This window comes from Medicago truncatula, chromosome 5, assembly GCF_003473485.1.
Source record: "Medicago truncatula cultivar Jemalong A17 chromosome 5, MtrunA17r5.0-ANR, whole genome shotgun sequence".
NCBI classification, from domain to species: domain Eukaryota; kingdom Viridiplantae; phylum Streptophyta; class Magnoliopsida; order Fabales; family Fabaceae; genus Medicago; species Medicago truncatula.
Window position 1 is genome coordinate 19860057 of NC_053046.1, and position 60948 is coordinate 19921004.

A 60948-nucleotide genomic window follows, 5' to 3' on the forward strand; every position below is an offset into this window, starting at 1 on the left:
TCTCTTACATTACTGATGTAAATTTGGATGGCAGACTTGGTCACAACAATTCATGAGAACTGGTTTCGTGCAAGGTGCATAAACACATCAAAACCTGCTGGGAAAGGCGCAATTGTTATGCAAACAGCCAACATATATCTTGGTGGCTCTGTAAGTATATTCTAATTCAGCATGTTTATCATGAACTACAAATGCACTTCATTCTCTAGTTTCCTCTCACTTTTCACTGTATACTTATCTTTTATTTCACAGGTATGAAGGTTCCATTGGTCCAGCATCTCGTGTTATGGCTGTTGCTGATCAGTTAACTGGGCAGTTAAAGCGAAAAAATCTTTAATATGATCCTCCTCCAGCTAGTGTCCAGTGTTATGCAAGACACTAATGACCCAATAAATAGGACTCTTCAAATCTATCGTAGAAAGATGTTAGTAATAGGACTCCAGTTATAGAATAATAGTAGTTTATTTAATAATATTATAAATAAGTAACTGTTACTTGTGTGTAGTAATTGCCGTCTACTAAACTTCTATGTAACAACTATAAGACTTAGTATTATAAATAAGATGCAGAGGAAAAGAAAGGCATTTAGGGATTGGGATAAAGGATTGGTAGGGAGAGACCAAGCTCTCGAATACTTGGAGGGGAGAGAACCAAGACTCTTGAATTTCTTGGGATTATATTGTAATCTTACTATTAGTTTATATTTTGATATCAGTTCCTATCAAAAGATGTTTAGAAATAGGAATTATATTATTGTCTTTTATAAATTATTATAAAGAGACGTGCACTTTTTTAATTTTATTATGATGTTTGATTAGTGCAATTGTTGAACATTCTTTTGTTTTACATTTCGAATTTGTTCTAATTTCTGAAATGGATAGAAATTGTATCTATAATTTAAATTTTTATTGTTTTGGAATGCAATGAAATGCATTTTTTTAAAAAAAAAAACTAAATCCATTTCCTATGGATTTTCCCGCGATTGGTTCGCAGCAAAGTTCTAACGGGCAAGTGAAAACTCCTCAAACACTGACCGAATGTTTCCTGCGGATATTTGTACCTTTCCTGCGGATCCTAAAATCCTAAGGAAACAATTACCCATGAAGGTATTACCTGGGAACCAACTTCCTTTGGCAAATTCCGCAGAAAACACGTTTCCTAAGGAATTTTCACTACTACCCACAGGATAATCGAGAGTTTCTAGTAGTAAGCAAGTATATACTTTGCATTCCATGAATATCTGCAGGTATATATACTTTGTCCCTAGATATAGTGTAATTTTCGATATTACTAGATACATTTATTTATTTTAAATATACCTTTAATTAATACAACAAAATAGTTTTCTAATTTCAGAGTTGGCTAAATTAACGCTATTATTGTTTAGGCTTAATTGCATGTTGGGTCTCTTATGTTTATTTTTGGTTTTAAGTTGGTCCATTATGTTTTATAAATTTCAAGTTGGTCCCTGATGTTTTAAAAGTTCAAGTTGGTCCAAAACATTACTAACAGTTGAAGAAGTTAGTCCCTTCAACCACATAATATTAAGTTTAATAAAACAACAAAAAATTTAAAAATATTTTAAAATTGATTTTATACATAATTCGAATATGACACCGATATTATCAACCTATATCTTTAAATGGCCAAGTAACGAAAACACTAGATTTTAATGTGAGTAACATTTTAGATCAACTTAAAACTTTTAAAACACAAGGTACCAACTTAAAAGCTAAAATGAACATACCAGACTAAACATGCAATTAAGCATGTTGTTTAACTTAAAACATCAAATGAAGGACCAATGAAGGTTGAGCCCATCACAAAAGGTTAGACTTTTATTAAAGTGACCAAAGTTTGAATTTCATCTAAGAGAGATATTCACATTTAGTGTCCAACATACCTTTTTTTTTTTTTTTTTCTAAGCAGGGAGTGAGACAGACATCAGGAGGCAACACCGACATCCCAATATGCAACTCAGCAGGCAGCGAGACTAACCAAAAAGAACCCTGAATCTCATGACCCATATTATTGACCAAGCCTGCATTATTAGCGTTAGGATCTTCTCCCAATCCCAACTCTTTTTGCTTTGCATTAAAGCTGAGACCAAGCCCAATAAATTGCTCGTAAGAGATTCAAGAAATCTCATGTAATAGTTGGTTTGCTTCATAAACAACATGTTTAAGAATTCTTCTATGCGTTGGTACTACTATATCCCAGCACATGGTTGATAGAATTGAGTACTACTGAAGTAGTCTCTAATATCCATCGAAGCCAACTTCTCAATTCTCTCTAACATTCAGAAATTCATTGAGAAGGGGGAGTTGAACCCTTCGCACGGGTGTTGTACGAAGCTTTCCCTAAAACTTGCTTTTTCAATGTTTGCTGCTGTTTTTTAGACAAAACCTGCGTGAATCCTTCGGCGGCCATACATTGATCATACTCCCGAATGCGAGCCCATAAATCCAAGTCATTTTGAACATTTTTCGAAACCTGGATTTCCTTGGATTGAATTGAAACTTCACGCACCTGATCAGCAGTAAGCTCATTAGCTGCTGCACTTGAATTCGCTTTTGCCTCTGCTGGTCTGGATTGCACATTTGCTGACTGTTCCAATGCCATAACAGCTAATGATGGCTGCTAATGTGATACGGCATTGTCACCGCTTACATTTTCTTGTGGAGTTGCGACTTCTGCGTCTACAGTTTCCTCAAGAACATGAACAGATGTTGAGGGCAGCATCTTTTGATTGATACCGATGTCAACATTTTCAAAGCTGAATGTCATGTCCGAAGGCGCTTTGTCCATCTGCAAGTCTGTCTGCACTTCATCTTGAGAAACTGGAATAACATCATTAACATTTTCAACATTTACCTCCGTAATTTCTTTTTGCTGAACTGGTGCTGCTTGCATCAAACTAATATTTCCCTCATTTGTACTTTGTTCTTCAGCCTCATTGGGTTGTAAAGTGGCCTCCAAAGCTACAAATTCCTCAGTGGAATTGATATCCTGATTCACTCGTGGGCTGCTGTTGGGAAGTCTTGAAAGTCTGCAAATTTTCCACCTCGGAGGGAACATGCTGCTGACTTGAATTTTGAAGAGGTAGAGTTTTTGCTGCAGAAGTAGGCCGATAGAGCTGTTGTTGTGGCTGAGATTGCAAGTTGGTTAGCTCTGTAGGGATCAGACTTGAGTGCTGAGTCGGAATAGCTTCCTCTGTAGCAGCTGGCCGAGAAATAGGTTGTTGGAAAGCTGCAGATGAGCCTATACCTGAAGGGTTGTCCTTAAGAGGAACCCATTCAGTCCTCTGTGTTGGCATTTGCTTCTTACCCTGAGCAACTTTTTCTTTCTCTGTATTATTTTCTTTTTCTTTCCGTGGATGAATCCACCGACAAACTGAAATATGATGCCCTATGTTTTGGCAATGGGTACAAAAATCCGGCATACGCTCATAAACAACCTCAACAGGAAAAGCAAAGCCCTCTCTTTCCACAACAATTTCATAGAAAAGCTTGCGAGTAAAATCCATGTCGACAAGTATACGTGCATAATGGCCAAAAAGACGCTTGGACGTCGCATTATCAATAAGAACCGGAGTACCAATCACACTAGAAATCTCACGAAGAGTCATATCCATCCAATACTCTTGGGGTAAAGCCATCAAACGGATCCAAACTTGTGCATGTGTATTACGTTGTGTGTACAAATTAAAATCTTTGGACCATTCAAACAACCTTAACAAACCAGGTTTCAAATTTACCGTTCCCATCGCCCAAACCGATCGTAAATCTTCCTCGGAGGCAAAATAAAATTCATAATAACCCCTACCTAAAGAAAGCAGGGACCACGCGCCTGATGTCTTCCAAAGCTTCTGAAGTTTCAGCTCAATATCCCTTTTCGCGTACGGTTTGTCTCCCTTGTTAAGAACCAGCCGACCTCTCAAATTTCGCTTACAAAAAGCCATGCCTTTCTCATACATTCCCTGCGAAATTTTGATACTAAGGGTCTCCCCTCGAATGGATGGCTGAGGTAGATCATCATTAGATGAAGTTGGTTTTGATGCTGACAAAATCTGAGCAAAAGAGGCTGCGACCGGTGGATTGGATTGAGCACGCACCGTCGTAGCAGCAGGAGTGGCCAACGGGGGAAACTCAGCCTGCCAGTCAAAAGGCATGGCAGCGACTGAGTCCAGACAAAAAAGGAGATAAACCTAAATCAATCTTATGAAAAATGGAATTTGAAAAATAATGTTAGGAAAATTTTCAGTGTCCAACATACCTCAAATATGATTATCTCCGGTGGAGGACACCTATGAGAAAAATAATAACTAAATGATAATTTAATAAAAAAAAAAATTAACTCATTGTATAACTTAAATTTGATTATATGAAAGGTGTGGGGGAATTGCGAGAAACTTGTTCAGTTCATATTCAATTGGATTGACATATGTGTGTGGCAAGCTTTTCTTGGAAGATGTAAATGCAAATGCTTTTAAATGGCAGAAGCTGAACTTGTGGGATTTCAAGTGCAACATTGACGCGGCCAATGTGCACCTGCACAAGCAAAATGACATTGGCAAGTGCTTGCGAAACGATAAGGAAGAATTAGTTCAAGACAAAAAATTGTTCAAGACCGCAATTTTGTCACCGAGTCTGAGACTTTTCTTACAGTGGAGGCTGTTTCTTTGTTGCTTGAGCTAATTCATGGTGTTACCATCGAGACATATTGCAAGTCAGTTGACGACATCAAAGAAAAACTACAAGACACATCTAAGTTTGACTCAATCTTTCGTCTTTGTATTTATAGTTCTTTGAAAAGAAATTTAAGACCAAGAATATGAGGCCACGGATTGTGAAATAAATTTCATTTTATGGATGCTTCGTAGGAGAGGATCCAAGTGGTCGAGGGAAAAGACTAACATACTACTGTTTAAAAATAACCTTTGCTATATTTTGGTATCTGTGATTAGGATTATGCAGACTGGCTTTGATTTCTAGGTTCTACATTAGGTTTCCTGGCAAATGCCATTGTAATGTTCACTTGTTGAAAGTTTTCATACATTGGATGATGTTAGGGGATTTAAACTTTTGCCAAACTCTTGGAAATTCTAAATTGAAGTTTTTTTTCGAGCTTAATTTTCTGTATATCTATGTTGAGATAAGAAAAATTCTAATGAATATTATTATAGTACTAATTTCTAGCTCAATTCGATGGATCATATTTTTGGACAGTTCGAAATGTCATACTATAAATCTTCGTGCATCCATGCTAACAATGCAAGGTCACTATATGTCCTTTTGCGTGCATACTTGCCAGTATTGCGAAATCATTATGAATTGCCATTATTTTCTAACCAATTTCCTTTATCTATCATTTATCCATTTACTTGTTCTGTTGTTTTCTTGCTATGACAACCCTTGCTATGTTAGCTGAAACTAGAAAGTAGAAACCAATAACATTGCATCTAAACAAATATTTTTGGTTTAGCAATAGCCTTATTTAGAAAAACATTTTTTTGAAGACATCGCGGTTTATGTTTTTGCGTTCTTTTAAAAACTTTCTTCTGGAACTCCCTATTCTTTTGCTGTGCTGTATCTATTCACATTGAGTTTCTTTCATATCAACTAGTTCCATATGAGAGACTGAGCGTGTCTGTATGTTAGGATAACTTTTAGCTTGAAGCGTTGGCGATAGTTGCAGAAAATCATGTTTCGAGTGCAACATTGACGACGCAGCCAATGTGCACCTGCACAAGCAAAATGACATTGGCAAGTGCTTGCGAAACGTTAAGGGAGAATTCGTTCAAGACAAATTTTTTTTCAAGTTCTCAATATTGTCACAGAGGCTGAGACTTTTGTTATAGTGGAGGCTGTTTCTTTGTTGCTTGAGCTAATTCATGGTGTTACCATCGAGACATATTGCAAGTCAGTTGTTGACAACATCAAATAAAAACTACAAGACACATCTAAGTTTGACTCAATCTTTCGTCTTTGTATCCAAGTGTATAGTTCCATACTCGATTATCCAAACAAATACTCAATTATCACGCACTATAATCTGGTAAGTAAAAAACAATTCTATAACCAAGTTATTTCTGCCAAAATAATGGAACAAGTGATGATTGATGATATAATAAAAGAAGCAAAAACATATCGACTATAACTATCAGCTTTATTATGCTACGGAAAAAACATACAAATCAAAGGAACTATATCCATGAAGGTAACAAAAAGCATGGGGGTAATCAAAATACAGAAAAACTAAATGAAGGATTTTTCTAATTTCCTTCTTATTGTGCAAAAACAAAAAGGAATTACAATGTCTATGTCTGGTAATGGTAACAAACAAACAATCTGCAACATCCCCTCAATGAAATAAGGTCAAAAAATTCGCCGGAACTTGTAAATTTGTGAAATGTGCTTGAAACCGCTAAACCGATGCCAATAGTCATCATGTCCTACGACTAATAGACCATGCCTGAAACAACAATCATAACACTTTATTAATAATATGTTGCACAAAAATATACAAATTGTTGGTGAACATTGTGTAAGGACCCACATGCACGTGGGATAACCAGCCAAAGCAATTTGCTGAAGCAAATTGTCACACAAAGTCTCATGCATTTATTATAGGTTGCATTTTTCTTTCAAATAGTAAGCCTATGGTATAGCTCGGTGCAGAAGCATAGCTTGCTAAGTTTGAAAGCATGACATTCATACACAGGTTTCACACTTTTGTTAGATGACTTTGGTGTGAAAGGATTGCATAGCTTTGCAACTTTCACGGTTCACTACATCTATAAATAGAGGTGCATTTGAAGGAAGAAGCATCAGAAGCAAAAACACAACAACAACACAAGTGAGTGAATTACATCAATAGAGAGTAAGAGAAAAACTCAGTGTGAGAATTTTAGAGAAAATTCTTGGGTGTAATTGGGTTGTGGGTAGTGAGAGTTTGTGAGTGTTTGTAAACACATATATTTCCCTTTTTATTAAAGAGATCTGCAGCAGTCCGGAGAGTAGGCATTATTGGCCAAACTTCGTTAACAATTTTGTGTCTTATTATTCCGCATTTATTTCACTTCCACTTAATCTGACTATGGGAAATTGTGCCTAGTTTCCTAACAACTGGTATCAGAGCACCTGATTCGGTATCCTTGTTAATTTTTGGCAAAAGTACTATTCACGTGAATAGTAATTTTCGTGAATAGTGAAATATTGGTCAGCGTTACCAATTTGTTCACAGAGGTGTTCTAAAGCACATTAGTTCACAAAAATTGTCAAAGAAGATCCAAAGGAAGTTAGATTCAAGTGGAAGTCATGGCTGCAGACGAAGGAAAGGTGAAAATTGAAAAGTTCGATGGTGCGGACTTTGGCTTTTGGAAGATGCAGATCGAAGATTATTTGTATCAGAAAAAGCTACATCAACCTCTCACAGAAAAGAAACCAGATTCGATGAAGGATGACGAGTGGAACCTTCTCGATAGACAAGCACTTGGTGTTGTGCGATTGTCGTTATCTCGAAATGTTGCTTTTAACATAGCAAAAGAGAAAACCACTGCTGGTCTTATGAAGGCTCTTTCTAGCATGTACGAAAAGCCTTCAGCATCAAATAAAGTTCATTTGATGAGGCGGTTGTTTACGCTTCGGATGGCAGAAGGCGCGTCAGTGGCGCAACATATCAATGAACTTAATATTATCACAACCCAATTAAGTTCAGTTGGTATCGAATTTGACGATGAGGTACGAGCGTTGATACTTTTGTCTTCCCTACCAGATAGTTGGAGCGCTACTGTCACGGCTGTGAGTAGCTCATCGGGAAGTAAAAAGATGAAATTTGATGATGTTCGTGATCTAGTTCTCAGTGAAGAGATCCGACGGAGAGAGTTGGGTGAATCTTCTTCCTCTTCAGTATTGCATACAGAGTCAAGAGGAAGAAATTCAACCAGAGGAAATGGACGTGGTAAATCAAAGGCCAGACGATCCAAATCCAGAAATCATCGTAGTTCTCACAACTCGAAATCTATCGAGTGTTGGAATTGTGGAAAGACGGGACACTTCAAAAATCAGTGTAGACTCCCAACAAAGAATCAAGAGGAGAAAGATGAGGCAAATGTTGCTTCCACCTCAGGAGGAGGTGACGCGTTGATATGCTCTTTGGAGAGCAAGGAAGAGTCTTGGGTGTTAGACTCTGGAGCGTCTTTTCATGCTAGTTCTCAGAAAGAATTCTTCAAGAATTATGTCCCCGGTAACCTTGGTAAAGTTTACCTTGGAAATGAACAATCTTGTAAGGTTGTGGGCAAAGGTGAAGTTAAGATTAAGTTGAATGGGTCTGTATGGGAATTGAAAAATGTCAGACATATTCCCGGCCTCACAAAAAACTTAATCTCCGTAGGCCAGTTGGCTGACGAAGGCTACACAACAGTCTTCCACGGTGATGATTGGAAGATTTCAAAAGGTGCAATGACAATAGCTCGTGGTAGAAAGAGTGGTACTCTTTACAAGACAGCTGGAGCATGCCATTTGATTGCAGTTGCAACAAATGAAAATCCTAATCTATGGCACAAGAGACTAGGCCATATGAGTGAAAAGGGGATGAAGGTTATGCACTCAAAAGGAAAACTACCAAGTCTTCGTTCAATCGAAATTGACATATGTGAAGACTGTATACTTGGAAAGCAGAAGAGAGTCAGCTTTCAGACAAGTGGAAGGACCCCAAAGAAAGAGAAACTCGAGCTTGTTCACTCTGATGTTTGGGGTCCAACAACTGTCCCATCCATTGGTAGGAAGCATTACTTCGTGACTTTTATCGATGATCACTCTAGAAAGGTATGGGTATACTTTCTGAAGCATAAGTCTGAAGTATTTGAAGCTTTCAAGAGATGGAAAGCCATGGTGGAAAATGAGACAGATTTGAAGATCAAAAAGCTCAGAACCGACAATGGTGGTGAATATGAAGACACCAAATTCAAGAAGTTTTGCTACGAGCACGGGATCAGAATGGAAAGAACTGTGCCAGGTACTCCCCAACACAATGGTGTAGCTGAGCGTATGAATAGAACATTGACTGAGAGAGCCAGAAGCTTGCGTGTGCAGTCAGGCTTACCAAAGAACTTCTGGGCAGAAGCAGTCAACACATCAGCTTACTTAATCAACCGAGGTCCATCGGTGCCATTGGAGCATAAAATACCAGAAGAGGTATGGAGTGGAAAAGAGGTAAAACTCTCACATCTTAGAGTTTTCGGTTGTGTAGCATATGTGCATATTAGTGATCAAGGTAGAAATAAACTTGATCCCAAATCCAAGAAATGCACTTTCATCGGTTATGGTGAGGATGAGTTTGGCTACCGCCTCTGGGATGATGAAAACAAAAAGATGGTTCGCAGTAAAGATGTGATCTTCAATGAAAGAGTGATGTACAAAGACAGGCATAACACAACCACCAACGACTCAGGATTGAGCGAGCCTGTTTATGTAGAGATAGACGATGTTCCAGGAAGTCCCACAGATAAGAGTCCCCAATCAGGGGAATTGACAGAATCAAGCATCAGACAACCATCTGACACACTAGTGCATCCTACTCCAGTTCCTGTATTAAGAAGGTCTTCTAGACCTCATGCTCCAAACAGGAGATACATAGACTACATGTTGTTAACTGATGGAGGAGAGCCTGAAGATTATGATGAAGCATGTCAGACCACGGATGCTAGTAAGTGGGAGCATGCGATGAAAGAGGAAATGAAGTCTTTGATCTCCAATCAAACATGGGAGCTAGCTAAGTTACCCATAGGAAAGAAGGCACTTCACAACAAATGGGTGTATCGAGTAAAGGAGGACCATGATGGCTCAAAGAGATACAAAGCCCGACTAGTGGTCAAAGGATTCCAGCAAAAGGAAGGAATTGACTACACTGAGATTTTTGCTCCAGTGGTGAAGCTCAATACTATCAGGTCTGTCTTAAGTATTGTTGCCAGTGAAAATCTCTATCTTGAGCAGTTAGATGTGAAGACTGCATTTCTTCATGGAGACTTAGTGGAGGAAATATACATGCACCAACCCGAAGGATTCTTAGAAGAAGGGAAAGAGAATATGGTGTGCAGGCTAAAGAAGAGCTTGTATGGCCTAAAACAAGCTCCAAGACAATGGTATATGAAGTTTGAAAGCTTCATGCACAAGGAAGGTTTCCAGAAATGCAACGCCGACCATTGTTGCTTCTTCAAGAGATATAAGTCTAGTTATATCATTTTGCTACTTTATGTTGATGATATGTTAGTAGCAGGCTCAAACATTGATGAGATCAAAAACTTGAAGATTCAATTGTCAAAAGAATTTGACATGAAGGATTTAGGTCCAGCAAAGAAAATCCTTGGTATGCAAATCACGAGAGATAAGCAAAAAGGTGTTTTGCAGTTATCTCAAGCGGAGTACATCAACCGTGTTTTGCAAAGATTCAACATGGGCGATGCCAAACTGGTTAGCACACCTTTGGCAAGTCATTTTCGCCTATCCCAAGAACAATCACCTCAGACGGAGGAAGAAAAAGAACTCATGGCCAAGATTCCATATGCTTCAGCAATTGGAAGTTTGATGTATGCAATGGTTTGTACAAGGCCAGACATTGGCCATGCAGTGGGAGTTGTTAGCAGGTTTATGTCAAATCCAGGTAAAGCTCATTGGGAAGCGGTTAAATGGATTTTGAGGTATCTAAGAGGCACCACAGAGAAATGTTTGTACTTTGGCAAAGGAGAGATAAAAGTAGAAGGCTATGTAGATGCAGACTTTGCTGGTGAGGTTGATCACCGAAGAAGTACAACTGGATATATATTTACTGTTGGTACTGGAGCAGTTAGTTGGATGTCGCGAATACAAAAGATTGTTGCTTTATCCACTACAGAGGCTGAGTATGTGGCAGTAACAGAAGCCAGCAAATAATTGATATGGCTTCAAGGATTGTTAACAGAGTTAGGATTCATGCAGGAGAAAAGTGCTTTGTACAGTGATAGTCAGAGTGCGATACATCTGGCAAAGAATTCAACATTTCATTCGAGAACAAAGCACATAGGTCTTCGTTATCACTTCATTAGATCTCTACTTGAGGACGAGGTTCTAACATTGATTAAAATTCAAGGAAGTAAGAATCCCGCAAATATGTTAACAAAGGTGGTGACTATCGACAAACTAAAGTTGTGCTCAACTTTAGTTGGTCTGCTAGAGTAAGAGGCCGGAGAAGGCTGCTGCATGATCAGGTGTGAAGACCGATTGAAATCAGTCTTCAAGTGGGAGATTGTTGGTGAACATTGTGTAAGGACCCACATGCACGTGGGATAACCAGCCAAAGCAATTTGCTGAAGCAAATTGTCACACAAAGTCTCATGCATTTATTATAGGTTGCATTTTTCTTTCAAATAGTAAGCCTATGGTATAGCTCGGTGCAGAAGCATAGCTTGCTAAGTTTGAAAGCATGACATTCATACACAGGTTTCACACTTTTGTTAGATGACTTTGGTGTGAAAGGATTGCATAGCTTTGCAACTTTCACGGTTCACTACATCTATAAATAGAGGTGCATTTGAAGGAAGAAGCATCAGAAGCAAAAACACAACAACAACACAAGTGAGTGAATTACATCAATAGAGAGTAAGAGAAAAACTCAGTGTGAGAATTTTAGAGAAAATTCTTGGGTGTAATTGGGTTGTGGGTAGTGAGAGTTTGTGAGTGTTTGTAAACACATATATTTCCCTTTTTATTAAAGAGATCTGCAGCAGTCCGGAGAGTAGGCATTATTGGCCAAACTTCGTTAACAATTTTGTGTCTTATTATTCCGCATTTATTTCACTTCCACTTAATCTGACTATGGGAAATTGTGCCTAGTTTCCTAACACAAATCAGGGACATACATCAACAATGAAATTGAATGCAACAAAACATGTGTAACATAGTGTCTCTAACTCTATATGCTAACCTTCTGAAATATGCACAAACATAATACTACTATAGTTCATTATTAAAAATAATTATCTCATATTCAAGAACTCCATACATAAATCAAAAGAAGTTTGACAAAAAGATAAATTGAAATTTTCTACTACATTTGGTATCAAAATTAATTGAACTCAATGCATATGAATCTTGAAAGTTGAATTAGTAAAAATCCAAAGCATACATACAAACACATTCATACATACATAAAGACAAAAAAGAAAGAGAGAAAGAAAATGCTTACTAGTGTTAAAATTTGATAAACGACTTGGTCATGATGATGCCCCTAATGAATGTAATTCCATTTTCTTCCTTAGCAGCAGAAGTTTCTTCTTCTTTCATAGCAGCAGGTGAATCTTCTTCTTGAGCAATTCCTTTCCCAAGAACAGATGAATCTTCTTCTTGAGCAGTCCCTTTCCCATCAACAAATGAATCTTCTTCTTGAGCAGTCCCTTTCGAATCTTCTTCTTGAGCAGTCCCTTTCCCAACAACAGATGAATCTTCTTCTTGAGCAGTCCCTTTCCCATCAACAAATGAATCTTCTTCTTGAGCAGTCCCTTTCCCATCAACAAATGAATCTTCTTCTTGAGCAGTCCCTTTCGAATCTTCTTCTTGAGCAGTCCCTTTCCCATCAACAGATGAATCTTCTTCTTGAGCAGTCCCTTTCCCATCAACAAATGAATCTTCTTCTTGAGCAGTTCCTTTCCTATCAACAGATGATGCTTCTGTTTGAGTAGCAGATGGTGGTGAAGAGTTTGGTGTTGTTGTTTCAGATGAAGCAGGATCTGAAACCAAGACCCAGTCATTGAAATCTTGGGTGTTCTTTGCTGAATCAGTCATGTTGAGAGTTTTTTTCTTTCTCACAAGAGAGTATGAAAAATGTGAAATGTTATTGTGATTATTTTGTGATACACATTGTTATTATATACTAGTGCTTTAGTGTATGCTTGTTGGAACTAGAAGCTTGCTTCACAAGTAACTCTAATGTAACAAACTTCTTCTAAGTTCTAACTGTTTCTAAGTTAGTTATTGGTTTGTTTTGGCAGTTATGGGTTATTGGGCTACACTAAATCACACTTGAAGCTTGTTAATGTTCACGTTTTCATTTCATAAATTGGATATTGTTATGGAATATAAACTTTTGTGTGTACTTTGAAAGCGAAAATTTGCATACAACTTCATTACTTAGCTAGAAACTTAGTAGTGCTTTAGTGTATGCTTTTTGGAACTAGAAACTTGCTTCACAAGTAACTCTAACTGTAACAGACTTCTTCTAAGTTCTAACTGTTTCTAAGTTAGTTATTGGTTTGTTTTGGCAGTTATGCGTTATTGGGCTACACTAACTCACACTTGAAGCTTGTTAATTTAATGTTGCTAGTTATAAACATAAAAGTGGGTGGGGAAAATATTAATTTTTTTTTTTTGAGAGAAGGAAAATAATAATTATTATGTTATACTTTTGTACTATAATGCATAAGTACGGGTACCGGTACGTAATACGGCAAATTTTTTAAAAAAAATTCAAGTGAATCACTACACTTCTATCATCATGTGCTAAATTGGTGGGATATAAACTTGTGCTAAATTGTTAGAACTTGAAATTTTAATGACATCTATTCTGTTATAGTCATCGGTGACAGCGGCGAAGCTAGCAAAAAAAGAAATTACGCAGGGCCAACTATTACGGGTGTAAGTGGTTCGGACAAAATCAACGAATCCGAAAGTCCAAACCGAACCAAACCGAAAAAATATCCGACATTGTTTGGTTCAGTTTGAAACCGATCCAAACCAATCGAATCTGATCTACTTTGATTTGGTTCATGGTTTTTCATTTCAAGATCCGTGAAACCGATGAACCAATCCGATGATAACCACACTCCTTATTTTACTAATATTATCCTACCTCACACAAACTTATGGTTAGGCCCAAAATTAAACATAAGATACTTTTTAATCCATCGACTATGTTTTAATTTTAGGATATTCTTTTTGGAGTTTTTGTGTTTGTTGATGAATGATGTATGTATGGATCATGAATGATTGAAATATTTGAGTTTGATGAAGTTGTTTTTGAAGAATGATGGATGAATGAATCTTGGATCATATGTATGAAATATTGAGTAAGATAAGTTATAAAAAGTTGTTTGAAAAATAGAGAACATGAAAAAACAAAATATGAAATACAATACAAAGTTCTATGAAATATTTTGTGAGAATATGAATTTTTTTAATTGTATTTTTAAATAAATCGATCAACCGAATCAATCCAAACCGAATAAACCGATTAGTTTGGTTCAGTTTCCTTTTTGAAGATAGTGAAAATCGAACCAATCCAAATAGATGAATATTTCATCGGTTCAGACATTTTTTTGACTGAAAACCAATCCAAACCGAACCGTTACACCCCTACCAACTTTAAAGAAAAAATAAAATATTTTAAAACCAACATATTAATTTTAAGGATAAAATATTTTTATTCCTATAAATTATAATTTTTTAGGTTCAGTCCTTGAAGAAAATTTATTCAATTTTTACCTTGATTTTTTAAAATTTTACAAAAAAAAATTGTTTTTAGTCTTAGATTTAAATCTCTACAACAAAAAAATAAGGACTAAAAATAAACAAAATCTTATAAACTTAACTAATAAAACACAATTGTTGCAAAGACTAAAAAACAAAATAATCTGAAAATTAGTCAATACATGAAAATTAACTTTGAGCAACAACAAATGATAAAAATTGACAATAACTATATAGAAAAGTTGGCAAAATGCATTTCAAGAAGCTTTATCCATAATTAATCGTTTACAAAATGGAATAATAATATTTTCTCCAATGTAAACAACTAGATTATTTGCAAGAAATTCATTGTCCATTTAATAGGTTTATGACTATTGTCTTGATAATTTTAATTGTTAATTTTTTTTTCTATAGTTGTTATTTCGACTGAAAATACCAAACCATTACAAATAAACCTATCAATTATGTAGTAATTTTTTTAATTTTTTATTTATGTTAATTTTCGACAACTAAACTTATTTGAAATAGCTCAATGTTTATTATTCGGGGTAGTACTAATTAATTTAAGAATAATATATTTTTTGGATAGCCCTTGTACATGAAGGGCTAGGTGAACACCAAAATTACAATCTTATTATTTTTATTTAGATTAACCATCACATCACATTAGAATGCCATGACAAGCAACACAAACTTCTGAAACTAGAAACAACCACGAAACATTTATGAATTTTGATCAAACTTGAATGTCTTGTAATTGGATTAACCAATTTTTGGCACTCGAGTAACAACATCTTGTTTGTCAACAAAGACACGAACTCTGTCACACCTGAAATCAGCGGTAAATACTGAATCTTCTGGCAGAGTGCTTGCAGTCACTAGGGAATTTTCACTCATGATTATTTGTGCTGCTGCTTCTCCATTGACGCCAACCAATTCTGGCCACGTTTTCTTACCTAAAATTAATACATCAAATTTTTTAAACATACGAAATAATAACACAAAATGACACCGGTGACGACATTTTTTTTGAAGAAGTTAAATTAGTCTATCCAAATTGACACCGGTGAAAATTGAACCTGAGAGCTCGAGGAGGAGCACACTCTAGATCTCAAGTCAATACCACCAAGTCAACCCAAGTAGGTTAAATAAACACGACATTAATGAGACATGTCTTCGATTTAAAATGTCGGTATTATGTACAACCAATGAACAACATTTTGCATAATTACTAAGAGAGATTAATTAATGAAAATATATATGCATATAGTTTAGTTACCCTTGCAACTCGACATGCTTTCTTCTGCTTGAGTTTGAGTTACCTTTTGATGTGCTAAGAAAAGATGTAGCTTATTGGTACTTATAGGTGAGGATTCATAGACTTGGTTTCAATGAGTCAATAGAAGAAGAATTGGTTTCAATTTGCCTGCAAAAGAATATTTCCTTTTGTCCTTAACATATTGCAAGATAGCCGGCTAGCCAAGGTATTCTTATTTCAAAATCGAATATTAAATTATTAAATTTGTTCAATGACCGGACTGAGGATGATTTTATTATATGCTTTTTGTTTCAAGCAAAATTGGTGAGGGGTGGGTGTGAAATGTTAGGACAAAAATGAAAGTTAGTTAAATACCAACAAAGCTAAATACACTTTGGACGGCATATTTGCATAATGGTAGCCGGGAAATAAAATAAAATGCAATTTTATGTTAAAACAAATACTTTAATTACTCTATTTTAACTTTTAAGTGTGTTTTGCTTAAATTACTAGGCCAGCGAAACCATCTTCAATGAGAGGGTCTTAAACTTTTAAGACCTGATACCTATTACGTATTTCCATTAGAGAGAAACTTTTTCGGGGTCATATAAGATTTGGGTCTCACTTAAGACCTCCGATCTTAAGTGGGATCCACATTTTTTTAAATTAAAAATAAATAAATGGAATGATATAGTTATCGGCAATTTTTTTTGTTTTGGTATAAAAAATATAAGTTGGGTCTATAGATACAACACAGTGATTTGTTGGACTTGTGATTGTGGGAGAGATCATGTTAAGAGTCTGTTTTGCTACGGATTAAAATAAAAATCATTTTGACATTGAATGGTTTAGAGATTATTTTTTAGACATTTTATAAAAAAAAATTATAATCTATTTTGTGTTTGTTTATCGTAACAAAAATATTTTTTTTTTTAAAAAATAATTTAGTTTGTTTAGATACAATTATATAAAAGGTATTTTTTATTACATAATTATTTCAATCTTTTGACCCTTATTCTCTCTCCCCTATAGAAAAATCTATTTTCTAATAAGCTAATTTTAGCAGTTTCCCATTTTAAGCTGTTTTTAGATACTGATTTGCAAAAAAAATGTTGTAACAAATGGATACAATACTCTTAAAAGTGATTTTATTTTATTTTTATAAAAAAAAAAGTGATTTTTAATACTCTTAAAAGTGATTATTTTTGTAAAAGATGATTTGTTTCTTAAAAGAGCAATGACAAACAGGCTTTAAGTTTTAACCCTCTATCTCCTTTAAAAGAATTAAATAATTGTTTTTTACCAAAAAAAACTTAAATTACTTTTATTAATGGAAGAATTAAATTATTATACACATTAAAAAAGTTATATTTTATTTTATTTTATTTATTATGAAAAATCTTAATATTTTGGTTGTTATGTTAATATTTTCTCCCTTGTCAAGATTCAAAACTCTTTTAATCTCTTAACTCAATCAAGGGAATTATCCATCCCAAGAAAAAGTTAAATTACTCTTGGCTTTTTTTTTAATGCATCCTACACGAACTACATAACATAAGCTTGTTTTTTTTTTAATGAAAAAAATAATTGTATAAAAATAAAAAAGAGAGGCGTCTCTGCCCCCAAGAAACAATACGAATAAGGCTATTGGGAACAAAAACCTAGAAGACCCACACACCAACAACAACAACAAAGAAAACAACACACAAACACAAAAGAGCTCAAACACCAAAAACCACAACAAAAAAAAAAGGAACCATGAGACAACATAATCAGAAGGACAACATTCACCGTAACCCCCAAGACAAAGATCAAATCCATCTTTGTCTCCACATCAAACACTATTGATCAAAACAATCTTCCACTCATAAAAAGAACAACGGTGCGAAGAGTGTTTACCAAAGAACCACTTCCAAGACTGAAAATGGACCTTTTCCATTATATCCTCAACCACAAAAATCTTACCTAAGAAAATAAAGTCATCTCGAACTTTTCAGATAGACCACAGAGTCGTATGCCAAACAAAAGTGAAATCTAACTTGTCCTTTCTCCAAGTCCCTAAAGTCACAAACACCCCAAATAACTCCACTAGACTTCTCGGTAAAACCAACTCTCAACCTAACCACCTGAACACCGAATACCAAATCCTAGCAGCAACCCGACAATTAAGAGTATATTTAAGAGTTGTCTCTCAGATAATAAATTTGAGAAATGATATTTGTAAAACCATTTTGTGACAAATTTGTCTCTCATACTCATATTATGTTTTTACTTTCTATCTCTATTGTTTTGATTTCCGCGTCAATACCTAATTTTCTTTGTAAATTTATGGTTGTCCATAAAGTTGTGACATAAATGGTTTTTCAAATAACACACCTTAATAAATTTTCATGAGCATTGACCTTACTCTTAAGAGACGCATACAACTTCAATTTAGTCAAAATACTTGAATTTTGTCCTATTTTGAGCATGTTTGCTATGTATTACAAATAATAATTTTGACATTCAATAATTTAACGATTATTGTTTAGAGATTTTGTGAAAAAAAACAGAAATTGTTGTGTTTATCTACCATAAAAAATTAATTATAAAAAATATGTCACCTTATAACATGTACTCTGTGATTATTTAAACTTTACAAAGTTTTGTTTACGCAAAATTACCTTGATCCATCACAATTTTAACATGGTTTGTTGAACAAGTCTTGCAAAAATTAATTACATTGCTAATTAATTGGGTGGCTAGCCTTCAAACAATTTTATTTGAAGGGAAGGGGTGACATATACGAAATTAAAATCATCTATCCTAGATGGAACTTGATCAAAAACTGAGTAGCTATATATAAAATTTGGCATCTGAATTTTGTAAAACTCAATCCCTTAACAACAACATTTGCACTTTATACAAGAAAGCTTACATGTACAAGAAGGACAAGAAAAACAATTAAACCAATTGCAACAATTACAACAATTGGAACAAAAATCACATTCTTCTTGTTGAGAGTGTTGTCTAGAAATATCTTGCTTCATATAACTATTCCCATCTGTTTCTGTCAAACTGAAACAATTCCAAACAAATTCAAATCAATGTGCTTGTATAGTTTTAAAATTCAAAGGACTTTGAGATTTCATGACAAATATAACCTCTTGGAGTTTGTGCAAAAATGGATCAAATAATAAGTACATACTTAAAAACAAGAAAACATACACGGGGAAGGACCGATCACTGTTGCAACAACCGCAGAACAACCAGGCACATGAACACTTGCAGCTTGGCCATGTGTGGCAGCATGTCGACCGTCTATGGTGGCAGAATACCCAACTACAATTACAACAGTCCCACCATCGCCGTGAACGCTTCTTTCTGCAATGCACAATGTGGATATAAGCTTAGATAATTTAAATTTATATATGAATGTTCTTCGAAGTTACCATACTCGAAAGACAATGAACATGTGTTTCTCTATAGCGTAGTTGCAAAGACCTTATCATTAAGATACATAAGCCTTTGAGGCGTGAATATACGCATAATTGCTTCATATTTATAACACTGTACTATTGACATGTAGGAATATTATTGACTTGTTTCAAAAGGAACAAGAATAAAACAGACTTACAATGGGACAAAAGCGTGCCTGATGCTTCCACTTTGAAGGGAGGGAGTCGTCACACTTGACTTTGTAGACATGCTTCTTGCAGCTTGATGAAGAGTCCTTACATCATTTGGGCGTTCAATGAAATTTGGTTTGAACTTGAAAGATTCTTCTGATATTTGCAGGCTCTCGATATCATCACTTTTTCGGGAACTTTCTACCTCCTCTATTGAAACTGATTGAATTCGGTCTAACATATTTAGCTCAATCGGTTTGGTCAATTCTGATGATTTGCGTGGTTCAGCGAACTTAAAGGCATCTCTGGAAAAACTATTCTGGCCTATATGAATGCTAAATAACGAGTCATTAGAAGCAATACTCCAGTCATTATTAGTATTTCTTTCAAAGATCGAAGACGGAATTCTGGCAGGATCATATCTTGCTGATCGATCCATCACTTGGATGGGAGGGCTTATGGTTGGTGACATAATCGTTTGGTTGTAGGCGACATTGTAAACTTGATATGTTGTTGTTGGAACTGAAAGGCTATTGTCAACCTCAGATTTGGCAGAGCTGTCACTACTAGAAGCATAATTTTTCTCAGATTTTGATGCTAGTTTAGATGCATCAGATGCGGTTAACTTCAATGCATCAAATATAACATCTGACGATGATTCTGAAGAAGAAGAAGAAGAACTTGATCTTCTACCTGATGAAGATAAGCTTTTGGTTCTATTGATATCTGTATCAAGGTAATTATTCTCACCAATGATGACATCTATTTGCCTTTCTGAGTCACTACTGCTTTCACTTCCATCTACGTTCGAATTATTAACTTCCATCGATAGTTTCTTGATTTAGTTTTACGTGCTTACCATTTATGCTATGATCAAATGTTTCTGTGTACATTTGAACACTTGTACCATCCTTTCTATTCCCTTCAATGATCCTGCACACATTTATTTTTGAATGCTTAGAACTATAGAAAGACAAGTAAGAAACAAAATATTTATATATATCAAGAATTACTAACACATCAATAGAAACCAAACAAGCAACAAGCTGCGCCGTTAGGGCTTTTTGGAATTGAAACAAAATGTGTTTCACAATTGTTAAAGCATACAAGTTCCATAAATTATCAATGACGAATAAACGAATTCCACATCAAATAAAACACTTGGATTAAATGAATTTCCAATATACATTTCAATTTCAACAATTCAAGAACAAAAAATCTCATCAATATAATCAAATTGCCTATCATAAATTTGAATATGTTCCATTTTAGATGATTATTTAAATTTTGGTTTTGTCCTATTTCATGTCTATTCCCAATACAACATGCATAGATCATTATAAAAAAATTACCAATGTCAAATACGATAAACCACATAAAAAACTTGAATTTATGACAAAATTTGAAAAAATTGTAAAAACCCTATGATTTTAGAAGTAGAAAAAAATTGTGAAGGTACCTGGAAAATGATCACATCACTGAGAAAACAACATGTTTTGATTTGGAGGTTAGTTTGCGATTGCAATTAAAAAAACAAGAATTGATTGAATATGAAATTGAAATTGAAATGGGTTGAGAAAACGATCGAAGCTAATGAGAAATTGTATGTTTTTTTTGTGAAAAATTAGGTAACGAAAAGCGTTGCGACATTATAGGAAAATTTCAATTCCATGCTGTTTATAACTATTTCTGCGTTTACCGCCATATCACTGACAGATTTTACTAACAACTAACGCCTAAAGCTGTCTTTCTTGCTAATTTAACACGAATCATACTTGTGTGACATTGTGGCCGAAATGTTGATTTTGCCCAACCATAATGTGTTAAGTGATTTTTTTGTTTTGTTTTCTCTCTTTCATAAGACTGTTTTGTTATTTTATTTTATTTTAAAATTAAAAAAATTAAAGAGTGACACAAAATAATAACATAACAATTAATCTTGACAAAATATTATCATAACAATTAACATATTAATTTTTGCCATTAACAAACCATATTGATTGGATCAAGCACATAATGAGTGTTAGAGTGCTAACGTGGTTGTATGCACCCTCTGTTCTACCGTAAAGGCTTAGCCGCCACCGCACCAGAGCACCGCGTCGTTACTGTTGCCTCCATCCGTCTCCATCGGACAGATTAAGAAGACATCTTCTGTATGGGTTAAATAAGTTTTGATCCCCGTAAATATCTTAATTTCTCTCTTAGTCTCTAAAAAATTTCAACAAGTTTTGATCCCCAAAATATTTTGGCTCTGTTTGGTAAAAATAGCGGATAGCTGATAAGTTAGCTGATAGCTTTTAGCTGATAAGCTAACTGAAGTGTTTGGTAAAAATAGCGGTTCAACTAGCTGATAAATGTAAAATGGCATAAAGGGTATTCTTAATTCATAATAAAAATTATATCATTAATTCAAGTATTTGTAATTTTGTAAACTAATTTTTATTTTAAAAAAATACTTTAAATTTATTAATTTAATATATCCTATGTATTATAAATTAAATTAAATTTTATTCACTAAAATTTTATCTTATATTTATTATCATTTAAGTGTTTCCACTTTATAAAAAAAATAACATTTACCTCAAAAAAAAAATGTACTAATAAAGTAATACTAATAACAGAGAATAAAGAAAATAACAATTACCTCAAAAAAAAAAAAGTAACACTAATAGAATAATAGTATTTTGTTTCGTAAAAAAAAAACGAAGGTATATATTTTTTCAAAAAAAAAAAAAAAAGGCCAGCTGATATATATACAAAAATTGGAATAAAGGGATAGTAGTCTTTATTATGTAGCTTATTATAAAAATTATAATGGATAAAAATACAATTTAAATGAAATAATAAGGGTAAAATTGGAAGAAAAAGTGAGAAGCTATAAGCTATAAGCTATAAGCTCAAACGCTACTTGGAATAGCTTCTGAAAATAGCTTATAAGCTCGTGAAATAAGCTATAAGCTCATGGTGAAAAAGTGTTACCAAACAGAGCTTTTTTTGTTAAACGAGCTTATAAGCTATAAGCTAAAAGCTAAAAGCTCTTTTTTAGGTTAACCAAAGAGACCCAAAATGTCATGACTTTTGTTATTTGTGTTTAAGTCAACTCTTGTGTACCCTTCATATTTTTGTAAGAAGTTTTACCAAGATGTTTAGAATATTATAGCTAGGGGTGGGCATCATTCGGTTTTTAAAGAAAATCAAATCAAACCATAATAACGGTTCGCAAAAATTGAACCAAACTGTTTCTGGTTTGGGACGAACCAAACCGAACCAAAGTTATGGTTCGGTTAACTGTTTTGTTGCATATGGACTGACCGAACCAAACTAAAATTAATAATATTTTGAATCGAATTATACTTAATTAGTCATTGTGATAATACTTAATAATCACTTTGAACCAAACCGAACCAAACCGAACCAAACCAAAATTATAGTTAGGTTAACCTTTTCGTTGCATACAAACTAAACCCTAAACACTAATTGCACCTTACTGCCAATTACTACTATCTCGCAAATGTCTTAATTTCCTTCAAAAGTCCTTCTTTGTTGATTTGCTTTAACGGTAGCAATAGAAGATGGTTGCAACTATGATAGGAGGAGCTTTTCTCTCAGCAACCTATTCAAACCTTAGTTGAGAAACTTGCTTCCACGGAATTTTTTTATTACATAAAAAAAAATACTGAGTTGAATATCTCACTTTTGAGGCAGTTAAAAACAACACTCCCCACTCTTCAATTTGATTTGGTTTAAACGGTTCGGTCATGGTTCAATTCACGAACCACTATGTTTTCGGTTCAGTCCAGTGCGGTTCAGCGTTTTGGTTCAGTTTAACCACAATTTAATTAAACAAATTTATTGATTTAATAAGTTTTACCTAAACTGCATACCAATTCAATTCCCCAGTTTTTTATTTTATATTTTATTTTGAAAGATCCAATTCCCCTGTCTTTCTAACCAAACAAATAAAACAAAAAATCTCCAGACTTTATCCAAATTTCAGCAAATTTATGATCTAAGCAAATAATGAGTCTGAGTCTCATTCACCATAAACTCCCAATTTCTTCTTTTTCTTCTTCTTACTTCAATTTTCAACCTTCAATTTCAACCAACACTCTAAAAAATCCTTCTTTCCCAATTCACTCTAAAACCCCTTCTTTAACCACACCCCCCTCTTCTACTAATACCCCCATTTTTCTCCCACTTTTCGAACAACACGAACAAGAAGCAGAACAAAATGAAAAATCCAATCATGATCCAATCTACAAATTCTTCAAAAACCGCACCATGGTTTCATCTCAAAACCCTTCAGAAGAAGGAAAATTGCTCCTTCGGAAGAATCGTCGCGCAAAGTGGCACCTTGCTTCACAAGACCTTGAAGAAGAAGAAGAAGAAGAAGCTGAAATGGGTATGAATGATGAACAAATGGTGTCCCAGAAGAAAGAATCACCATTGCCTGAAGGTGTTGTTGAAGAAATTCTTCATCTTGCAAGGAATTTACCACAAAATTTGACTCTAGAGGAGGCTTTAGAAGAGTATGATAAAAGGGTCAGTGAGAAAGAGTGTTTAAAGGTTATGGAAATACTTGGGGAAGAACAACTTGTGGTGTGTTGTTTGTATTTGTTTCAGTGGATGAGGTCACAGGAACCATCACTTGTTACACCAAAGGTTTATACTACGTTGTTTCCTTTGTTGGGAAGAGCAAGGATGGGTGATAAGTTGATGGTTTTGTTCAGAAATTTACCATCTAGCAAGGAATTTAGAAATGTTCGTGTTTATAACGCTGCAATTTCAGGTCTTCTCTATGATGGCAGGTACTTACACTACACTTTAGATTGAAAGTGGAAGCATTTCTGTTTTCTTAAATTATTAGTGTCGTGTTTGTGTTTTTATCTTTGCTTTAGGTACACAATCAATTTGGTTTGCTTGTTTTCTCGCTTGCTGATTTTGTTATACCTCGAGTAGGAAGGTTAACAAGAGAGACAAGGGTTTATGTTAATCCAACAAACTCTGATCAATGTTGACATTTGGTGAAATATTGGTCCCTAAATCTTTTAATTTGATACTAATTACTCATTAACATGTTTATAATTTGTCTTGGTCTTGGTTATATTAGGGATTGTGGTAAATAATACGTGTCTTTTAATACAAATATAGTTTTCCCATTGTGGCAGATGGAGTTTCTTTTGTTTACCTGTTAATCATGTTTGTCTTTGGATTTGTTGGACAGTTTGTTATTTAGAATCCTATGAACAACTTTCAGCTTACCTAACTTGTGTTTTACTGTTCTGGTTTTGGCATCCAAACACAACGTTCATTAGCTACTTGTTAGTTCAAACAACCTCACAAGTAGCTAATAAACGTTGTGTTTGGATGCCAAAACCAGAACATTAAAACACAAGTTATGAGTATTTCCTTTCTTTGAAGTCAATTTAACAAAAAAATTCTGGATCAAGACATGTATTTCCTTTCTTTGAAGTCAATTTAACAAAATTTCTTTCGTTTCTCCCTATTCTGACTGATATTCTTATATTTTTTAAGGAAGTTTTTTGCACCATAGATTTCCACATATTACAAGAGTTAATTATTAATGTCTTCCTGGTTGTCTTTAGGTATAAGGATGCTTGGAAGGTTTACGAGTCAATGGAAACCGATGGTGTTCTTCCGGATCATGTGACATGCTCCATTATGATTATTGGTATGAGAAAACTTGGCCATAGTGCAAAAGATGCATGGCAATTTTTTGAGAAAATGAACCAAAAAGGAGTCAGATGGGGTAAAGAAGCCTTCGGTGCATTGATAAAGTCATTTTGTGTTGAGGGTCTGCTGAGTGAAGCTCTCATCATCCAATCCGAAATGGAGAAGAAAGGGATTTCTTCAAATGCAATTGTTTACAACACTCTTATGGATGCATATTGTAAATCCAATCGTGTAGAGGAGGCCGAAGGCCTTTTTGTTGAGATGAAAGCTAAAGGGATTAAACCGACCGCAGTTACATTCAACATTCTAATGTATGCATACAGCCGAAGAATGCAACCTAAGATCGTAGAGAGTCTGCTGGCAGAAATGAAGGATTTTGGCTTGAAGCCAAATGCCAATTCATATACCTGTCTAATCAGTGCATATGGGAGGCAGAAAAAGATGAGCGACATGGCTGCAGACGCATTCTTGAAGATGAAGAAAGTTGGTATAAAACCTACTTCACATTCCTATACAGCAATGATCCATGCATATTCAGTTAGCGGTTGGCATGAGAAAGCTTATGCGGTATTTGAAAACATGATCAGAGAAGGTATCAAACCTTCAATAGAAACCTACACTACGTTACTAGATGCATTCAGACGTGTTGGTGACACCGAAACATTGATGAAAATATGGAAGCTGATGATGAGCGAGAAAGTTAAAGGAACACAGGTTACATTCAACATTCTTGTTGATGGCTTTGCCAAACAAGGTCTCTTCATGGAAGCAAGAGATGTAATCTCTGAATTTGGGAAGATCGGATTGCAGCCAACAGTGATGACATATAATATGCTGATAAATGCATACGCGCGAGGAGGGCTAGACTCGAACATTCCACAGTTGCTGAAAGAGATGGAAGCTCTTAGACTAAGACCAGATTCTATAACATATTCAACTGTGATATATGCGTTTGTTCGTGTTCGAGACTTTAAGCGGGCGTTTTTTTATCACAAGGAGATGGTCAAGAGTGGGTATGTAATGGATATTAGTTCTTACCGGAAGCTTCGTGCGATTCTGGATGTGAAAGTTGCAGACAAGAACAAGAGTGATAAGGTAGCCATGTATGGTATAATTAACAAACAGATGGGATTTATGAAAAATAAAAGGAAAAAAGACGAGTTCTGGAAGTACAAGACAGGACGTCCAATAAAACCATAGTTCTGATGTTGATGTATATTAACAGCTAATGGTGCAATGCTGTTTAACAGTGTAAGTTCAATTTTGATCAAATTGAGCTTCTGCATTTTAACTTTGAACATTTTGTCATCATAGGCTGCTTTTTCAATCAACAATATATGTCACTTATTTTCAGGTAGATGCGACTAGTTTGAAATTTTAAATGTGCATGCACACATTGGGAGTGTTCATTACTTGATAAACAATGATAAACGAAACAAATTTATAAAGTTCACATGCTTAAAATCTCCACCCTTTTATCATAAAAGTCTGTCTGCTTAGGTTAATTGCAACCATTTGTTGTGTATCTGTCGACTGACAAACCAATGCTCTTCCTCCTATCCATGATGGGGTTGTTAGGATTTTGGTGTTTGGAGTATTGATGTTTTTTGTATGGTCGATGGTACGTCATATTAGGGAATTTGTACAAACAATTTATTACTAATAATGGAAGATCAGTATGAATTGCCATTGTTGTTTGAACAATTTTCTTTATCCTTTTAGTTGTTCCTTTGTTTTCTTCCAAGAGTGAAATGCTATTGTGATTTATGAATACCGATCCATATTAAATATATAGTGGCAGGATTTTGAGCGTATACATGATTGATTTCAAACCTTCGCAGATAACTTTAACCGACGTCTGACCGTTTTCTAGTTAGTTAGTTTGTTGATTTGGTAGTTACAGGTAACCAATTAACCGGTTAACTAAATGATGGATTTTAGGGTTTATTTTCATGTTGGGAGGAATGGCAACCTCTTCACTGCTTACCTAAATTGGCCCTTTCTATGGCTAACAAAATTTGGATACATGATTACCCTGACTTAACTGCATCTTACTTTGTGCTGATAAACTTATAAATGGCTGGGGAAAAAAACTTTGCTATATTTTTGTATATGAGATGAGATTATGATTATGCAGACTGACTTTGGTTTCTAGTTTCTAGACTAGGATTATTGGTAAATACCCTTGTAATGTCCCCTATTGAATGTTTTCATTTCATATGCAACGGATGATGTTATGGGATATAAACTTGTGGTAAATCATTGAGAACTGCTAGCTTGAAAATTTAATGGCAGTTAATCTTAAATTTCTTCTGCATATCTGGGTCAGGATAAAAATAATTTTATGACTACTGCAATAGTTATTTCTAGCTCAATTTGGTCGATCATCATTTTGGACATATATAAATAAAGGGAAATGTTAATTTGTGTCCTTATGACACAAGTTAATGAATCAAAAGTAGAAATAGTTTATTGGAATGTGTGTATTTCATTTAATCTTTAATTTTTTAATAAATTGAATGCACAAAATTTTAAAGAATATTTCTTCTTTTGGATTTCTTAACATATGTGCCCTAAGGGCACAAGTTAACACTACCCATAAATAAATTAGGTGTAAGTCATGCTATAAATAAATCTTGAATGTCTTGACAGATACTATTGAGTTCACTTCTAAACTAATATATTTGGTTTAGCATGTGGTAATGGTCATTTAGATAAAAGATTATTCATAAACACTGGCTTTACATATGTCAAGTATTGAGTTAATGACATCTGACTCGATTGACATACCTCTAATGACACCAAAAACCATATAGGATCAATGACACCAAAAACCAAAATTAATAAATTAAATTACCTTATTTTTGCAGAAGACATATTTCTATTTTGTAAGGCAGACATCAATGAAATTAACACAATTAAATATATCTTGGATGCTTATGAATCAACTAGTAGTCAGGCAATAAACTATCATAAGTTGGCTATATGTTTTAGTAGGAATACTGACTCATCTTGTCTCTCTACTATTATAACTCTGTTAGGGGTGCACGAGGTTATTGGTCAAGTCAAATACTTAGGTATTCCTTCTATGGTGAGGAGAAAAAGAAATTTTTACTTACCTCAAGGAATATATTTGGAAAAATATCCTGAATTGGAGCTCAAGATCGCTCTCAAGAGAAGATAAAGAAATTTTTACTTAAATTTGTCGCGCAAGCTACCCCTTCTTATTGCATAAGCACTTTTCTACTCCTTACTTTTGGTGAAGAAATTGAAAGAAGGTTGAACTCTTCGAGGTATCAATTGGATAAGATGGGATAAGATAACAATCTGGAAAGATTACAGTGGCTAGAATATTTTGGACCTCTAAGGGTGTGTTTGGTTTAGAAGAGAAGTTCTGAAGAGAGAAATATGTAAGAGAGTATGAAAAGACAGAAAGAGGTGAGAAATAGAGTAGATTTAGAATATTGTTTGGTATGAAAAAAATAGGAAAGAAATAGAGAAGAGAGAAGTGTTGATTATTGTTGAAAGTATTATGATACACAACAAGATAATAAACTTTTTAATTGTTGATGCGCTTTCGGAATTCCGATTTCTTCAGGCTCGTATGTTCATTGTTGGAGATGGGTTAGTATTGTTCTTGCGACATTTGAGGTCATAGAATCACCATTATCGGTTGTCGCGGCTCAATTGCAATAAGAGTGGGAAGGAAAAAAAAATGAAATTATGTAATTTCGACACTCTCGCCCTTTCTTTGCAGATAAGCGGAGAAGAATAAAAGTGTGGGACCCAACATTATTTGTTCTCTCGTCTCTTTTTTTTGCGTGTGTCTAACAGGAGAAGTGTGCTATTTCTCATCTATTTCTCGCTCCTTTCGATCTCTTGTCGATAAATTGCGCGTACCAAATAGAGTGTAAAGCTTTAACCTTTTATGTTGGTAAAACAAGGATGTAAGCTTATCCCAAACTCGTCCTCTATTCTTACTAGAGTTCTCAAAACTAAATATTTTCCATAAATGGATTCTTGGATACTGAACTTGGACATAGTCCAAGTTTCACATGGATGAGTATATTGAGCACCATTCCAATGTTAACTCCTAGTTATAGGTGGAAAAATGGAGATGGAAGTAAAATTAATGTATGAACTGATCTATGGATTAGAACTCGCCAAAATATGAAGCCTACAACACCACCCCTTCATCATTTCTCCCATTTGACGCACACTTAACTTTTCGACCAGCAACACAACACTTGGGAGCTTGCAATTATGAGCTTTATTATATGAATCTGCAAGATGTATCAGATATTTGTAAAATCCTTCTTTACTCTAGAGTTGTGTTTGACTCAGTGGTTTTAAAATCTACACCAAGCGGTTGCTATATTGTTAAATCAGCTTATAAATTATGTCTCTCACTCACTGGCCATGATTCCATCCTCAGATTTGATGGTAATTGGAAATAAGTTTGGTCTCTTCAGTTAACACAAAATATTAAGCACTTTTGTTGGCGCCTTCTTCGGTTGTGTTTTCCAACTAGATTCAACCTCCATGTAAGGGTCTGGCTTGCCGGACGAACTGTGTATTATGCGATTATGTGATGGAGGATGAGATGCATTTATTCTTTGGTTGGTTCAGGGTTATAATTCAAATGATTTGTTCAAACAATTATCAGTTATGAGATAAGAGTTCTATTTAAGTGATATATAATTTAAATAATTATCAGTTATGAGATAAGAATTCTATTTGAGTTATTTGTTTGGTGGGATCTAACATCCCTCCAAATGTTAAGTTGTTCCTCAATCACCTTGAAGCTCATACATGATATATGGGGTATAAGGCCGTCAAGCCTACCGGGATCCGTGTGCGGTCATATAGTTATTAAGGTGGAGACTTACTCTCTCACAGGTAATTGAATTATAAGCATAATAGAAATTTCTAAATTGTCATCTAAGGAAACAACTTTTACCTAGAAATCTTAGAATTTCACCACATACCCTTACTTGTTCCGAGTAGATTATATGCAACATTCATAAAGTAGATTAAAATATCTTTTGTAGCATATTTCTATGTTCTTTCAGAATTACCAAGTATGTCACACTCCTTGGAATTCGTGAAAGTATTAAGCCCTTTGAATATAAAAATTAAATCGATATCAAAACATAACTGAATATAATAAAGTTACATCTTAGAACCTTAATCAATAGGTGTTTAGTTACTCATCGTAATTAAAGATAAATTTCAAAAGAAATAAAATATACTCTAAGAACAAAGGTTGAGGAAAGACTCCTCTGTTGATGCTTCCAGTGTTTTCTTTCCTATCGAACCGCCATGTTTTGAATGAAAATTTGTGAAAGAAAGCTCTTGTATTTATAGGCTTGTTTTCACCCGGGTTTAAGTTGAAAAACTGAGCTTTTTCCCCAAACCCGCATGGGAAAAACAACATTTAGCAACTTTTCCCGGAACCGCACGCGCTTCGCGCCCCACGCTTTGCACACCCGGGGAGCGTGGGAACACACGTGGGGCACATGTGTGTTACAATTGTTATTACAACAACTACCCGAAATCGGATAGGTACTATTTTTTCATTAATGACGAACGTTACTAATTAGTTCTTAGATTAGTTTGTGCTCCTTCGTCAGAGTTTGAACCCAATAACCGTAACTTCTTATCCATTTGCTCAAAACACACACCCCAATTGGTTAGGTACGGGTATGTTGCGCAAGAAAAAGAAGCATGTGAATGTTTGAAATGGAAAGTAAATTGCTGCTAGTTTCTACTTGCTTTCTTTTTTATAAATTTATCATGATGTTGTCCCTTTTGATTTCTATTTATTTTTCCTAGCTTCATTCTTACTGGATGGCACAGAGGACTTTGTTGGTTAGTCCTAGGGGTGGGAAAGTGGATGGATTGGATGGATATGAATTTGGATTCTAATGGATGGATCAAAAAAGGTTCATTAGTCCATTACAATCCACTATTATTTTTTCTTAAAAAAAACCATCCAGTCCATCCAATTAGAATAAAGTCCATCCAATCCATCCATTATTAGATTTTAATGGATGGATAATCCATCCGATCCATAAATCAAAGTGTATAATTTTTTTTAAAGTGTATTATTTTTTTTATAGGTGAATTATTTTTTTTTAAAGTGTATTATTTTTTTTGATAGGTGTATTATCAAAAAAACTTATCTTATACAAAAAAACTTATTACGATCTCTTTTTTAAAAAAAAAAAAGCTTATTTATGCAAAACAACTTATTATGATCTCATTTTCAAAAACAGCTTATTCAAAACAGCTCATTTAAGCAAAACAACTTATTCTGATCTCATTTTCAAAAACAACTTATTCAAAACAGCTTATTTATGCAAAACAGATTATTTCGATCTCATTTTCAGAAACAGCTTATTCAAAACATCTTAATTATTAAAAATTGCTTATTATGATCTCATTTTCAAAAACAGCTTATTCATGCAAAACAGCTTATTTATGCAAAATAACTTATTTCGATCTCATTTTCAGTAACATCTTATTCAAAACAGCTTAATTATGCAAAATAGCTTATTATGATCTCATTTTCAAAAACAGCTTATTCAAAACAACTTATTTATGCAAAACAACTTATTTCGATCTCATTTTCAGAAACAGCTTATTCAAAACAGCTTATTTATGCAAAATAGCTTATTATGATCTCATTTTCAAAAACTGCTTCTTCAAAACAGCTTAGTTATGCAAAACAGCTTATTATGATCTCATTTTCAAAAACAGCTTATTCAAAACAACTTATTTATGCAAAACAGCTTATTTCGATCTCATTTTCAGAAACAACTTATTCAAAACAGCTTATTTATGCAAAATAGCTTATTATACGATGTTTCGAATAAGCTGTTTATAAAAATGAGATCGTAATAAGCTATTTTTCATAAATAAGTTGTTTTTAAAATGAGATCGTAATAAGCTGTTTTGCATAAATAAGTTGTTTTGAATAAGCTGTTTTTGAAAATGAGATCCTAATAAGCTATTTTGCATAAATAAGCTGTTTTGAATAAGCTGTTTCTGAAAATGAGATCGTAATAAGTTGTTTTGCACAAATAATCTGTTTTGAATAAGTTGTTTTTGAAAATGAGATCATAATAAGCTGTTTTGCATAATTAAGCTGTTTTTTAAAATGAGATCATAATAAGTTGTTTTGCATAATTAAGTTGTTTTGAATAAGCTGTTTTTGAAAATGAGATCATAATAAGTTGTTTTGCATAAATAAGTTGTTTTGAATAAGCTGTTTTTGAAAATGAGATATTAATAAGCTGTTTTGCATGAATAAGCTATTTTTGAAAATGAGATCATAGTAAGTTGTTTTGCATAATTAAGTTATTTTGAATAAGTCGTTTTTGAAAATGAGATCGTAATAAGCTGTTTTGCATAAATAAGTTGTTTTGAATAAGCTGTTTTTGAAAATGAGATCATAATAAGCTATTTTGCATAATTAAGCTGTTTTGAATAAGCTGTTACTGAAAATGAGATCGAAATAAGCTGTTTTGCATAAATAAGTTGTTTTTGAAAATGAGATATTAATAAGTTGTTTTGCATAAATAAGTTGTTTCGAATAAGTTGTTTTTGAAAATGAGATCATACTAAGCTTTTTTTGCATTAATAAGTTGTTTTGCATGAATAAACTATTTTTGAAAATGAGATCATAATAAGCTGTTTTTCATAAATAAGTTGTTTTGAAAATGAGATCGTAATAAGTTGCTTTGCATAAATAAGTTGTTTTTGAAAATGAGATATTAATAAGCTGTTTTGCATAAATAAGCTTTTTTATTTAAATAGTTTAGTTAAAAAAAAAAGGTGATAATCAAAATTATAATTATTTAAATAAAAAAGATTAATATTTTTTGAAGATATCCATTGGACTTTTTTTAATTTAAAGAGGTGATCCATTGGATTTTTAAAATAAGGTGGATGGATCAAATCCATCCATAGTTTTTAATGGATGGATCAAATCCAATCCATTAACAAAATTTTTTGTTTGATGGATGGATTGGATGAATTTTGTAGTGGATGGATTAGATGGATATGGATCTCATGTATCATATTGCCACCCTTAGTTAGTCCAATCTATAGCAATGGTCACTTTCTATAGTAAAAGTTTAGATTTGAGAGTGCATGTTGCCCGTTGCCGTGATAAGAATTGTAAACGATGTCATTTCCAAGGTTTTAAAAAACAGTCCATTACCGAGAAAAAGGCCACGGCAAAAAGGTACAGGTAGCCGAAGTTACCGTTTTTCACCGTTTTTACAGAGTGAACAAAAATCTCGAGGAAACGCCGTTACAGCCATGACGAAACACTGTTACGGCCGCAAAAAAAATGTTGTTCACGACAACAGACATAGAATCCGGATATTTTTTCAATTGAGATATATGAAAATCATATTTTTAGTACATATCATAAATTACCTAAGTTGACTCCTTGTCTAGTTTAGAACTCCAAATCTTTCTTTAGTTTAAGTTATCTAAACTCTATCATTGCAATGTTGTGATTAATTCTCACTGCGACAACCGCAATCAGTGTTGCAACACCCATAACGGCCGAAATCGCGAAATCCTATCCGCAACCTCGACCTTGACTGCGACCGTTATTTAAAACCTTGGTCATTTCTATCTCCACTTGAGAAGAAGGTTTTTTGCATGTTATCGAAGATGTCAGGGTTATTTCATTACATTACATTTCTGGACATATGAGTACTTTGTAAGATCTACTTTTGTTTTGTATTTCAATTTTAGACACTAACATGTAAAAATGATATGATACATAAATTTGGATATATTGTAACTTTGGAAAAAATGTATTTTCTCTTTCAATGAAAAAATGACATTATCTTTAGTAGGTTCTTTTTTATCTTCTTCAACATGCCAACTAACTTGTAGACAGAAGTTCAAGACACATTTAAATTGAACTTAGGCCAATGCAGAACAGATGTTAAATTGAAACAGAACCTATTAAAATTGTTCTAATATTGTTAGATAACAATTACAGAAAATGAACAGCTTGTACTGGAGGGTTTAGCATAGTTAGATAACAATTGTAACTTATCATCTATTACATGTTTCAGTCAGTTTAAATGAAGAAACAACCAGATCTTACTTGTATAAAAATAATAGCAAGTTGTTTGCGTATTTGTCGAAAAAAGATAATAACGCAAGGGATTGATACAACGAAACATATTCCCTTCGCCAATACAGGAATAGAATGAACGAACAGAAAAAACAGAAATGTCAATGTCAGTGTCTCAAGGGATTTTCGCAGCAAAAGAATTAGAAGCACTTCTAATGAGTGATTTGAATTATCACTATAATATTGGTTGTATAGTTTTAACAAAAGCTTCAAGAAAATTTCTCGCGAATAAGACATCATTGGATCCGTCAAGCCTAAGACAATTTAAACAGAATCAGTTTGGAGATTGGAATTAAGTTTAAAGGACAGTTTGAGCTGATTGAACAATGCATGGATGAAAATATTTGAAATTTTTTCAAGAATATACAAGTTGGTCAATGTAATGAAGAATAACGGTGATAATATAACATAAAAGAAGTCATGGAGAAAGTTATGCGCACACAAACAAGTTGATTCAATTACGCCGTAGCAGCAATTCAAGAGTAAAAATATCTAAACACAATAAGCATAAATGATTTGCAAGCATCCTTGGATTCCTATGAAATGCAAATGAGTGAAGGGTCAAGTGACAAACCAATCAAGCATTTAATGTCATAAATTAGAGATTCATTCAAAAAAAGGTAGAGCAACCAAAGAGAAAATGGGTCATTGCAAGATAAATCCAATCACAAATGCAAGAAATATGGTCATAATATATATATATATATATAATATAGCACCCACATATTGTTCTATTCAAGCAGTTTGGTAACAGAAAATGTTGGGCGAAACATACTTTGCATAGTTATCAAGTGCTCCATAAAATTGGCCGACCATTGATTTGGAAAAGTAGACCAAGCCTAATTGTTCTCAAACCATCACATCCTATAGTAGAATATATAGAAATTGGCGAAAAACAGCAGGTATACATCTAAGAACTAGTAAGATTCAGATAATGACAGCTTACATGCGGGAGAGATACTTGAACAGGAAGATAAGTCTTCTAAAAATTGGGGACTCTCCAATGGATTTGAGAAACTAGTATGGAGGATTTTCATAACCTTTAAATGTCTAGCGTTCTGCAAAATATACGTTGCAAATCGAAAATCAGCTTCCACAGCTTGATAGTGTGTAATATTACATGTTGTAAGATGAGACAAAACACATTCGGGAACATGATATGGGTATTTCCAATCGTCTCTGCCTCTAGTAGCTAATGAATCCGTCTCCTATCAATCAAAGACAAAATAGGATTAAAAATATATGAAGATAATAGAAAAGAAGAATCAACAAAAACCAATAACTATCCGGAGATGTAACAAACAAACCTTTGAAATGGAAATAGCTTGGACAATTTTGGAGTATTTTCACTACCTCGTCCCACTCATGAATGCCTTCATTCCCCCAACATAGTAGCAGTTTGGTTAAGTTTCCAAACACTGGAAAGTCTTTGTAATATGAATTGATTTCTGCATTAGGAAGACTATGCCCCATCTGCACAACACAAAAATAAGATGCATACATGGTAAGAGTGTAAAAATAAATAAAATGGAACAACATTGACCCTATTTGGATAAACAAGAATTACTTATATTTAATTAAGTCCAAATGATTTTGTATAAGTTATATGTTGTTTTCATAAGTTGTTTCCGTAATCTCTTTCAAACAATATCACAAGTGTTAATGTCAAAATAGATAAATTCAAGTAAAAGAGGATGCCGCATATACCATACCCAAAATACATATAGACGTTGCACATTATAAACTGCTCTAAGCGGAACTTCGAATAAATTGATATCTGCATTGATCAATTTGGATAAGGGTTTAAAATACCCTCCCGCTGTAACATCGGCATTTGCATCAACACATATAGTTTTCAAATTCTCCAACATGGGACACCCCGAAAAAAGTTTCATGAGATCCTTCATATCTTCAAAACTTACAAAACACATATAAAGGGTTTTGAGCGAAGGAAGATCAACAGAAGAACGAAACATAGTTGTTACATGTATGCTAAACAATTTCAGAACCACAAGTGTTTCACAGCAGAAAATGGTAGGCGCCAAAGATTTGTTTTTTGGTAGGTATAGGTAGAGTTTTTCAACGCAGCGTTGTTTTGCAGCTTCAATCCATTTTTCGAAAGTGAAACAATTGTCACTAGAACGACAATTGAGATGAAAAGATTTGAGGGTTACGTGTTTAGAGCGTGGGGAGAACATAACGGCATTCAACATTTGATGGAACTGAATCTGTTCCTTTACATTGTTCACGTCTTTATTGTCGAAGTGGAGAATCGGGAGTGAGTAGCACAATGAGACCCACGTCTTGGAAAGCACGGTGGTTCTGAAAGCGTCTCTGATTGGAAGAAAAGAGAGAATGTGAGTTAGTATATCGTCTGGGAAGTCGTTGATCGACTCCACCGTCAACGGCTGTGAGTGTAACGGAGGCATTTTATTCCTTGGATGGTACGCAAATTTGTAACCTATGCAAATTTGCACATATAGAAAAACCCTTATTCCTTTTACTATTACTTTCGTTTTCGGGAACGAATGGTTTCTTCGAAGAACAAGCGATCTATTGACTGCCGATTCTGTGAAGAAGGGTTTTGAAGAAGAGGTTGAACCCTATTTCCATTATCCTGCGAGATTGGCGGGTGTGTCCAGTTAGCCTTGTAAAATTGGATTAACTTGTATCCTTACCCTATAATAAATTATCTTACGTAGAAAAAGTATCTATGGAAGCACCTTTATAACAACCCAAACTCAATAATATTAAAAAAAAAACAAAAAAACTAAGTTTATGTTTTTTGTGTCCTCGTATGTACAATTGACAGAGGTGTCCCAGTATACAAGGTTTAGGTTGGAGCTCCGGATTCTCCAATTACACACACCTTAAATGGTGTAATTTTAGTCACTAAATTACTTGATTCAATTTTTCTTTTATAAAGAATGGATTATTTAATCAATTGGTAATTTAATTTGTATAACCATTCTTGTTTGATTCATTCTGTATAACCAAATGGAAATTGTTTCTCTAAAAAAATTAAAAATATAGTTGCATACCTTAATAGCTCTTCTGTTCATATACTCTACTATTTATATTAAAAAGTGTAGGTGAACAACATTGTCAAACAAAAGGTTTATATATTTTTAAATGGGTTATTATAAATTTATAATAGGCAGTTTATAAACTATTTACAATCCATCAATTTTTTGTCTGAGGGAACAATTCATCAACTTATGACTCATGAATTTGTTCTCATTTTTTAAAGGAGTTGAAAGATTAACCTTTTAGATTAATTTCTTCAAAAAAAACCTTTTAAATTAATAATAGTTTGGAGACTATCAATTATATTTTTATAGTTAATGAATCAAATATGTATGAGAATTACTGACAGTATATAGTTTACTCATTGCCGGCATGAGGATGGGATGACTAGTTTTCTAGTAAGATGACACTTTTTCTTAGGATTTGTTTTCGAATTTGAAGAAGAAGGGAGGGGAAGAGTCTGAAAAAGGTGTGCTTTGAAAGAAAAAAAAAAAAAAGGGACGAAGTGGAAATAACATGTAACTTTAGAATGGAGTTTTGAGATGTTTATTTTTTTTTTTATGATACAATTTTTTTTTTTATTTCAATAAACTCAAAAATTGTATTTTAGAAGAATTTTTAAGGGATTTATTAAATTTTCAAAATTTAATCTATGCGATTATAATACTCTTAATATTAAAAATAAATTAATTATAATTATTTGTTTATTTTTCTCTGCAAAAGCCCTCTCTCAACATATATGAAAGATTTCTCGAATTTTGCATGTATGCCCCTCCTCCAGAACAGAGCCTTAGCCTTCTCTTTGCCTTAGTGAAAAGATATTTATAGGGTCTTTTGCAGCAAGGTTTGTGACCGGTCAATCATAAATAAGATTTTAATGTTCCACTCAACCAAGGAAAGACTTTTCTGAGACTTGTAAAGACATTTGGAATTTCTATCACTATAATTTTAAATGCATTTTTTTTTACAAACAATTTTAAATGCAGTTATTTTTTTCCATCTTATGAGTTTTTGCGTGCAATTTGTTTGGATTCTAAAATCCAAGATGTTTTAACGTGTTTTGAAGGGGATTTATAGGATGTTTATGGCGTTCGGATTCTATAATTCGAACTTCATAGAACGCACGAGAAACTCAATAGGGTGGGAAAAGAAGGCCCAATTTAAATGCATAAAAGAATACAATAAATAATCGTGAAAGCAAAACTAAAATAAACATTACCTCAACAAGAAAAATTGAGATATACTAAAATAGACATTGGATACTTCGATCAAAAAAATAAACATTGGATAAATATTTTATCACATGAATGTTAACATTGGAAGTTTAACTATACAAATTTAATTTAAAATAGATAATTAACTATACAAAATTAATTTAAAATAGATAATAAAAGAAAAATAAATAAATGATCCTTATTATTATTATATACATTTGTGAGTTCAAATCAATCATTGGCATGTTGTTCCATATATAAAAGCTTCATCAATGTTTCCTGTGCCCTGATGATGCCATGAGCACACCAACAGCCACAATAAACATAAACAACATACTCCCCAGTAAGATATATGTTCTTCCTGATGATTTCCTATATTCTCCAAACAAAATAATTCCCCAAAAAGTGCTCACAAGTGGAAGTGCCTGTTTCATCAACACATTCAAATGAAGAAATTATTCAGTAATTCATTGAAATCTGAACACACTTATGTTAGATATATTGAGAAAATTAGGTGCCGTTTGATGAGTTCTGATTAGATATCGGTGTAAAACTAATTTACGCAGATAATACAATCTTGTTCAACTCACCTGGACAGCATCAGCTGCTGCATATCCAGCAGCTTGACCTCCCATAAACTGAAGGCCGTTCCCAAATCCACAAAGGAAACCAGCCAACAAGGCCCAGCCTCTTCCATTCCAGTCTCCCAAATAATTCGTCAACGATGACTTGGGTAAGTTCAAGACAGGATGGTAAAGGAAAATGATGTTTAGAATTATTCCGATAACAAAACAAGATACTGAAAAATAGAAGAAGGCGGTGTAAACATTCAGATGGGGAACCCCTTTTTTTAAACTGTGCCACTGGTCATTTGTTGCTAAGTTGAATGCTGGTGAAAACAAAGAAAAGCAGATTCCAGCGAAGAAAACTATGGTTAATCCAATCAAAGGTCTTTTCCCGAAAACCTGCAGCGAAACTTTTAGAGTAAGACATGTGACACACTACATAATTCTTCTTTGAATATCATTCAATAACACAATACATGTATGACGATTATAGTCGCATACCTTAATAGCTCTTCTGTTCTCATTCTCTATGAGAAAAACTGCAGTTCCTGCTTTCAATTTTTCTGCAGAACTGCCTCCACTTTCAAGATCCTTTGATTTAACTATTATTTTAAATATTGAAAAGGTAGAAAAATAAAATTAGTATATTGTCAAATGAAGCAATCCTTTAAGCTGAACCTTGTTGGAGGTTCTTACCTATGTTTCCTTCTTTCAATGAGTCCCTGGAAAAACAAAGTTTCTGATAGAATTAGCAATACCCTCAAAATTTATATAACAAAAGAAGACAAAACTACAACCAAATTGAAATTATGAATTATAAGGCAGAGAGCATAAACAACTATAAACACAAATTCCGCACTCATCAAAATCAAGAAACTAAAATCACCAAAGCAACTGAAATTCAGAACTAGATGAAGTACTTTTGCACACCAATTTATCAGCAGTAACAATCAAAAGTTATGAGTTATGATTCATCGGAGAAGAGAAAAGGAGATTAGATAAAAGAGTTCCCTTTATTTTGGAGGTAATGCTTATAAAAGTGATTGAGCTGGTCGTATGCTCGTTGCTTATTCTTCTCTGAGAATCACCTTTATAACGGTTTATTTGCATAGTAGCTAGCTATGATAGTTCCCAAAGTGGCAATTCCTATTTTTGTTTCTAAAAAGTGTGTAAATAAGGGACTTTTCTTTCTTTCTTTTAAAAGGAAAAGGCATAAGGTAGAAAGTTAGTATACAGGGTCCAAAGCAAGTTGATAATCATACGAAGGGACCAGCAAGGGGAATTAAATAGACAAACTGTGAGCACACGATACATACAAGGTTACATCATTATGATGACTTGAAAAATCCTTGAGCTTAGCCTGATTATCGGCAGTATTAGATGCATGAACAGCCGAGCCTAGACAAACCGCAACCAAAAAGCAACCCACTCCAGGGAAAAGAATCTCGGCTTTATTGATTTTGTCGTCCAAAAAGTAATTTAAGGTTGTGCCTGTGACAAGTTGAACAAAGTTAATACAGCAGAATTCAATACTGGATCAAGTTGAAGGGCACATTTACTAATTTAATAATTTTCTATTGATTATGTTTGTGAGATACCTATAACAACAGTTATGCTTGCTGTAATCACTTCGGTAACCGACAGCCCAACTAGAGCAAATGCATACTGTGTCGACAGATTTCCAAGGCTAAGGACCACACCACCTGCCATTGCAAACATTACTGAGGGCCAATTATCCTGCAAGTAACAATTTATGAAGATTGTTAAACCAATTCAAAGATAATAATAATTAAACTCAGGACATATGATATTACTATAGTTAGATATTGAATAAAATACTCAAACCTTCCCTATGTATTACTAACAAATTTTCCCAATATTTCAAAACCAATTTATTCTCGGTGTCTACATATCAGTGTTAGTATCATTTCAGTGTTAGTATTTGAACCATTACAATGAAAAATATTCATTAATTCATGTCTTCGAAACATAAATACTTTTCCAAATTATCATTCTACAAGTGAGGCCTTCGTTAATCTATGATTAACATGGATACACGTCTTGATAAAGTAACTTTTTACTATTTTCTTATGATAACAAACAAGTGAAGAATACAACGAATAGCCGAACCTGAGCAAGTTGAGTTAAGAAATTTGGCGCATCAACTGTCCCATTTCCTATCTGACCAAATGTAAAAGCAATGATAATAGCAGCCAAGAAATTAGTGATTGAGTAATCGAGGTAGGTATGTTGAGGAAGACGGCCTCGCCTTTCTAACAGAGTCAAAACAGCAGGCCATGTCCCTAAGAAGAAAAGAGCCAACAGCATACACCCTATGGCACCTCCCTTGCTCTCCACCAAATACATTTTCAACTCAAAACTTAAAATCCTCTCAGAAATTGAACTAATCAAGGAGGAAATCTCAAAGAAATCCTGAAAACAAAACGAATTAGTCCTTAAATGATAATAAGCTATTAGGCCCTATTTGGATAATCAACTTGATCAATATAAGCTATTTCTATAACAAAATAAAGTCAAACTATTTCTATATACATTCCAAACAACCTTTGAAAGTGCTTATATCAGTAGATAAATTCAAATAAGTCAAAGATAACACCAAATTGATAAATACTAAAGATAGTAGATACACAGAAATTCATTAATCATTAAGAATTCAAATGGAAAAAAGATCCTTAAATATTTAGAAAGTCAAACATGAGAGGTGAAAAGCATGCATTATGCAGCAACCTTTGAATCCATAAATCAGAAGCAACAAAAAAGAAAAGTGTTGAATCATAGCAACAAGTTAGCTAAAGAAATACTCAACAAACAGTGTATAAAAAAAAATCAGAACTCTACCTAATTAATTGCTTTGCTTTTAAAAACTGTATTAGTGGGACATAGGACAGAGATCTTTGATTTGACACACAAATTGTGGAATTAGGAAAGACTTATATAACAGAAGTTTGAGTGAAAATAAGTTACCTAAAGCGCTGAGAAAGTGGTTTAGAATAGTGAATTTGTTACATAAATATATGAGGTAGAGAATCTTGACAGCGGATTCCAACTCTCGTTGACTTAGAAGTAGAATCTTTTTTCTAAATTTGTTTCCACCGTCAGATAAGTTGGCACGTAAAACAAAAAACCATTTATTACGGATAACTCATGTATTTTATTTAGGAGAAAACTTAACTATAATTTTTTATGTGATTTTCGTATGGTTCTTAACTAAAAATACGTATTTTTTTGGATATGATAAACTTTGAGAAAATTATGGATTTGAGGAAATCATGGTAAATTTAATCAATAACTATACGAAAAGCACCTAAGGAATTGTACCTAAATTTTGTGTATTTATGTTTTTAAAAGCTTATTATATGTTTTGTTTTGTAGAAAATAAAGCTTATTATATGTTAATTTGAATTTATTTAACCAAATATCAAATAATTTAAATTTTTTAAATATTTGTGGAGATAGTCTAAACTTTTGATTTGACGATTAGATTAATAAAATTCATCATTAATATAATAATATTCATTATTAGTTTATTTTTTTACAAAAACATTTATGTGATAGTTACTCTTGATGTGTCAACCTCTAACTTGTATTCTTTAAGGTATATGAATGGGTGTTTATGTACTAGATTATTATTATTATTATTATTATTATTATATATATATATATATTATATATATATAAGTATATAACTTTTGTAACCTTCGTACATAAGTTCTAAATCAATTAATAAAAATATTGAAATTGTTAAGTCGAAAGCTGTGATTAGGGTTTAAATTTTGACTCATTCACTTATATGTGTGAGTTTTCAATAACTATTGTTAGTTCTTCTATTAAAAAAAATTGCGACTTCTATTGTTTATTAAAAAAGAAAATTGGAGTATATGAAAGGGTGTTTTTTGTTAGGGAATATGAATGGGTGTTTGCGTAATAGGGTTATTTTTATTTATAAATAAATGCGTGCCTAATATATGGACCTTTTTTTTTTAAGGATAATATATGGACCTTTTAAAAAGGTCTAAGAATGAACTTTTATAATATTAAATAAAAAATAATTTTATAATGATAAAATAAAAGTAAAGTTTACTAAAAATAATAAGGTTCTCCTTTTAACGGGTTCATATACTTTATGTGACTTAAATGATTTTTTAGAGAAAAATACTCCATTGATTCAATTTTTTAGTCAATCAACATTTTGTTAGTTTAAGACTAGATTCAGATCCTTTAAAGCTTTTCTCATGTAACCAAAAAAAAAGATCCTTTAAAGCAATATTAATTAAAATAAATATGATTGGAAAGGAATGCCTGCTAAAATGACTTGCCAAATTCTCCAACAAGTAGATACTTAACATAAAAAAAGAAAATCCAGCCAGTCATACTTTTAACCCTCACATGCTGCTACCGGGTAATTTCTATATATTATACGGTCCATTAATAAGTATTGTTACGTCAAGTGTCCCACATCTCATGGAAAAATATGGTTGAACACTTTACAAGTGAGAGGATAAACCTAACACGTTTTAGGTTAAAATGTAGTGTCCAGTCCAACTCAGTTGTATGATTGTTCAAGACTAATTTGATGATGCTCGGAACCCACCCAACAATTAGTTCCTTTGGTAGATGGTATACATATATCTTCATTGTGTTTATTTGTAGTGACATGTGATAGCATTTTGGAGTAATAAGTTGAAAAATGTATCTGGTGGAGAGCAAGGGTGGTGCCATAGTATGCATGTTGTTTAGCCTGTTCTTTTTGGGGACATGGCCTGCTGTGATGAATCTATTGGAAAGGAGAGGTCGTCTTCCTCAACACACCTATCTTGACTACACCATTGCTAATTTCTTGGCTGCTGTTATCATTGCTTTCACCTTTGGTCAAATAGGCACTGATGACCCAAACTTCTTGTCTCAACTTTCTCAGGTGTGTGTATCCACTTTCTCTGGTGGTCTTTCTCAATACACAACCATCTAAAAATGCAAGAATTTATGAGTGTGGTGTGGTGTTTGATGCAGGATAACTTGCCTTCTGTTCTATTTGCAATGGCTGGTGGGGTTGTCCTCAGCATTGGAAATGTGTCCGGTCAATATGTTTGGGCTTTTGTTGGTTTATCAGTTGCTGGAGTTATCACATCAAGCATAATTGTTATTATAGGTATGTCATGCTCATCATATAAATTATGTTGCTTTATATTCAAATAGAAAATCCATTGTAAGGTTGCTTTGTAAATTGTACCTCTGATATTGAATTTTATTGAACTTTTTATGTTTTTGCTTATGTTACAGGAACAGTCTTGAATTACTTTTTGGATGACAAAATCAATAAAGCTGAGATTCTTTTTCCAGGAGTTGGTTGCTTTTTTGTTGCAGTTTGCCTTGGCTATTTTCTTCATTCTTCAAATATTGCTGATAATCAGGCTAAGCTCAAGGATTTTGCAAACAAAGATGTAGCACAGTATGTTTCTAGCTATGTTTAGAGCCTTTATTATCTAATGTGCATTGTGCACAAACAAATTAATTTTGAATCACACACAAGTATATTTTCAACCATTGGATCAATAAATATAAATCGCATCATATAATACTTGATCTAATGGTAAGACTTATTGATTTGATGGTAGAAAGAAGCTTGTGCATATTGTGATATTGAAGTTGTTTGTAGTATGTTTGGAGTGCCACATTACTGAGGCTCTCGAGCTGTTAAGTGTATAAATGTGTTTGTGCACCTCATCCTTTAAGCAAGTTTTTGGGATAAGATCAATGCCTAGTTAACAGGTGCAAGACTCGTCTCACTTGTGTACTTGGTCATGTTTAGATTTTAGATATATACACACAACTAATTAATATATGCACATTTCCACATATCCTACTCCACCTCCCAAAAAGGAAAGGAAACTTTCACACTTTCACATGATTATGTTCTAAATTACTTTTGGTTGGAATGATTATGTATATTTTATTTATCATTGCTGATTTTATATTGGATTATGATTATAATGTCTTATTTTTTTAATATAAACTTGATACTAAATACATTGTTGATTTTACCACAAAAATTTATTATTTTGCCAGGGGAACTAGTTTATCCACTTTGAAAGAAGCAAGTCATGAAGGTAACATTTTATTGTTTCCAACATTGTGGGATTGTCTTATTTGATTACTGTTGATATTTTTTATCTCTTTCATTACATAAACAGTTGATTCAAAGGATCTAGAGAATGGAAGTGATCCTACATGCAAAGTTAAAGTTGGAACTGCAGTTTTTCTCATAGAACTTGAGAAAAGAAGATCCATAAAGGCAAGTGGTTATGCCCATTCAAATTTTCACAAACCATTTCTCTTTATTGTGGAACAATGAGATCTAAGTTTTAAACACGACCACGGTTACTCTGAAATGCATGGCATTATATAGAGAACAATGCAACAATCATGATCGCAATTGAGGTTGCGATGTTATTGCATAGACCTTTAAAACCTTTATATTATGATCACAGACCACAATTTAAAACTATGATTTAGACAAATATGATGTTGTATTGTTGTCAAAATCACAATTTCTTCATCTTCAACGACTCAAATTCATGGTAGAATCCCAAAACACGCAAAATCCATGGATTTTGATTGCGATTTTACGATTTCTTATAAACTAAGTCATTTATGACTATATACCATTTATAACATATATTTATTATTATTATTATTATTATTTTGGTAAAATCCATCGATTTTGATTGTGTTTTACAATTTCTTATATCTGGCTGCGTTTTTACGATTGTCGATTTTGCTCTTCTCTTTTGACCTGAAGCAAAATCCCGATTTTGACCACCTTATAATAACACCCTTATGTTAAACCATTTGCAGGTGTTTGAAAAGAGCACATTCATTGGATTGGCTATAACTTTCTTTGCAGGAATTTCCTTCTCCCTATTCTCACCAGCATTCAATTTGGCAACAAATGACCAATGGCACACTTTAAAGAAAGGGGTTCCTCATTTGAGTGTTTATACTGCCTTCTTTTATTTTTCAGTCTCTTGTTTTGTTGTTGCCATCATTCTAAGCATCACCTTCCTTTACCACCCTATCTTGAACTTACCAAAGTCATCATTGAAAGCTTATTTGGGAGATTGGAATGGAAGAGGTTGGGCATTGTTGGCTGGTCTGCTTTGTGGATTTGGGAATGGCCTTCAATTTATGGGAGGTCAAGCTGCAGGATATGCAGCAGCAGATGCTGTTCAAGTGAGTTTTACTCCATTAATTATTTATTTTTTACTTCATTTACATAACTTTGCTACGGGGAGGAAATTTTTTATTCAGATACTTGATTCGATTTCTTATAAAAAAAAATAGAGAAATCATATTTATACAACTATTTTATGATAATTTTTGGGACAACTCTCTCATATTTTTATTGTGTTGTTGGCACTAAATGGCATATTACAATTTTTCAAGATGGAATTCAAGCTTTTGTCCATTGAGGTCACATAGTCAAGCTCTAATTATTTTTTTACTTTTTTTGTTACAAGTCAAGCTCTAATTATTGAGCTAACATCAATTAACCCAAAAATCAAACCAAAAAATTCATTAATTAACCCAAACATTCAATAACTCATTATTGGTGGATTTGTCAAAAAAAAAAAAAAAACTCACTTCTTTTTTTAGCTACATTTTATAATCCATAGAACAGTGCAAGAAAATTTATATAGATTGTTGAATTTTTGAGTTGAATGATGAATTTCTTGGTTTCATTATTTGGTTAATTGATTTTTGATAAAAAAAAAAAAAAAAAAAAAAAAAGGAAGGAGGGGAAGATTTGGGAGTTAAAGTTGTTAAATATGATTTTTAAATAAGGTAGGATCCGTTGACACCATATCTCAACCATTAATTTCTATTAATCAAGTGGCTAATAATTCACAATATACCTAATTAAAAAAGACCTCAAAACCGTGGCACATGAGATCTCTGCCCTTCATCTCTTTCAGGTGCCTAAACCTAATTTATTTTAACGATTTATTTGAACGATTTTTCATGCTATTTTTCCAAATCCCTTCTACCTAAACTCATTTATATTAACGATTTGCAAGGTTTGTTGAATCTCAGTTAATAGGGTGTTGAACCATCAATCACTGAGATTATGTAAAATGCATTAAGGTGCTAATTTCCATTTGTTCGATTATGCCTACTTGCAATTTCTTGTTTATGTCGATTTAAATAACCCTCAAATCTTAATTTTTTTTTTCTCCTTCCAGAATTGGGGATGATTCTTTTTTATTTGTCATCATAAAATAAATTCAAATTGAATTCGTACAATTGCCTTATAAGATCGCGAGTTAATATTCTCTCTCATATTCACATTATCTTCTTATTCTTTCTCTTTCTTTCTCTCTCTATTATTTTTGACCAATAAGAATAGAGTCCCAAAAGTTGTTCAAATATCTCTCTCTACCCATTGTGAATTATTAGCACTTGATTAATTAGAATTAGCGGTTGAGATTTGGTGTAAGTCTAATGACATGGTGTCAACGGATCCTGCCTCTTTTTAAATATGATTTAATAATTATTATTTTAAATAATATTATAATAATTAAAATATTTTACAAAAAAAATTGTATTACTAAATTAAACAAATTAAAAACGACATAGATATGAAATTTGTCGGTCAAAGCACTATCACGTCAATACTAACAAAACAAGGTCACATCAGCATAATTGAGCTCAAAATATGATGGGGTCAAAACTAAAAAAATTGAAATTAGGAGACCAAAAGATTGGTTTTTAAAACAACAATGTTATTTAAACAACATTTTCTTATGACAATTTGTTGGACAATTAAATTATACAAAAAAATTTAGATAGTGGCACAAAAATCAAAGTAATAGAAAGAGAAAGTAGAAGGACACCATGAGTATGAGAGAAAAAATTGTCACAAAAATTATCAAAAAATGATTGTTAAAATATCATTTCTCTTTTTAAAATGGGGTCCAAAATTTCTTTTAAAAGAAACAGGGAGACAAAAAATGGAGTATTTTATATTTTTTCACGTCATATTAGTCATTTGTCTATAAAAATGTTTACATTGTTGAACTAGCTTTCATTTTTTAAATACATACTACAAACAATACTTTTTTTTTTATTGTCAGGTAGCCTAATAGTTAAAATTCACTTATAAGATAAATAAATGGGGTGTTCGGGGTTCGAACTTCAACCCCTGCATATAATAATGCATTATCCTATCAACCGAGCTATGCTACAAACAATACTTAATCACTCAACACCATAACTAGACCCTCGTTGACAATAACAAATTAATGACATCTTGATAAAAGTTTAAATAGACTGTTAATTTTGTAAATTAGAATTTGTAACAATCAGTTATTATCATTTAATTTATATGTTATATTTATTAATTGGATATGTAATTTATCTTTTTAAAAACAAGTATTTTTTTAAGACAAATTAGCTATCAAAATTGAAATTGGGAAGAATTGAACCTAAAACCAACACAAGTGAGTTTATACCGACAAGAAAACAAGATGGATTTTAGTAACATATATAAATGAAAAATGGAATTTAATTAATCATTGTTTATATTTTTATACATAAAAAACTAACTTAACATGTAACATGAAATAATGACTATACTCTTTTAAAAAAATAGTCAATGATCAATGACATGGAAAAATAACCCTAAGATAGTTTTGCCAAGATGAATTTCTTAGAAAAAAAAGGATATATTAAAGAATAAGATAATTGATCAAAAATATTATAGAATAAGATATACTATGCTTAACTCAATTGATGCATATATCGTTAAGTTGTTCATATTTACCTTGGTTTGAATTAGGTATCATTGTTGTGTGTATGGGTGTTTTTTTTTTTTGAATAGATGTGTATGGGTTTAAATGGTGTTTTTCACCATGTCTTTGAACAACCAAAAAAGAGAATATTCTTTAATTAGTTGTTATACCTCAATTGTTAGATAAATCATCATCATTTTGTTCATTAAATATGAGTTGTTGTCACTGTAAACTTTCTTTTATATAAAAATAAAATGATGTTCATTCATTCAAATTGATAAACACATCATTCAACATTGCTAAAAATGTAAAAGATAAATCTGCAAATATGTTCACAACATCTATGTTAGTAGCATACAAAGATAAAATGCCTACAAATAATATGATCAAATTTATGTGACTAAAATAACTATGTCTCCAGATCTACAACGTTGACATCAAAATTATTGATTGAATAACCAATCTCCCAACATGAAGCAAATGAACACCACAACAAGACGAAAAAACTAACAACGCCGCACAAGGCGACGAACAACACAGCGCCACACTCATATGACGAAATCACAAAGAAAATAACCCTAAATCTATGTCAAAATCACGTATTTAGATTTGAAATAGAAAGAAAAAAAATAAAGAGTGGTGATTTCAAGTCAAAAAGTGACCCAAAGACCCTCTGAATGAAGAAAATGTAAGAGAGAACCCAAAGAGATAAAACTAAGACCGATTTAATGGAAAGGGGGAGTTAGGAATACTGAGTACTTCACTATACACTTTAAAAGTATCAAAATTACAAACACAATTTTAGTGTATTTTTTCGTAATTTTATGAATTATATTGAAGAAAAAAAAACAGTCGATAATTAAATTGACTAATAGATACGTTTGCAATCTAGATACATTTAAGAGACAACATAACAGTGAACACGAAATGGTGGTTTGCCCTTAAATTATTGAGAAATGATATTTGTACAATTATTTTATGACAATTTTTTACAACTATCTCTCTCATACTTAAATTATGTCCTTATCTCTATTCCTTTTTCTCTCTCTCTATTATTTTTGATTGGTTAGAAGAGAGAAAAAAATTGTCACAAAAGTTGATATAAGTAGTTGTTTAAATATTCACTACTCTAAATTATCAGAGGGGAAAAAAATAACAGAGATAAAATTATAATGCTTAATTTTTTCTGGACAGTAGTAAAATATTTCGCCACTTTGTCATGAAAACCGACATTAATTTATCTTAATATGTTCCAATCACATTATTTATCTTTAAACAGTATTATCAACACATTCTCTTTTTTTGGTTACATTATCAACACACTCTCTAAAATACACATTAGAATACACTCCCTATTATTAATTAAAATAGACAAAATTACATATTTAGTCTCTTAATTTAATTTCAGGCAATAATTTGGTCCTTTATCTTTTTTTCATTTTAATTTGGTCATTTTTGTCCATTTTCATATACATTTTCAAGCTTCAAATCTAATATTCTTATGAAAACATAGAAGAATATCATAGATTTGAAGACTGAAAGACCGTAAGAAAATAAAATCATGAATTTTAAGCTTAAAAATTCATATGAAAATGGACAAAAAGGATCAAATTGAAATAAAAAAAAAAGATAAATGACTAAACCGTTACCTAAAATTAAGTTAAGGGACTAAAAATGTAATTTTGCCAAATTAAAATGACCCACCAAAATTATGTGAATCTCGGTTAAATTTAATTGGACCTAAATGAATTTCATCTGATAGAAGGAATGTGTTAGAATATGTTTTCTTATCATTATTTTTTATCTAAATGGTGTTGTTTGTACAGGCCCTTCCACTTGTGAGCACTTTTTGGGGCGTTGTTTTGTTTGGAGAATATAGAAAATCATCAAGGAGAACATATATATTGCTTGGGAGCATGTTGCTAATGTTCATTGCAGCGGTTGCTGTGCTCATGGCATCATCTGGACACCGAAAATTATCATGAAAATTTAAGAAAAAAGTGCATAAAAATTTGAAAGGTTTGTAAAAACTTGTTCAGGGTTGCTCAAAAATAAACTTGTAAGATAGTTTGTTAGTGTTAAACCACTACAACATAATTATGAACTAGTAACACTCGAAAATGGTAACTAAATCAAGGAAAATGTTACTAATTAGATTTAGTAACATTTGAATAATTGTTAGGTAAAGTCCAGGTTACTAAAGAGTTTTAGTTACATTTTATAGTATTATATGTAATAATCAAAAAGTGTTGCAAAATGTTACATTATTGTAACACTTTTTGTATCACCGGTGATGATAAAAAAAATATTACATTAAAATATGAGCTCTTTGAAAATAAATTGCACATATGCAGTCAATTTTCCAACAACAGAGAATCATAGAGATCTCATTAAAGCTTATATACTCCAATTTATGGTCACGGCAAAATATGAAGAAAAAAACAACGAAATGCATTGACGCAGCCAAAAGCAAAAACCACAAAGATACATTGGAGCATATATATATTTGAAGGAATTGGAGCATATATATGTTTATAACAATGAACTAACATAAATTATACACTATTGTAAATAACAATCATGCATGAATAGAGGAGTTTAATACTTATTCCCGTGACCTTAGCTCAGTTGGTAGGGATATTGCATAATATATGCAGGGATCGGAGTTCGAACTCCGGACACTCAACTTCTCCACAATTAAATTGTGTGAGCTATATCCACTAGACTATTTAACAAAAAAAAAAAAAAAAAGAGTTTAATACTTGGTGCTTGGTGAGCCTTCTGCAAATGGCCCTAATTTTCTTTGGGTGAAGATCAAGTGGCAAATACTTCTTTTTCTTGTAAACTTCCCTCAATGCAGCCATCTAACCAGAGCAATCGACAACCTCGCCACCTTACTGCAAAACCGCAAAAAAAAAAAAAAAAAAATCAATCATTAACACAAACACAAAACAAAATCAACTCATTAGAATTAGAACAATAAAGAATCAATTTTTACATCTTGGAGAGCTTGTTGGGTGCACCACCAGCGGGGGTGGTTTTACCGTATGACGACCTCGGGCGGTCGTCCGAGCTCGATCGATAATTTTTGCACATTAGATTCAACCCAAAAGTCCATTAGCACATTTACAAAAAGAAAAATTTGGGTAATCTAAAAATTATCACACGCAAATAGGTCTTGAAATTTTATTTAACACACTATTGACAGGTTCATCTCCCTTATTTTAACGGGTTAATTGTTCAAATTGACCCTATAATATACTTTATGTTTAAGTGGAAGTAAGTTAGCAACCCCATGTATAAATATATATTAAAAACCATTGTCATACATGTAATATTATAATATATATTAGCACACTATTGACGGGTTAATTGTTCAAATTGACCATGTAATACATTTTAACGTTCTTAACTCGCCTCTAGGAAATCATGAAAAAATTCAATCTCTCAATTGCTTTTTTGGACTTCGCGTATATTACAGGTTATAAACAATAAAAATCTCGAATTACATGGTCAGAATACATGTTATTTAATTACAGGGTCAATTTTCAGACTTCACGTATATTACGTGGTCAATTTCAATTAATAATCCTATTTTAAATTGTACGTTTGTTGACAAAATGATAAACCTCTTTTATTTCGATTTTTTTTAGAAAAAAATAAAAATAAAAATAAAATATTTCGATTTATGACTGTTTATATATTATGTCAAGTGTGAATTTAAGATTAATTTTTTGCCCGGACTCCATAAATTTCCTGGCTCCGCCACTGACCACCAGTGACCTTAGCAACACAGAGCAAAGCGAGTTCAGCCTTGAGGTCTTTGAGCTGAGCCAACAGATCAGCTTTGGTTTCTACCTTCAGAGGAATAACCGTTTTTCCGCCACGAGAGTCAGTTGAAGCGTAAATATCTTCACTACCCTTGCATTCAAAGATGGTTTGAATAATAATAAGTTGGTATTTTGGTCAAAACCAAGTGGGAGGAAGATTGCTAACTTACTCCTTCATGTTTTTAGGTGGGAGTAAGTTAGCAACCCCCTATATAAATATATATTAAAAACCATTGCCATATATGTAATATTGTAATAAATTAAAGGTTACTTTTTTCATCATATTAAAATAAGAATAGTTATTAATATAAAAAAAGTTATTTAGTTTGAAATTTATACTTTTCTTTTGAATTATAATACATATAATTAATTAAAGTAATATATTTTTCTTTGTGTCATTATTTTTATTTATTGCATGTTAAAAAATTTAATAATATTTTATAAAATTGCCAACCGGATAAAATCTAATTTTATTAATAATTGAAAAAGAATGAAACTATTATTAATTAAAGTGACAGTAATAGTCATTTTACAACCATCCAAGAGTGGATTTGAACTAATCTTATAAGTTTTTTTTTTGTAACAAATTGATCCTATTACGTATTAAACTTTGTTAAAAAGTGCTTACATGACCAATTAATATTATGCTGGAATGTTCAAAGAGTGTTTATGTATCAATCATGATTAGTTCAACATATTTTTCTTATTGTATCTCAATTCAATTCTAATTTTCAAATAAATATTTTATATACAACCTTGTCAATCAATTAATCGGAATATGTTGTTTCATAATACGACTGAATAAAACATCTATGAACTCTACTACATTGTTTTGTGAAAGATAATGTCATTATTCTTTATAGTGTAACACACTTATAAATTTTTAAATAAATAATATGAAAATAAGTATTGTAATTTTTTAGAATTATCCAACAAAAATGTATCTAACAAGGGTTGAATATGCTAATATAAATACATATTGAAAAAAAATGACATTTTTTCTTATATTTAAACAACTGCCATATAAGCCATATTAAAATAGATTTATGAGAATCTCTCAATCCAGTAAATATTTTAATGCAAAGAAAAAGTAGATTTTGAAGGAAAAAAAACGCGTGTTAAAATATACTGACAAAACTTGTGTATAAAATGACTCCTTCACACCCAATTACAATGTGCCATTTCTCAGTCTAAATATCAAACACACCCACCCATATTTTGTCTCTCTGTTTTTTTTTTTGTGCCTTAACCATGTCGAGCGGAAAGAAAACTCTAGGTCGCCAAAAGATTGAGATGAAAAAGATGAGCAATGAAAGCAACCTTCAAGTGACTTTCTCGAAGCGTCGTAGTGGGCTCTTCAAGAAAGCTAGCGAGCTTTGCACCCTGTGTGGTGCATATGTTGCTCTAATTATATTCTCACCTGGTGAGAAGGTCTTTTCATTTGGTCACCCAAATGTTGAAACGGTCATAGATCGTTATCTCTCTCTGGTTCCAACCCAAAACGACGACATCACGCAATTCATCGAAGCTTACCGTAATGCTAGTGTGCGTGAACTTAATGATATATTAACTCATATGAAAGAAGCACTAGACATCGACAAGAACCGTGCAAATGAGCTGAGCCAACTGCGAAAGAATAATGAGGCTCATTTTTGGTGGACTTGTCCCTTTGATAGGATGAATATGGTCCAACTTGGATCATTCAAGAAGGCTTTGGAGGATCTTCAAAAACTTGTTGCACATTATGCTAATAAGGTTGAAATTCAAGGTACTTCTACCCAACCCGTTCCATTTCTTGTTGGAAATGGTTCATCCTCTAACATGCAGTTTGAGCATCAGCCAAATCTTCAACAAGATTCAATCTTTCTAGCACAATTTTTACAAAACCCAATGTTTCAACCTCATTTATTTGACTTCAACAATATGGGAGGAGAAGGTGGGCATGGTCCCCATGGGTTCTTTTGATCCGAGCCCTTAGAACCACCTTAAGATGCTCATGTTAATTTATGCTTAAAATTTTATGTTTCATACTATTTTAAATTAATGTCAATTAAAGCACACAGACTTAACTAGTTTCATGTATGTGACCTGGTTAAGACTGAATCATAGTGGTGCTATTGTATGCATTATTTGAATAAAGAGCATCTTATTTATTTATGTTTCCATATCTCTCTTAAAATTTCATTAATCATTCTAATTTCAATGAATCAATGTCATTCATGTGTTATTTTTTAATCATCTAGTTGAAAGTTTTCAAATTACAATCAAATGAAAACAAAAGTGGACGAGAGAATAACGATGAAGACTTGTGCTAAAATTAATTAAATCTATTAGACAATTTACATTTTGTATTTTTTATTCTATCATTTAGATAAGCAAGACACTAAATATGTATACCTCCACCATCCATTTTGTTGTGGGAATCTAACTACTTCCAGTAGACTCATCCCCTATTGGTATTATATATTTTACATTAAATTTTAACATTATGATGATGGGCGAAATTAAAGAGACTAATTCTTTGTTAAAGGTTTCACTCTATGTAAATTTTATTGTAAACTCTCATAGACGTTTGTCTAATTCGTGTTTTGATGATGGGTGAAATTAAACGAGTGCTAGCCTCATGCGTAAATATTGGTTAATTATGATTTTGACTAGTTATGGAAGTATTTACTGTACCCATGAACATTAGTCAGTTGGTAAGGGACATCACATTTTAAAAGAGTCAAGGTTTGAACTCTGAATTCTTCAATTATTCACCTCAAGGGGTAAATGTGATGCAACTACACTACTTGACTAATTTTTATTCTTCTAAATCTATTGTATTTATTATTTAAATAAATTAATAACTTTTATAATATATTAAATCAATAAATATACTATTAAATAATGCTATTTTATATCATTAATCATATTAAATTAAATGAAAAAAAGAACAACATATATTAATAGTTCCAATAAAAAAAACTTATATTGTAGAAAATGTTGACTATGGCTAGATTGGATTTTATTATGCTATATTTGTAGTAATATTTGGGACGGTTAGATCAAATCTTTTCTGAATTCTCATCAAAACTCACATCAATAAACTTTGATGCATGAAGCAAGGGTCAACGACAACCAATAACTAAATAAATTGCAAGCAATGACAACAATGTAAAGCAAAACCACAATTGAATTGAAGAGCATAAGATCAAAAAGTATTAGAGAAGAGGAAAAGCACATTATTGTTTCTTAAGTTCGGTCTAAAATGAACTACTATGAGGGAGAGAAGAACTATCTTTTCCACTAATCAAGAGAATAATTTTACACAGTGATTCCAAATGAATTACAAAAATCAGTTTTCAAAAGAAAGTTTACAAAGATTTATTTGCCTCATACAAAAGGACTTCTACAATCAGGAGTTTAGAAAGAAAGTTTGATTGTTTACACTTTGTCCTCAAAGAGTGGTAAACTAACTATAAGCTCATATGATATCCGACACTTAAGAAATTTTAAGATATGAAAATTTGTAAGAATTTTTCTAAGTGTTTGCGCGATGTGTAATTTGACAAAGTTTCAACACTTGTAAAATTATGCGAAGTTTCTTAAGTTCTTCAAACTTCTAAGGTCCTTAAATAGGTGAGAATAATATAGTCGTTGTTTGAAGGGGTGTCAATGCATAAATCTTCCTTGAGAAGCTTTGATCGGGTTTGAAATACTTTTCCTATAATGGGTAATTTTGTCGAATAGTACTATAGGGATCCTTTGCTTATATGGGAACGATTTGTTGCATTCTTTTTGCCTTTGAAAAACTTTGTTTGTTTCTTCACGTGGTTAGAAGAAGACAAACAGTACGATTAGAACTTGAAAGCGACGTTCCTTCAGAAGAAGACAAAACTGGATTAGAGTGACATGTCTATCAAAACATACTTTCATTATAATCTAGTTCTATTAGAACTTCTTTCTATCAAAGTTTTCAAGGCTTAATGCATCTTCTGATCAGAGTTTTGTTTTTTTGTCGACCTTTCTTCTGATCATCTTCTAAGTCTTCAGAGTTTCTCTTAAGTACCCTAGTGCTTTCTTTTACGTCCAGAGCTTCATGTTTCATAAACAATAACTTAACTTTGAATTCAGAATTTGTTCTGGAATGGTCAAAAGATCAATCTCACGTTGACATGTGGCCTAAACTTGCACCGCCTTAAGGCTCCGCGCCTGAAGGAACACACCAACTTTAGTGTACCACATCCAACCATCCCTCCGCGCGAGGATCACCCTACACATGTCTTCTAACCGCTCCCTAATCACACGCCGCGAAACTTGGAGACGGCTATCGTCACGAGCGCCTGTAACACCCCGTTTTCCCAATATACAAATTTCTTCAACATTTATCAGAGTAAAAACCATAAACGGGATATCACATAGAAACGTAATCCGAAAACAGTTAAATAATAATTTAACTTCCACATAATATCTTAACATAGCAGCGGAATATTAGTTCATAAACCATAAATCAGTTTGGCACGCAGGCCCCAATAAAGTGTCTCAAAAGAGTTAATCAAAATAGTAATTATCATAGCAGTTCACGTAAAAGAATGAAGCATGTTATAGCATATAACCCCATCCCGTTACGTATCAGAGCGACCTAGACGACACAGAGAAGGCAGGGCCACTCACGACGACAACTGCACACTAAGCACGATCACTTGCAAGTTACCCATACGAAGGGCAACATTTTCAAGCAGAAGGGGTGAGATTTCATAATCAAATAACATTAATCAATGTAATTGCGAATCATAAATTAACATCATAATCATTCCTTAAATAACATTGCATAATTGCTAAACAGTTATAACATAATCATATATCCAATTATCATGAACAACATAACATATTCGATAAACACTTATCACATAATCACGTAATCAATCATTATCAACAAGGCATCTTAATCATGACAATGCGACAATGCTCTTAGACTCTTATATGCATGTGGTACCAATCGTCATCATAAGTATTAATATACTTTAATCGTGCGGAGGACAAAGCTCCTATAAAACGTGCGGAGGACAAAGCTCCTAATATTCGTGGCGAGGACTAAGCTCAATGAGATGCTATGCATGGACACTTATGAACAAAACATCGTAATCAACATATCAACATGCATCCAATAATTTGGAGCTAACTTCATCATATACTTATGCACTTAGTTAAATAACGGAAGCAGCATAAACAGGTCACATAAACGAGATGATATCATTATATCAATAGCATATAAATTGCATCATTATCAAGCTTTCATATCTTGCATGAATATACAATACATTAGTTCATGTCCAATTAATATCAACATAACTTAAACAACTCTACAGACTGCATTAAACGTCATCATTAGGTCTTATTACTAGTTAGGGGTTCACTCTAGATCAACACGTGCGACACAGATCGCACCAACACACAAGCAACTGCATCCTGGCTGTGCTCGCGAGGCGAGAGTTCTTACTCGCCATGGCGAGTACCACTCAACTCCCAAAATAAACTTGTTCTGGGTTCCCTCTGATCCTACATTCATTCCTAATCAATACTAGGCATGTTCAGGCACTCAAAGGCACTCAAGGTCCAACTAAAAAGGTCGAAACACAAATTATGACATGCTCTCTGCCTAAGCTCGCGAGGCGAGGAAGGGTTGCTCGCCATGGCGAGTTGCACCAAACAACTCGCGAGGCGAAGGGAAAGGGCTCGCGTGGCGAGCGATGAAGTTCATCACTCGCGAGGCGAGGATCATCCCTCGCCGTGGCGAGCGATGAACAGAAGCACGGGCAGACTACGGGTTTTCTCGAAAATCCATCAAATAACACGGTTCAAAGCCAAATTTTGATTCCATAATCCATCCTAAACATGTTCTAAGGTTAAAGGACGATTTCTACATCAATCTAAACAAGTTTTACCATTTGATCATCAATTTTTAGGGTTTTGACCTAATTTCCAAACTTTTCTAAAACAATCCTAACTTTGCCATTTAATCATCAGAATCACAGCAATCAACGTTATTGAATTATTAGTCTCACCCTTACCTTGTTTGAAGAAAATCGCAGCACTTTTCCTTGGTTTCTCTAGACTTGGCTTTTTCTCCCTTTTTCTCCAAAACAGTCGTACGTACAATGTTTTTCTAAAACTAGGTCTAACCTTTATATACCTCTTCTTAATTACTTATCTTATCTCACTTTCTCCCCCAAAACTATCTAAAATATCAAAACAGCCCTCAACTAAATATTTTATATTATTTTCAAATCTTTATTTTATTTAACAATAAAATAATTCTCATATCCTTATCAAATCTTCCAAAACTCATAACTTATCACGTCAACGATCAAATCATCAAAACATACCAAAATCATGCATATATTATATAATTATAATATAATCACCTAAACTCGATTAAATAAACGATTAAACGAAAGTGGGCGTTACAGCGCCTACATATTTTCACAACACTTTCAACACGCTCTTTCTCAGTTCCATTACTGACTTGAGTATTGGACTGCTAATGTGTCTGCAAGAACCTTTTTTCCCACCGCGAAGACTCAATCCCTCCGTACCGGAGCACTTTCCGCCACCGTTGCCTCTCGTCCATCCTTGCCGGACATATCATTTGGCGTTAGAGACTATGAAGTGACAACAATAAAAAAAATACAAAAGCATAGAAGCAATGGAATAAATATGCGAAAATAGATTTTTGTTTGTTTATATATGTCTAATTATAGTATATGATCTGATTATTTATAACGAAAACTACTCTTATTGGCCAAACGACATGGACTAATATGACGAGACTTTACTCGACTATTTTTCAGGGTGGTGTGTGATAACTGTCTTCCTAAATTGGGATTGTTGCTCCCCACGTACAACTCTAGTCCCCCTTTCTTCGTTTAATCTAGTGACATGGTCCGTAGTGCATAGCTCCTTGGAGATTGTATCTTCTCCCTCATTTCCCAAATAGGTTAGTGGTACTAAAAATAGGGACATGGGTTTCTCGTGTTATGTTTTACTCCCTCTATATTTTGACTCAATTATGAGGTTTATAAGACCCATGTTCATTATTAGTGGCCTCGAGAAATAATCAGCTCTGTTGCTCGGCTGCCTTCGCTTGACTTGGAGGCTTCCTGGCCTCACCAAATAACCAATCATCTATTTGCTTATAATGGCTAACAAGATAATTGTTTTAGGTGTAAATAATAACAAAAAAGATGATCATGGAAGTATATTAATTTTTCTAGTACGAGTTAGATTAGTGCATATTCAGGCAGGACCAAAAAAAATATGATCAGATAAATTTATCTATCCCGTAAATATCTCAACAAAAAGTTTAGTCCCTGTAAACATTTTTTTTTTTGAAAATTTATGTCCCCAATTGTTTTATGTGTTGACTTTTGGTCCTTGTGTTTAGGTCAATTCATGTGTATCGTTCATGTTTTTTTAATAGCTTTTTGCATGGATGTTTAAAATATTATAACAATATCACCCAAAAAAAATATTATTTTAAACAAAATATGAATTAAATATAATTTTTTCTAAGGGTTGAAAACTTACAAAGTAATAAATTTTATTGTAAAAGAAATAATTCAAAACTTTGAAGGATACCCTCAAGTTTAATTAAAAGCAGCGACAAAAAGTCATGAGAAAAAACACTTGATAAACAAAAAGTTGCCGAAATTTTTAAATGGAACTACAAACAAAATTTTAGATATTTATAGGGATTAACATCTTAATTACCCCAATGGTTTATTTAACAAATTTATTAACATTTATTTCAGAAGATTAAGCATAATTCATATATATATATATATATATATATATATATATAAGGTTTTGCTAGAAGACACATTTTAAGAACATGTCTTTTAGCAAGTTATTCTATGATATTGTCTGGAATTGTCTACAGTGCAGAGAGCCTACAATGTGGCTGATATTGTCTGGAATCCTCCTACTGGTAACACTGTTAAAATAAACTATGATGGTTCCTCTGTAGGAGCTCATCCCTGCGGTTCTATTGGCTTGGTGTTCAGAGATTCTCAGTTTCAGTTTTTGGGAGCTCTATCTAGTAACATTGGCAATGCTACTCCTGTGGAAGCTGAATTCTATGCTTGTATGCTTGCAATTGAAAAAGCCAAAGAGTTGGGTTTGAGTAACATTTGTTTGGAAACAGATTCCATTAAGGTTGTTAATGCTTTTCACAATAGTTTTGGTGTCCCTTGGAAGATGAGAGTCAGATGGCATAACTACATCAGGTTCTGTCAAAGCA

The 60948-nt window shown here is 33.0% G+C and overlaps 3 protein-coding genes and 1 pseudogene across 5 annotated transcripts; 2 read left to right on the forward strand and 2 right to left on the reverse strand.

Moving 5' to 3' along the window:
* Positions 1 to 23303: 23303 nt before the first annotated feature.
* On the forward strand, positions 23304 to 26759 carry LOC11432071 (pentatricopeptide repeat-containing protein At5g50280, chloroplastic). 2 transcript variants are annotated; one of them, XR_003012349.2, is made up of 3 exons: positions 23304 to 24172; positions 24971 to 26309; positions 26413 to 26759. XR_003012349.2 is itself a non-coding variant. In XM_003614105.4 (2 exons), the coding sequence occupies exons 1-2, from the start codon at positions 23385 to 23387 to the stop codon at positions 26256 to 26258; spliced, it is 2076 nt and encodes a 691-aa protein (XP_003614153.1). In that variant the 5' UTR covers positions 23304 to 23384; the 3' UTR covers positions 26259 to 26759. The 2 variants fall into 2 exon arrangements, 1 of the variants encoding a protein (XP_003614153.1); XM_003614105.4 differs by having other exon boundaries at positions 24971 to 26759.
* An 11755-nt stretch (positions 26760 to 38514) lies between these two features.
* Positions 38515 to 42023, reverse strand: LOC11425933 (ureide permease 2). Of its 2 annotated transcripts, none has more exons than XM_003614107.4 (8): positions 41891 to 42023; positions 41162 to 41464; positions 40630 to 40768; positions 40348 to 40522; positions 39728 to 39753; positions 39533 to 39633; positions 39056 to 39430; positions 38515 to 38890 (listed from the first exon to the last, which is right to left on the reverse strand). In XM_003614107.4, the coding sequence occupies exons 2-8, from the start codon at positions 41396 to 41398 to the stop codon at positions 38735 to 38737; spliced, it is 1209 nt and encodes a 402-aa protein (XP_003614155.1). In that variant the 5' UTR covers positions 41399 to 41464; positions 41891 to 42023; the 3' UTR covers positions 38515 to 38734. The 2 variants fall into 2 exon arrangements, with proteins under 2 accessions (XP_003614155.1, XP_013453837.1); XM_013598383.3 differs by lacking the exon at positions 41891 to 42023 and adding an exon at positions 41780 to 41881.
* A 1462-nt stretch (positions 42024 to 43485) lies between these two features.
* LOC11433129 (ureide permease 1) lies at positions 43486 to 51120 on the forward strand. Its single transcript, XM_003614108.4, has 7 exons — positions 43486 to 43967; positions 44060 to 44198; positions 44330 to 44498; positions 45116 to 45156; positions 45241 to 45341; positions 45905 to 46279; positions 50664 to 51120. Exons 1-7 carry the CDS (start codon positions 43740 to 43742, stop codon positions 50820 to 50822), a joined length of 1212 nt encoding a protein of 403 aa, XP_003614156.2. The 5' UTR covers positions 43486 to 43739; the 3' UTR covers positions 50823 to 51120.
* LOC11427251 (60S ribosomal protein L35-like) lies at positions 50935 to 52907 on the reverse strand (annotated as a pseudogene).
* Between the last annotated feature and the right edge of the window lie 8041 nt (positions 52908 to 60948).

What these genes read in the sequence shown, in the direction of transcription:
- LOC11432071 (XM_003614105.4), top strand. Translation starts at nt 23,385, where the DNA reads ATGAGTCTGAGTCTCATTCACCATAAACTCCCAATTTCTTCTTTTTCT. An exon ending in GGTCTTCTCTATGATGGCAG is followed by an intron (nt 24,173 to 24,970) that starts GTACTTACACTA and finishes GGTTGTCTTTAG; the next exon opens with GTATAAGGATGCTTGGAAGG.
- LOC11433129 (XM_003614108.4), top strand. Translation starts at nt 43,740, where the DNA reads ATGTATCTGGTGGAGAGCAAGGGTGGTGCCATAGTATGCATGTTGTTT. An exon ending in AAGCATAATTGTTATTATAG is followed by an intron (nt 44,199 to 44,329) that starts GTATGTCATGCT and finishes CTTATGTTACAG; the next exon opens with GAACAGTCTTGAATTACTTT. An exon ending in CAGCAGCAGATGCTGTTCAA is followed by an intron (nt 46,280 to 50,663) that starts GTGAGTTTTACT and finishes TTGTTTGTACAG; the next exon opens with GCCCTTCCACTTGTGAGCAC.
- LOC11425933 (XM_013598383.3), bottom strand. An exon ending in ATTGAAAGAAGGAAACATAG is followed by an intron (nt 39,634 to 39,727) that starts GTAAGAACCTCC and finishes TTAAAATAATAG; the next exon opens with TTAAATCAAAGGATCTTGAA. An exon ending in AGAACAGAAGAGCTATTAAG is followed by an intron (nt 39,431 to 39,532) that starts GTATGCGACTAT and finishes GTTTCGCTGCAG; the next exon opens with GTTTTCGGGAAAAGACCTTT.